The following is a 72089-nucleotide window of genomic DNA, read 5'->3' on the forward strand; positions in this document are numbered from 1 at the left end:
AACAAAGCCAGAAACAGGTTTTTTATTAGTATCCAATTAACTTTAAATAGCCCATCTCTCGCCCACCTTTAATTACAAATTTGTAAATAATAAAGACGCAATATTTCTTTATAAACAGTAAGAGATATAAGTTTTCCGGAACTGTAATGTAGGGAGTAGATTTGAAATCTGCATCAAATTTTAAGGATTTTTTATAAAATTCGTTTTTTGTATAATTCTTTATCTAAAAGCGGAAATACAAATTAAGTTAATTAATTTTGGCATCCGTGATTGGTGGATTTAAAAAATCTGCGCTCTGATTGGATGTCGTACATTATTCTACCAATTAGAGCGCAGGTAGTTTAAAATCCACCTATCCTAATGGTCAAAATTAATTAACTTAAAATGTATTTCCGCTTTTAGATAAAGAATTTTACAAAAAACGAATTTTATAAAAAATCCTTAAAATTTGATGCAGATTTCAAATCTACTCCCTACATTAAAATTCCGGAAAACTTATATCTCTTAATAAACAGTCTGATAAAAGTGTAAACTAATTCTCCAAAGTGGGTTATTTATTGTTCAACACAATAAAAAAGGATATCATTATTTTATATAACCTATGAGATTCAACCCTTTGTAGACAGTAAGGTATTTTTTTGTCAATAATACGAATTTAAAATATGTCTTTATTACCTAATTACTACGTTATAAAAAAACGAATTGGCAATTTTATAGCATAAAATAAATCCTTAACAGTAAGTAAATTGTTTCAACTATATATGACAAGTTAAATATCCCTACAAACATTATAAGAAACAAAAACGTTCAGATTTTCCCTGTTTTTTCCTTTTTCCCTCTCAAAATACCATAAAATCAAGGCATTATTTCTGGATATTTTTGTGAATAGGATATTTTTGGTTGATCAGTGTAGTGAAATGTGCTTAGTAAATGTTAAGATTTGATAATCAGATGAGAAATTTTTACGTTCACACTCCCTTTAAGAGATATGGACAGACATACATTATAATTGTTTGAAGAGAGACAAAGAGAGAGAAAGAGAGAGAGAGAGAGAGAGAGAGAGAGAGAGAGAGAGAGAGAGAGAGAGAGAGAGAGAGAGAGAGAGAGAGAGAGAAGAGACAGAGCGAGAGAGAGAAGAGACAGAGCGAGAGAGACAGACAGAGAGAGACAGACAGACAGAGAGAGAGACAGAAAAGAGAGAGACAGAGAGAGAGAGACAGAAAAAAAGAGAGACAGAGAGAGAGAGAGAGAGAGAGAGAGAGCGAGAGAGACAGAGAGAGAGAGAGACAGAGAGAGAGAGAGACAGAGAGAGAGAGACAGAGAGAGACAGAAAAAAAGAGATAGGGATGAATAAAGAACAGAAAGGAAAAAAGAAAGAAAGAAAACTGTCTAAACACAATACACGATTTTTCAGTATTGACTAGAACCAGTTTAAATCCAGAGTATATGAATACTTTGATAGTTATCTATAATACAAAGTAGAACGATATCTGTCTGTTTGTTTGTTTGTCTGTGTGTCTGTTTGTTTGATATGTTTGTCTGATAGGGTTCTCCTTTACAGGGTAGCTTCTCATAGGTCCCGGGAAGGTTTATAATTATTTTCTTGGTGGGTGGGACACCCCCATCTCCCCCAAAAAAAGAAAAATCCCCCCCCCCCCAAAAAAAGAAAATTTTTCTTTTTAAAACTAAAATAGTGGGTTCGACTACCCTCCCCCCACCCCCCTAAAGAAATTTTTATAAAAATTTTCTTTTAAATCTAAAATACGAAAGATTGGTTTGATCAAACCTCTTGGGGCAGAGCTCCTAGAGTCTAGGGGCGAAGCCGCTTGTTTATCATATTGTACTATAGACAGCTTTCTGTGGATAGTAAAAACAAAAAATTATAAACCCTGGCCTTCGGTGCTAACCAAACTGCTATTTATTTCATAATTTTTCATTTTGATATTTATACAAAATTGTCTGTAATACCAAATCTTACATTATTTTTCAGTATGACTCATAACCGTTTGCAATCCAGTAATATTTTTTCGAAGCTATACTGAAAAAATATTTAAGATTTACAATGAAAATATAAGGAATCCCGCAAAAAATACAGCTGAATGACTGCCACAAGTAGAACCCATACCCTATATTTGAAGCCTTCAAAATGTCATTTAACTAAAATAAAGATTTTTTTACCTTGTTACGTTTGTGTAATAACTATGAACAACTGTAATTAGAAAGTAAAAACTTGTTCATTTTATATGGCGAGGAAGAGATAAAGACAAAGCAGTTGAAAAACTGTTTATCTTTGTTTTTTAAATATTCGATACATATTAGAATATGACGTGGATAATTTATAACAAACTTTTGTTTAGTGGATATAATATTACTTGGATGTTGCACCAGATTTTTATAAACCCTGAAACTCTGAAAATATGATGATCTCACTGGATGAGCGAACTGACCAATAAATTGGGTCGATATTAATATAATATAATACCCTGTGAAACTTGAAAGAGGTTTTTAAATCCAAAAACAACGGGCGCGCGAGGGGTATAAAATGTGCCCATGTTTCACAGGGTTTTAAATTTAAATCAACCCGCCCTATTATGCATGGTTTGTAGATTTTAGCCCTATAATTGATTTTTAAGAAAAAATCTATTGCTACCTCATCAAATGCATTTTTATTTTCACCTTTTTTTTCCCCAATTAAGAAAGCCTTACACGAGATATAAAGCAAAACATCAAATTTTCTGTCTGCTTTTGTTTACAAGCATTGAAATAAAATATTAAATCACCAGGAATGAACATATGAAGATTGAAAGTGTTGAAATATATTTATGTACAATTACAATAATTTGGGAAAACTAATTCATACTGCAAAATTATTGACAAAAACTAATTAAAGATATGCCTTACTCTTTGTTCCTGGTTTAATAAACAACAATCAAATTATTTTTTGCAGTATTAACTTTTTATTAGTTTTCACTAGAAGGTCTGTTTTGAGTCGGTAAATCTTCAAGGTATCAGCAAATTAATATGGTAAAGATTTAGAAATTTATTTTTTTTGGCCAGTCTATTGTATATATATATATATTGTCGGGTCGGTAAAGCTATGTGTAAAAATATGTTTTAACAAGGATGACAACATCCATAAAAGTGAAGCGGTAGGACTAACGGACATTAACACTTATATAGTGTCAGAACTGAATAATCAGAATATAAATGTATAAGAGTCAAAAAAAAATGTAAGTAAAATTGTTGAAAAACTGCTTTATACAGGATAATGTTTATGGACATACTTACATTTTTAGGACTTGATTATAGAGTTGCTTCGCTCATAACATTATACTTTGTTGTCCAAGGAATCAATATAACAAAAATCAGATCAATCGGATGATAAGATCACATAAAAATTTGTTGTTAAAAAAGTAAAAAAATCAACATGTTTAAAATGGACGTACGGACATTTTGGTAATGATTATAGAGCTCCTACGCTTTTTAAATCGTACCTAACTACTAAAGGAATCACCATGCAAAATTTGAAATCAATAGGACAATTCTAACTTGCCTAAACTAACGAAAAAAGCTATCCGTTACGGACGGACGGACGGACGGACGGACCCTAATTATAGAAAAGCTTCGCTTTTAAAAATGGATATATTATACGTGGTTGCTTATATTAATAATGGAACTCATTAATTAGTCAGTTTGACCTAATAACAGGAGGGGAGTTGATAGGCTAAAGGAGGTGTTAAGGGGGGTATAATTTTTTTTAAGTCAGCGGCGATTACAATTTTATTAGAGTGTATAAAAATCTTGTGCAACATCCAAGTAATAATATATGGAGTGTTTTAAAGTAACTGCGTTAATAATAAAACAAGCATGCCAACATCCATAAAAGCGAAGCCCTAAAACAGTGTCAGAACTAAATAATTAGAATATAAATGTATTACAGTCGAAGCAAAATTATAAGTGTACTTGTTGAAAAACTGCTTTAATACAAGATAATATTTAAGGACATATTTACATGTTTAGTACTTGATTATAGAGTTGCTTCTCTTATAATATTTACTTTGTTATCATAGAAATCAGTATTTAAAAAATCAGATCAATCGGATTATTTTATGACATAAAATTTTTTTGCTAAAAATCAACATGTTTAAAATGGGTGTACGGACATTCTGGTTACAATTATAGAGTTGCCATACTTTCTAAATCTTACCTAACTACTGCAGAAAACACCATGCAATAGGACAATTTAAAAAGCTATCCTATCCAGGCAGACGGACGTACGGACCGGCCCTAATTATAGAAAAGCTTCGTTTTTAAAAAGACGTAATTCGAAATTCCAAAACAAAAGCTAGGTAAACAAGAAGATATCACTGATTCATTCCAAGGAAATTTCTAGGAAATTGAACTTCATACATTTGTTTCTAGCAAAGCTATTCTATATCTCACTTTGTCCATCTGTCTGACCTATATATGCGCACCAAGGTTACACTTTGTTTTTTTTCAGAGGAAATATGATTATCTTGGCTTTTATAAAAGGTTTTAAATAACTGTGCTTCGATACTTATTGATGTTTTCATAATCTAATTAATAAAAGTAAAAGTTTATATACTTTCATATGCAGAGAGGGAGGGAACATTGGACTGTTTATAACACTAGTCCCCAAAAATTTATAATACCTTTCCTATTCGTTATCATATTAACTTTGGGGACTAATATTGCATTTTGATTTACTTATTCTTTAAGTTAAGGGTACAAACATTTCAATAACCAATTGTAATCTATAAATGGGGTAGTTTTGTGTTAAACTTGGAGATGTATATCAATTTATCGGCAATTGTCTTATCCCTTTAGATCCCTGATTATAAGTGTCATAAGAAAAGGCCAGGTTTGTTAATATAAAGATAAGAATATTATTTAAAATGATTCATAACATGGAAATTTCCACAGAATTAAACTTTATTTGTCTTTTGACAAAACAAAGATGACAACATCCATAAAAGCGACGCTGTGAAATGGTAGATTAAACTAACATTAACACTTGTAGAGTGTCAGAACTAAATAAGCAGAATATTTCAATATTTGTCGAAACTAAATTGTAAGTAAATTTTTGCAAAACTGCTTAAATACTGTAAAAGGTATACTCATACAGTGTGTGTTTTTTATGAGAACTTTTTTGAAAGCAATTTTACCCCACTTATAGTTATCAGAATTTAATGATTAATGGCTTATTTTCTTCGTATTTTAATGCAATTAATAGAACATCAAAAAATATTTCAGTTTTTATTTAAAAAGTACCGTAAAATCTAAAATTCAAAACTTAGGTGTAAACATCTATAAATGGTTTTAGCGTATTTTTCTTATGCCAAAATCTTCTACCCTTTGCAAGACAAAAATTGGATTTTCTGTAGTCGACTTTGGGGGACCAGTACTCCCTCCCTGGTTGAGATATGACCTTCAAACTTTGATATGTTCTAGTACATGTCCCCAATGGTATCTGTATACCTTTTTAGCTCTATATCTCAACTTTGAAGTGTTAAGCAGCCATTCTTGCAAAAGGTTGAATATTTGAGCATAGGAAAAATGCGCTAAAACCATTTTTAGATGTTGACACCTAAGTTTTGAATTTTAGATTTTACTGTACTTTTTATATAATAACTGAAATATTTTTTTGTTGTTCTATTAATTGCATTAAAAAACAAAGAAAATAAGCCATTAATCATTAAATTCTGATAACTATAAGTGTTTGTTTTTTTATGAGAACTTTTTAAAAAGCAATTTTACCCCACTTATAGTTATCAGAATTTAATGATTCATGGCTTATATTCTTCGTTTTTTAATGCAATTAATAGAACACCAAAAAAATATTTCAGTTTTTATTTAAAAAGTACAGTAAAATCTAAAATTCAAAACTTAGGTGTCAACATCTAAAAATGTTTTTAGCGCATTTTTATTATGCCTAAATCTTCTACCCTTTGCAAGAAAAAAAATTGGATTTTCTGTAGTCAACTTTGGGGGGCCAGTACTCCCTCCCTGGTTGAGATATGACCTTCAAACTTTGATATGTTCTAGTACATGTCTCTAATAGTATCTGTATAGCTCTATATCTCAACTTTGAAGTGTTTGGCAGCCATTATTGCAAAAGGTTGAATATTTGAGCATAAGAAAAATGCGCTAAAACCATTTTTAGACGTTGACACCTAAGTTTTGAATCTTAGATTTTACTCTACTTTTTAAATAAAAACTGAAATATTTTCTTGGTGTTCTATTAATTGCATTAAAAAACGAAGAAAATAAGCCATTAATCATTAAATTCTGATAACTATAAGTGGGGTAAAATTGCTTTCAAAAAAGTTCTCTTAAAAAAAAACACACTGTAGATAACATAATTTTAACACTTACCTAACCTCAGAGATAAGACTAAGACCAAGTTCTGTTTAGGAGCAAAGCTTCTCTTTAACTAAAATTGATAAATACATTTATGAATAACTAAATAAGTATCTACTAGCATCTTCGTCTTAAAGGTTCCGAGCAAAGTAAATTTAGAAGAAAAATAGTTACAAACCTCCCCTGAAACTATAAGAAGCTTCACTAAAAAAAAGGGAACCATATCATTTTACTACACATAGACAGACAGTTACTATTAATAATTAAAAATAAGCAGGATTAATGTAAAATATTGTTTACATATTTGCTTCGCTAATTCTTTAATGTTGTCATTCTTGTTATATTGTTATCCTTATACTAAAGTAACAGGATGTTTGTGTGTCTGTGTGTTTGTTTGTACCGAAGAATCTCGCTAACCGCTGAACCGATCGGGTTCTCCTTAACAGGGTAGCTTCTCATAGGTCCCGGGAAGGTTTATAACTATTTTCTTGGGGGGTGGGACACCCCTAACCTCCCCAAAAAACGAAAAATACCCCCCCCCCCCCCGAAAAAACAATTAAAATCTAAATTTTTTTTAACTAAAATTAAAAATTAAGGGGTGGGCACCTCCCCCCCCCCCCAAAAAAAAAGATTTTCACAACCTGAAAAATTTTTTTACTTTAAAAAAATCTAAAATAAGAAATTGGGTTATTAAATTCGACCCCTCCCCCTCCTCAAGTGCCCCTAGAGGCCTCTAGAGGCGTAGCCGCTAGTTCATTATAATGTAAACGTTTTAATATTTACCTTTCAAATAGAAACTATAACTAATTGCTAGTTATTATCACAAAGACAGTAAAAACACAACTAAAATATGCATATCCCTTCCTTATCTTTCAGTTTAATTCTTTATAGGACGTGGCAGGTGCCAGGGATTTAAAGGGATAAGACAATGGCTGACTAATTGTACATCCCCAATGTTAATACACAAAATTACATCTTCTGTAGGTCATAATTAGTTGTTGAAACGTTTGGACAATTAATTTAATAAATCAACCAATAAAAATTTATTAACAGCCAACAAATTATTAAAGGTTATTACAAAACTTTGGTGACTTTTAATGACTTTTAACAACCCATTGTCCCCCCACCTCTCTCTCTCTCTCTATGGCAAAGCCTTGTTTTTTATTGACAAAAATCCAGGACAGGGATATAATACCTGTAGAATGATTTACTATTTTACCCCCAAGCTTTATAATTGTGTTGATAAGGATCACAGCAATTTATTCCAAAATGTTCTATGGTTCTATGTTTGATAAGGCACATTGAGGGAAACAACCTTTCAAACAAAAAGTCAGAATAATTCATAGAGTATAACTTCAAAAAAAAATCACAAGCAAACGGACAAAAGTAAGTTATATAAACACATTGGATAGAGGAATCCACAAAAAATAACAAGGCCTCTCATTTCAATAGCAACCAAGTAACACTTCCCCAAATTATGAAATACGGATTAATGAGTTAAAAGGTTATTGCATATTTAGAAGAGAAATCTTCACACAAAAATTTCAGCTGTTCAATTTTTAAATTTCTTTATCCATAGCTTTTAATCAACAATTAACAAAGTGAGTTAGAAAATAATTTCGCAACTAAAATATTTTATGTTAGGGGTTTGTATAATTAAATTATAGTTAACTAACTCCTTCGCCCCCAACCTCTAGGGGCTTTAACCCAAGAGGCTTGATCAACCCAATATTTTGTATTTCAAGATTTAAAAAGAAAAGGTAAAAAAATTTTGGGGTGAGGGTATTTTTTATTGGCCCCCTCCCCAAGAAAATAGCTTGAAACCATCACAGGATCAGTAGGTATATTCTCCGAAGAGTAGAGCCCAATCGCTTTGGTAGTTACTGTAATCTTAAGCTTCAGACAAACAGACAGACATCGTTCTATTTTGTATAGATAAATAACTAAATTAAATGATCCAATTTGATTAAATTTGTGAAGAACAGTCTATGTTCCTAATTTTTAATGAACTCTACAACGAGTAAGATAGTCCATAGGTAGCTCAACCAATAAAGTTAACAAAGTTTAGTTGCAATATAAAGTGTTATGTTATTTACTAAGTATATTTGCGATTACTTTTATTTAATGAAATCTTCCAATTTTTAACATTTACAAAACAGCCTGCTTTATTGCATCAAGATTCATGACAGAACTATATAGGAAATAAACGTCTATAAATAAGCTCGAGTCTTCCAATGGTAAAGCGTTTAAAACTCATAGTGCTCCAATAATCCTCATTAAACTCTCATTGACCAAAGCAATAAGACCTTTATTCTATTTGTTTATGGAATGAATTAAGTTTTTCACTTCATGTAGATATTTGAATTACATTGAAGTATTTAATCCTTTTTTCATAAATAAAAAATATACGTTCATAATAGAGTAAATCTAAGAAAACTGTATTCTAAAAGAATTCGATTGTGGCGACACTTCCTTTATGTCAAATTTTAAAACTAAAATTTTAATCATATTAACACTTTGGTGATGGTAATGTGAAAAAAAATATTTTTAAAAACATTCAAATTAATAAATATTTACTTCTTTCTTTTAGATAGTAATGGCGGGGGAGGAAAATTGATTTATTGAGAAATAGATAAATAGATATGTACTTATAGAAAACTAGCCAATAGCGATATAGTTATATTGAGCCAACTCTAGTTAGAAATATGAGGGAGAGAGAAAGAGAGAAAGCGAAAGAGATATGGATAGAAGAAAAGAGAGAAATTAGAAAGAGAATAAGAATGAAAGAGATAAGCAAGAGAGAGTTAGAAAGATAGATAGAGAGAAAGAGAGATTTAATTAAAAAGAAAAGGAAAGATATAGAAATTGTCCAAGGAATCAATATACCAAAAATCAGATCAAACGGATAAATAAATCACATAAAAATTTGTTGTTAAAAAAGTAGAAAAATGAACATGTTTAAAATGGACATACGAACATTCTGGTAATGATTATAGAGTTGCTACGCTTTCTAAATCGTACCTAACTACTACAGGAATCATCATGCAAATTTTAAAATCCAGACAATTCTAACATGCCTAAATTAACGAATAAAAGCTATCTATCTCGGACGGACGTACGGACGGACCGACCCTAATTATAGAAAAGCTTCGCTTTTAAAAACAGCTTATTTACTTAAATAAAGATAAGACAAAACAGAAATTTAACAATTAAGGACATTTTCCTCCGGATTTGATTCATATCCGCTGGATAGAAACTGGTTCTGCACTGTAACTTTACTCCGAATTTTGTTTATATCCGCTGGATAGAAACCAGTTCTGCACTGTAACTTTACTCTGGATTTTATTCATATCCGCTGGATAGAAACCAATTCAGCACTGTAACTTTCCTCCGGATTTGATTCATATCTGCTGGATAGAAACCAGTTCTGCACTGTAACTTTACTCCGGATTTGATTCATATCCGCTGGATAGAAACCAGTTCTGCACAGCTATGAACAAACAATTTTGTTGTTAAAGATATTGTCCAAAGATACGTTGACTAAATAATGGAAATATTGCCTTTTATTATTTCCGCATCCGCGGCCAACTGACTATGAAACCATATCTAACAGCTTGTCTGAACAGTATGTTTTTATAACTTCAGCAATAATGGCGATTTCGCACAAAGTACCTTATTGAGCACGTAAAGTAATACTTGCATCAGGCTGAAATAATGATACTTCCACCCCCATTGCCTTATCCCCTCCTCTCCTGCTGGATGACCAACAATGAGTTCCTTGTTAGCTACCTAAAAAATTTATATCAATTTTCAGAATCAGAATTAAACAATTAGGTTTTTAATCTTAATCTTTTTTACTACTTATTGCATCGTATTATAGACAGACTACCGCGGATTTTAAAAGGAAAAACTAAGCTTTGTTAGCTTAGGGGGGCCGAAGGGTAAAACAAAACTGGTATTAATCTTAAAATTTTTATTTAAATGTTCATGAAACTGTCTGTCATACGATGCTACGCATGTTTTTCCAGTGCTACGTTTCTTATCCAGTTGATATCAATCGGTTTCGAAGCCATACTTGAATAATTATTCTCCTGTGATATATGTATTTTTATTATTTGCATGAATAGTAATTTTTTAACGCTAATTATCTTGAATTTTAAAAAGTAAATTATCTTCTATGGAACTATCCTATATATAATTATCATTTATAATTTATCCTAATGTATTGCTTTAGATATATGATACCATCATAAAATATATATTTAATAGATATTTTATTGTTTACCAGCATTTACTTTATTTTAAATATTTTGTTTTTTCCTACTCATGGATTTTGTCATCCTTGACAACAAACCCTTTGATTGTAACACCTTTGTCTGGAGGTCCTGACTGTGCATTGCACGGTAGTGCCTGTTTTCGAGCCATCACATTCACGTACTACACATGGCATTTTTGATGTCTCTAGTATTTTGCAGTTCAGTCTCAAACCCGACACCTCCACGACAGGTTTTTTATTAATATTATTTTTTTCAAACTGTTTCTTTACTTTTGTTATTGAGGGGCGCCTTTATGATCTGTATATTATAAAGTAACATTATGTTAGTTTGTCTGTTTGTACCGAAGGATCTTGCTTAACCACTGGACCGTTATGGATTTCCTTTACAAAGAAGATTCTCAAAAGTCCAGGAAAGATTAATAATCATCACCATTCGAAGAGAAATATCCCCTGGAAACAAATGTATCACCCCCTAAAAAAAATATTTTTTTCTTTTAAGAGGGGCGTCATTATGATCTTAATATTATAAAGTAATGTATTATGTCTGTTTGTACCGAAAAATCTCAAGAACTGCTTGAACGATATGGCTTTCCTTTATAGGGCCAGTCAAAGTTTTTTTATTAGTTTAAGTAAAACTCTTAACCCACCAAAAATTATAATTTAGATATAAGCTCCCTAGAGACTTGAAGAGGCGTAGCCGCTGGCATATTATCAAAACTTTATGGATAGTTGCGTAAATAAAGGATTCTATTTAAGAACTTATCAAATTCTGATGTATAAAAAGTAGTTGCCGAAAAATGTAAAGTCAGTATTTTATAATGGTCGTACGGACTTTCTTTTAACGATTATAAAGCTGCTTTTAACCCTTTACAGTCGGGCCCCTTGCCGCACCTTAATCAGTCGGGGGGGGGGGCGTTCAACGCCCCCCCCTATTATCTCAGTTCCTATTAGAGCTAGAGGGCTAAAATTTTTTGTGCAAGTCCCCTGTGTTATGATGAATTTTCGACCTTAAGTAAGTCAAGGTCAATTTTCGCTTCCTTCACCCTTTTATTTAACAACCTTTGTTTTTAGGTCCTTTTTTACTTAAAAATTTCAAACGGCTGTAATTTTTTTATTTTTAAAGCTAGAAGAAAATTTTTTTTGCAGAAAATGTTTATTTTTATGTAAATTTTATGTTTGAAATATCAAAACATAAATTTCAGCGGCCGCAGCTGTACTTGGCAGCTGCCAGCCGCCGCAGTCGGCGGTCGGCGGGAAAACGGCGGCGGATCTTTATGAAATTTTAATACATTATGTAGACATGTAAGAAAAGCTTAAGTTTAAAATTAGAAGTCTCTAAGTCAAAAATTGCGGCCACAGGAGCCTTTTGAAGATTTCTGGAGACCTGGAGGATCAGGACCTGCAGGATCATACCTGGAACCTAAAATTGACTTGAACACCTGTATTTAATATGAGGATGTACTATTAGAGGATATTTTAGTATTTTGGTAAGATAAAATGCTTTGTTTAAGTCAAAAAAATATTTTTGATCTTTACCTGGATGACCCTGCCAGGTTTGCTGGCATCCTGTGCCCGCCACGATGGAGATATTCAAAAAATTCCAACTCTCGGTTATGTGTCATACCCAAACTTAAAAAGTCAAGCAGTTTGGGCTCTTTATCTTTCACACACAGAAAATGAGATAGAAAAAACCGGAGGGGGGGGCGTTCAACGCCCCCCCCCCCCCCCCGACCGTTAAGGGTTAAAATAGTACCTTACTTTAACATGATTCATTACCCAAAGTTTGGAATCAACAGGACAATTCTAAAAAGCCTTAATAATGAAAAGAGCTAACAGTGACGTGCATTAGGACGTACAGAACCTAGTTAGAGAAAAGCTTTGATAAAAAACAAGGTTGACAACATCCATAAAAGCGAAGCTCTAAAACGGTAGGACAAACATTAACACATGTAGAGTGTCAGAACATAAATGTATAAATGATGAATCAAAATTGTAAGTAAATTTGTTGAAACACTGCTTAAAACAAGATAATGTTTATGGAAATACTTTCGTTTTTATGACTTGCTTATAGAGGTGCTTCGCTTACAATAATGTACAATGTTGTCCTAAGAATCAGTATTCAAATAATCAGATCAATCGGATAATTTTATTTGATAAAAATTTGTTGTTAAAAAAGTTAAAAATCAACATGTTTAAAATGGACATATGGACATTCTGGTAACGATTATAGAGTTGCTACGTTTTCTAAATCGTACCTAACTACTAGAGGAATAACCATTCAAAATTTGAAATAGATTGGACAATTCTAACATGCTTAAATTAACAAAAAGCTATCCGTTCCAGACGTACGGACGGACCGACCCTAATTATAGAAAAGCTTCGCCTTTAAAAACGTTTAGTTAATTTTACAATATTTATTGTACATTATAGGAACATGTTGTCAAAATATATACAAAATATTTGTCATTTTAAATACAAATTTATATATGATAAATTATAGATGTAAAGGATATTAATTAAAATTGGATGATAAATTATGTTGTATGTTTGGATTTTTATATCAGAAAGTAAAATAATATTTATAATGCTCTGATGCAATTATTTACAACACTCTCATTCATTTACATTTAAATAGAGAGAGGATCAATATTGTCAGCTCTCATCTGGATAGAGAGAGGATCCTCTTCAAATATTTCTTCTTTAATTTCTTCCTTGATATAAATTTCTTCGCATTTAATTAAACAAATAGATACAGAAGTTGGAACTGTATTATTACAGGTTTTCATCATTTCTAAATGTCCAGGGGATTTTTTATGTCTTGATAAATCTGAACTAAAGGTATAATGTTTGTCACAAAGTTTACATGAGTATGCCTTCTCACCAGTATGGATTCTTTTGTGTTCAGTCAAATTACTACCAGTTGCAAAGGTCTTTTCACATTGATCACACGAGTATGGCTTCTCACCTGTATGAACTCTTTTGTGAACAGTCAATTCATTACTTTGTCTCAATGTCTTTTCACATTGATCACAAGAGTATGGCTTCTCACCAGTATGAATTCTTTTATGGACTGTCAAATCACTATTTTGAAAAAATGATTTTTCACATTGATCACATGAGTATGGCTTGTCACCAGTATGGATCCTTTTGTGAACAGTCAATTCACCACTTTGTTTGAATGTCTTTTCACATTGATCACATGAGAATGGTTTCTCACCAGTATAACCCCCCCAAGGAACTACCAAGTTATCTCTCCGTGTAAAATTCTTGTAACAAATATCACAGGTAATCATGGTGGTATTTCCTCTCTCAATCTCCTGAAATATTATTTTTATTAATAAAAACATAAAATATAGTTTTTCTAATATTTTCAAATAAACACAACATTCGAGTAAAAACTGAAACAAGGATGACAACTTCCATAGAAGCAAAGCAAGAAAAAACAGACTGTCAGACAAGCAATGAAAATTATAAAAATTATATTCAAGCTAAATAATTTTATGTACAGACAAATGTAAGAAAGCTTGGCTATTAAAAATTGTAAAAAGAAAGTAATAAACAAGGATACCAACATTGATAAAAGCAAAGCTGACAAAAATGAAATGACACCATTTATATTTGTGTGCAGAGGTTTTATAACTTAACCATCCTCCCCCCTCTCCCCAGTTTTAGTTTATTATTAAAAGAATATTTAGCAACTCCTCCTATTTTAATTGTCTTCGGTGATAAATGGGCGGAGTAAAAATAACATTTGAGGCAGGGGAGTAAAATGAGGGATTTCAAAGTTTGTGGTAAGCACCCCTTTTCCACCATCCCAGGACGTATATGAGCTAGGGCGGTAAATATAAATAATACATTCATATTCAACTGAAAATATGTTTTTTTTTTATACAAGAAAAATATTGATGATAGTATCTATAAAAGCCAAGCTCAAACAAACCAGACTAGCAGAAAAATCAAGGGATCTAAAGGAACAAGACAATGGCCAATAAATTGATGTACATTCCCTATGATGATGCACAAAATTACCCCTTCTGTAGATTAAAATTAGTGGTTGAAACGATTGGACACTCAACTTGATGAATTTACCAATTAAATTCCCTAGTGTTTCGGTATGTTTTTCTTGTATTCCCTGGCAAGTTCGAACCCATTAATCCCTGTTTCCTTACACCAAATTTCCTAGAGAATGAGTGTGTTACGCGGCATTCCTAACTATCTCCGCGCGGCGCGTGGCTTGTAAACGGACAAAAGAAACGCGCACTTTTCCTTTGATTAGTCCCACGTGAGGAGCTACGTGATTAAAAATAATGTATTGCTTTAATATACATGTGCTCTGATGTGTGGAATATCTCAAATAAGCCTTCCTGCTTAGTTTGACATCATATGTGGTAAGAATTTATCTTTAATTCTTGAAATTAAGTGTAAAATGGTATGATTTTATGAAGAAATTTTAAAACATTAATTTTTCAATAAATAGACCATTTAACTGCTAAGTTTTGACATACGAATATTTTCCTTTATATTATTGATCATTTATTCTAAAATTATCAATTTCTGATGCTATTTAATATGATTCGTGCCAATTTAAAGTTTTTTATAAATTTCATATTTTTCATTAAATTGAAATCACGCAACCTCGATGTTACAAAAATAATAACCATTAATTTTATGATATTAATTCTTATATTTTTGTTTTAGACTCACTGTTTTCATGGTAATAAATACACATTTGTAAACTTCGCTATGTTGGTCATTCGGAGGGCTTGGAGATAAGATTTCGAGAACGGCAAGGCATGCGTTCCGAAACAATGAAAACAAGACAGAACAGATGGAACTAAGAACAATCTGTGGAGTTTTGTAAATGTGTTGGTTGTGATACCTTACCACACATTATTATTATAGTCATAATCAGTACAGTTAACTTTAGTGACAATTATGGGTCCTAAAAAGAATAAAGGTGAACAGTTGAGTAAGCGGCTGCGTCCAGCCGTTGATGCCCTAACCAGTGAGCTAAATAGAGTGATGAAGTTGGTCAGTGATACTTCAGAACTTAATGTTAGACATCTCACTAAGGAGTCAATCCTTGTCCACGACAAGTTCGAAACGTTCGACAGCATCATGGGCGGTTTTAGCAAACTTGGTTTGAGAATCCAAGAGCTTGATGAGTTTAGTGACATTTATTCTGATATAGTTACTGTACAAAAAGACTATAGTGCCTTGAAAGATGCTCTTGATGCTATAGAAGAGCTTAGTGACATTCAAAGTGTTGTTGATGTTGTTGGTGATAATTTGCCTAACCATCAGGCTGAACTTTATGATCGATGTTTGAAGATTGTGAAAGTTATTAAAGGGCCATATTTTCCCTTACCTGATGCAATTATAAACACTTTGTCTGCTTTGATGAAACGGCTGGCTGAGGTTAAGCTTGAACCTGTGAAGCCACCCACGACGACGGCGGGTGCCTCGACAGCATCGCCATTTGTGTCACCGTTTGGCACATCACAGTTCGCCGCCGGTTCTATGTTCACGCCAGGATATATGAATCGTGTCGACGAACGTCTTCTTCCATCTTTCGACGGCCTGGAAGCTTCCTATGTAAGTTTTAAAGACACTTTTAAAAAGCTTACTGTAGGACAAGACCCGTCGTATTTGCAGTTATTGTTGAGCAGTGAGAAGGTTTGTAAAAATAAAGAGTTGAGACTTCAGTTAATTCAGATTCAATCGCATGAATCTCAATGGGCTTACCTCGATGCACGTTTTAAGTCCAAAACACGTCAGATGCTCTGCCTTTTCAACCAATGGGAGAAGAAGTCTAAACCGTCGGACTCCAACCAGATTGTGACAGTCTTAGCAGAGTTTGGTGGTGCAGTTAGCCAGCTCGAGCAGCTGACTAAAGATGATGAAGATGATGAAGTTACCACTAGCCAGTGGTTGACTGTGATACTTCTGGAAATGTTATCCAAGAAGTTGCCACGTGATTTTCAAGATAAGCTCAATTTATCATTGGGCTCGATGGATGTCCCAAATGTCCCAAAGCTGTTGAAGATTATTGAAGAACAGCGGGGCGCCATTTTAATGAGGTGTTCGACTGATATGGACACCCCCTCTAAGAAGAAAGGTAACCCTGCGACAGCCGCTACCGCCGTAGGCAAACCTGGTAAATCTAAGATGAAGCAGTCATGTTTTGTTAATGGCTGTAATGAGATGCACTTACTTTACAAGTGCCCAAAATTTCATGACCTGTCAGTGCCAGACAGGAAGAGTATTGTGGAGAGTGCTGGATGCTGTTGGATTTGTTTGCAAAAAGGGCATAAATCTGTGGATTGCCCGAAGGCAGATGTAATAGGCGGCTGCAAAGTGGACAATTGTGGTCAGGCCCATAACAACCTTGTGCATGAGAGTGTTGATATGGCTGCCGCCGTCTATGAAGTACATACTTCCCCTGAGGCGAACCTAATGTTAATGTTACAACAATTGGACATCGTTGACATTAATCGCCAGAAGGTCCCAGTGAACGCCATGTGGGACACTGGTTTAACTACTTCAATGGTAACCCAGTCACTTGTTAATAAACTTCAGTTACCTTTTACTGGACGTTCAGCAAGAATTTCTCTAGCTGACGGTGAAGTTAAATGTTTCCCGACGGTCAAGCTATGTCTAGTTGATCGACACAAGAATTATCACATGTTAGAACCTGTGGTTGTGCCTCTCATTGGTCCTGAAGAGGCGATCTGCTCCATAAATCCTGTGGAGGCAGCTGTTTTGTTTGATATGAAACCTGAAGATTTTACTTTGGTTAATGGGCAGGTTGATTTGCTCGTAGGGCACCTGCACCCATCGATGTTTCCCTACTCTGAACATTCAGTAGGAGAAACCATGCTTTACTCCAGCCTGTTTGGATCTGGATATTTTGCTGTTAGTGCTAATGGTTTAGCAAAGAGTAGGTATGTTGTCTGCTCAGATTTCGAGTTGGAAAGTGAAGCTATAGGGTTTTTTAAACCAGAAAGCTCAGATGTTCAGCCGCAGCCGACTGTTGGTGCTGCTTGTGATGCTATTATTGAACCTGTTGGTTCTGCTTGTAACGCTGCTGATGCACCTTTTGGTTCTGCTAGTGCTGCAGCCGTTGACAACCTGGCTACGGCGGGTGTTGCCGTGGTTATTACTGATAATGATGTTAGTTGTGCTGCAGTTATTCCTGATGATATTGGTAACGATACTGTAGTCGTTGATAACTTTGTTACGGCGGGTGTTGAGCCGCTGAATGATTCGGTTCCAGCCGGACAAGAGCCGACGGGAGTTTCGGTTCCGGCTGGACAAGAGCCGATCAGAGTTTTGGTTCCAGCTGGACAAGAGCCGACGGGAGTTTCGGTTCCAGCTGGGCAAGAGCCGATAAGAAATTCGGTCTCGGCCGGACAAGAGCCGACGGGAGTTTCGGTTCCGGCCGGACAAAAGCCAGTAGATGATTCTAAGTTTTATGACAGCCACACTTTTATTACGTGCCCTGGTGGTATTATGAATCAAGAATCGACTTGGTTGCTGCCAAGCTGGCCGCCCGACGCAGGGTAATATTCAAACCACACATATCTAATCTACAACATAAACTATTTATGTGAAAATGATCTTTAAAGAAAAAATATTACAAGTTATATATTAGGCTTGTGAAGGGAACCAAAATGGGTTCTGTAAAGAATAAGTATTCATTATTCAACTAATTTTATTGTTCATACCTAAGCACAAAAATTCTACAAAACTGTTTAGACTTTTAAACCAGATTTTGTTTCTTTAAGTATGATTTTGAAAAGCAAAAGTTCGTGTGTTAACTACCAAATGATTTTTGCAGAATTAAATACCTCGAAAAATGTATTTTTTTATGGTTCACGTTTACTTAAAAAAAATGTTATTTCTCAGATTCTCATATGAAATAATGCATTAAAGTAAAGAACACAACATGTAATATTATTATGATAATGTTTAAAATATTCCTCGTTATTATTTTAAAAGATTATCGCAAAAAATCAATATATTTGTTTAAATTTGTAAGCAAATCAAAGATTTTCTTTCATTCCGGAGGCAGAACAATTCATGTACAAAAGTTTTTTTTTTGTTCACTCCGGGAGCTGGGATTCCTATTAATCCACGCGTAAAGATTTTTTTTCATTCCGAGAGCAGAGATTCGTAGTAATATACGTACCTAGCGATTTCGGACAATTTTAAACCTTGAGAAAATACTTTTAGCAATTATTTTCCTAGGTACATATATTTTCGTTCATGTTTAAGCATTTATAATAATGAACACGATGTATGGTATTATTAAAATATTGATTATTATTTTATCTGAATGCCACAGAATTAATTTAAGATAAACTATGCATATTTTAAATTAACTCTACCTTCATTTTATCGCATATATTAAAATACTGCTTCAATGTATTTATTTTTTGTAAAAAGAAATTAACCATTTCTTAAGATTTGTAAGTAACGCAAATTTTCATACAATTTCGTTTAAATTTTCAAATCGATGCAAGATTTTTTTCATTTGAAATGCAAACTTAAGCTTTTGATACGTTTTCGCAAGTTTTTTCAATGATTTAAGTCTTTCCGGGACCAAGGATTTTTTTCGCGGAAAATTTCCTAGGTACCTACGCAGATATAAACATTTTTATCCTTGTTGGATTGAAATTTGATATGATAAGAAATTAACAAAATGAGATTTTTACATCATTTAAATATTTCTTTATGATTTATTACAATTACAAAATAATTTAATATTATATGCATATTAAAATTATTACTATTTACCTTTGAACTGATGTATCTAAAGAAAAAATGCAGATTTTTTTCGCCGATGAATTAAGTAGATTCTCTGATATTCGTAGAATTAAGCTTAATAAGACCGCTCTACGGTGTATCTTAGCTCTGTTTCCTCGGCCAGACATACCGCAGAACGGCAAAACTAAAGCATAAGATAATTTTTTATTTCGACGCTTTGATTGATGATTTTAAAAGTTTCTTTGAATTATTCATGATTCTTTATTTTTGATTTGATTTAAACATCACTAATTATGTTTATTTTCAGTTGATGCAGCCCTGCGCCAGAAATCCTGTTGGAAATTATGCAGTATCAAAAGTTGTGATGGAAAGACATAACGTCCGACAGGATAGCTGGAACATGGCATTATTAATATTGAAAGATTTGTTAGTTTGTATCTTGAGGGGTTCATTCTAACTGAGGCCCCAAATTGCCTTAATTATGACTGTTTGAATATGTATAAGTTGCTTTCTTCTTAAAACAGAGAGAAATTGCAAATTCAGCATTTAGAGAAGTTCTTTTCTTATATTGAGCTTTTGTTTTATTTGGTAATTTTAATTTGCATATTAATTGCATTTTTAATTTTACGCAAATTTGATTCACGAAGATTTAAAATTATGAAATTTTAATTTTCCGAAGTTTGATGATTTTTTACAGTCATATTTTATTTAGATTTAAGTATCTATTTTATAAAACATGTTTAGATTTAAGGATCTTACCTATCTTATCTGAGAAATGTTTAGATGTAAGCACGAGTATTTTTCCGCCGGAGAAAAATGCTAAATATTGAGAAGTTTTTTATGAAATTTTACTTTTCTTTTCTAGCAAAAAGATTTAGTAGAAAAAATGTCATTATTTAATCTTTCTTTCTTTTGATGAAAAAAGTTTGAGTTGATTATTTAATTATTGATGCGATTTTTAATATAAAAATCATTTGCCTATTATTATGTAGATACCTAATCAAAGTTTAGGTACTATTGATTATTAATTCATGTATTCGCAATTACATGGTCTGTAATTCTAATTTTAATTGAGATTATGAGGCCATGATATAATGAGATGTGTGAGTGGTAAATGTGCAATTCATGAATGTTGAATGCTTTTCCCATTCCTTATTCCTATCCTTATGTGGTAGTGGACTCGGTTTGAGTTATTGTGGTATTCGCGAGTTACCATAATTAATTTTAGGCCTTATGGCCATAACATTTTAAACTCTTGTGGTTTATGTGTTGTGAGATTGTGATTTCGTGGACACTGTCTGCACGCATATTGCAAAGATGAGGTATTGTGTTCGATTCCCAGTGAATAGACGGGTGTGTTTCGGTATGTTTTTCTTGTATTCCCTGGCAAGTTCGAACCCATTAATCCCTGTTTCCTTACACCAAATTTCCTAGAGAATGAGTGTGTTACGCGGCATTCCTAACTATCTCCGCGCGGCGCGTGGCTTGTAAACGGACAAAAGAAACGCGCACTTTTCCTTTGATTAGTCCCACGTGAGGAGCTACGTGATTAAAAATAATGTATTGCTTTAATATACATGTGCTCTGATGTGTGGAATATCTCAAATAAGCCTTCCTGCTTAGTTTGACATCATATGTGGTAAGAATTTATCTTTAATTCTTGAAATTAAGTGTAAAATGGTATGATTTTATGAAGAAATTTTAAAACATTAATTTTTCAATAAATAGACCATTTAACTGCTAAGTTTTGACATACGAATATTTTCCTTTATATTATTGATCATTTATTCTAAAATTATCAATTTCTGATGCTATTTAATATGATTCGTGCCAATTTAAAGTTTTTTATAAATTTCATATTTTTCATTAAATTGAAATCACGCAACCTCGATGTTACAAAAATAATAACCATTAATTTTATGATATTAATTCTTATATTTTTGTTTTAGACTCACTGTTTTCATGGTAATAAATACACATTTGTAAACTTCGCTATGTTGGTCATTTGGAGGGCTTGGAGATAAGATTTCGAGAACGGCAAGGCATGCGTTCCGAAACACCTAGTGCCCACAAAACAAACGAATAAGAAAACGTTATTATAAAACTTTGGGGACCATTGTAATAAAACAACTCACTGTCCTCTTTCTCTCTGGGAAAAATCTGCAATCTATCTTTGATAAAAGCTGAGAAAAGGCATATCTTTATAAAAATCAGAAACAGAGCAGTACAGACAGACCTACACATCAAGTGATATATAGAGTATGTGCAAAATTCGGAAATGGTCAGCAAATTATTTACAAATTATTTACAAAATAAGGATGAAAACATTCATAACGGCGAAGCTCTGAAATGGTAGAACAAATGAATATTAACACTTTTATAATGTCAAAACTGAATAAGCAGAATATAAATGTATTTGTCTAAATAAAACTGTAAGTAAATTTGTTGCAAAGCTGTATAATTATAATATAAGAACTTGATTATAGAGATGATTCCTTATAATATTGTACCTTATTATAATAGGAATAAGTATTTAAAAAATCAAATGAATAGGATAATTATAACACATAAAAAAAATTGTCAGACGGTTTAAAATCAACATGTTTAAAATGGACGTTTGGACATAATATGGAATTGCTACGCTTTCTAAATTGTACCTAACTATTAAGGTATCACTATAAAAAGTTTGAAATCTATAGGACAATTCTAAAATGACAAAATTAATGAAAAGAGCTAACAGTTCCGGACGGACCGACCCTAATTGTAGAAAAGCATCACTTTTAAAAATCAGTATTGAATAGCATAAGAGAGTGGGTTTGAGATAGATTCTCAGTCGCCACAAAAAAATACACAATGAATTTATCTTATAGAAATTTATAATACCCCAGAGCATTACCAACAGACAAACGGGCCAAGTAATTCAAATATTTGATGTTCCTTGGAATATGGAATCTTTAGAAACAAAAAATCAACAGAGAAATTCACAGTTAAATTGTTAAAAACCGGGATATATATTTTTTTGCAATATTGGATAAAAGTTTAACTATTGAAGAGTTTCATATAGATAAGAGAGTAAATTTATAGAGGGTGGCAGGGGTTAAATAACTTTATGTTCAACGTTCAACATCAGACAACAAATCTAAACCTAACTATTTCTGTAATAAATAACAAAAGAACTATAAATACCTTATAATATAAAGGAGATCTGTATAATGGATTACTCTCTGTTCACTGATTAAATTAGCAACCTAAAATATAAACAATAGTTAACTCTTGTTTTATTAAAATAAACCTCACAAAATCTCCGCCCATTTACTTAATCAAGATACTCAACGCGGACTCCTCCCACTTTTTATCAGAAATTGGACAAGCAATTGCATTGGTTAAAAGGTTGTAATTTTTATTTTATAATGAATAAAGATTCTGGCGGCAAATAATTGTTTATAATAATTAAAAAGTAAGAGTAGGGGAAATGTTCTTGGCTCATAAACAGGCGCAACTCACTACCATGCACAGTTAGGACTTCTCAGACAAAGGTTTTGCAATCAAAGGTTTGGTTGTCTGATGGGTGTTACTTAACCTAATATCCTTGGGTGTTAGAGTATTGCATCACATTACACGTGGATGATGCTCTGGATACTCTAGATGATCACTTAAATCGAAGGAGAATCATGCCCTTACAAGGTAATAGTAATATAAATTTTCATAATGTATAAATATCAATTTGTTAATAAACTAATTACTAATTAAGTTCACCTATCATTCAAAATTTGGCTGTTTTCGGCAGGAGTGGCGGTTCGACCGCAATTTTTCAAAATACATGTTATACCTCTATTCCTTTTTTTAAAGACTTAAAACACCAACTTTTACGGAAAATACGCGAAAATAATGATCTCCTTTGTCATGATATACAGGGTGCGCCACATAAAACCGGACTTTTTCTAATTTGTAAACAAATGAACATAAAATCGTCAATTTTAAAGATTTTATTAAATTTTAAAATCTGGGAAGCAAACTAGGTATATGACGATTAGATCATTCAATAAAATCGCCGCCAGGATCAATCACCGCCTCCACCCGCCTCCTCAACTGCCGGCAGGCCCAGGTCAAAATGTACCTGTCCAAGCTGGCGAAGATCTCCTTGATAGTGGCAATAAGGGAGGTCTTTATGGTATGGGCACGTCTATTGGTGCATACTTTAAAGTAGCTTCAGGCCAAAAAGTCACTTGAATTAAAGTCGGGCTGCTGGGAGGCCCTATTTCCTTAGGAAAGTGAGTAACCGCAGGATCCAAATTCACCCAACTTTCAAACTGCCCTTCGACACGGCGGCTCTCATTTGGGCTACAGTTGAGCTAGAACGGCGTTCTATACCTTTTTGAAATGGCATGAAGATTCAGCTAGGGTTGTCAACGCAATTTATAGTCTAAAATGAGTTTTTAAGTTCCATATGGGTCTCTAACGTCGAGAATCGAGAAATTTTCACGATTTTACACGATTTTTGACGTTTTTGACATCTCTAAATCTGCCACGTTTCACTTTGCCGGAGTACTACAGCCAAGCCATTTTAGATAAAGAGCTCTAGTCTTATCTAGTGTCTTACTTATGTATCTAACAGTATCCCCAGCAAGTTGCATAACTCTACCTCATCTACGAATGGGCTGAGGTCCGATTTAGTGGGCCCTAGTCGAGAATCAATATTATACCACCTGCCTTGTTGAACATAAGCGCGGCCAGCTTGGAGTACGAGCCCATCTTTGTCCAATGATTTTTTTTGTGCTAAAAGGTCATTACCTAAGCTTTCTATAGTGGGGTCAAACGTCCTGATTGGTCAAGTACAGGGTGCGCCACATAAAACCGGACTTTTTTTAAACGGCCATAGCTTCAAAACTACTTGACCAATCAGGACGTTTGACCCCACTATAGAAAGCTTAGGTAATGACCTTTTAGCACAAAAAAATCTTTGGACGAAGATAGACGTATACACCGAGCTGGCCGCGCATATGTTCAACAAGGCAGATTCCAAATGCGCCGGTGGTTTAATGCGCAAAATCACAAAACGTCGGGTTCGATAGGGAAGGAGTTGGAATCTTGACCCCAAATTTTGTGGGTGTCTTAGGCTCATTGAGACACACAGTTTGCCGTGTTTAAATCCATTTTAGCTCAATCCTAGCCGAAATGAGGTAGATTTTTCAAGATTTTGAGCATCAAGAAATCACAAACAGTAGGGCCCTACAGGGAAGGAGTTGGAAATTTGAACCAAAATTTTTTGTGTGTCTTAAGCTCATCGAGACACGCATTTTGAGTACTTAAAGTCCACTGTAGCTAATTCTCAGTTCAAATGAGAGCAAAAACATGGATTTTGTCAATTTGGGGGTTACTCATGTTCCTAAGGAAATGTGGCCTCCCAGCAGTCCAATCTTAATTCATTGGACTTTTGGGCCTAGGGCTACTTTGAAGCATGCACCAATAGACGTGCCCATACCACAAAGACCTCCCTCATTGCCACTATCAAGGAGAACTACGCCAGCTTAGGACAGGTACATTTTGACCTGGACCTGCTGGCGGTTGAGGAGGCCGGTAGAGGCGGTGATTGAGGCTGGCGGCGATTTTGTTGAATAATCTACTAGTCATATACCTATTCTGCCTCTCAGTTTTTAAAATTCAATAAAATCTTCAAAATTGACGATTTTATGTTCATTTGTTTAAAAATTAGAATTTGTCCGGATTTATGTGCCGCACCCTGTATTTATGTATTATGTATATTAATATAATGTACAACAGGATAAATGTAAACTTAGTGTGAAAACCAGCGTGGCGGAGCCGTTTGATTTTGGTGCGGCTCCGGCTCTGGAAGCCGTCTGTGATGATGGCAGCTCCGCCTCCGACCTAAAATCAATGGAAAATTGGCATATTTTTTTCTTCCAAGTCTATCTTTGACTTTTGAAGGTTTTAAAAGTTAAATTTTTGATAAAAATGGACTTGAAAAACTTAAAGGGGCATTTGCACATGAAAAATTACGGCTCCAGTTCCGGCTCCAGCAAAATATGGCGACTCTGCAACACTGGTGAAAACCAATACAAACCAAGAAATTAAAATACCTTTCATGAGTTTGTTTCACAATCAAAATTCCTCTGCAGATTTATCTCTTGTCACTATGAATGTTTGTTACTGACTGATTTCGATTCGATTATCAACCTAAAATATAAACAATAGTTTATAATAAAAGCCAAACAAAATCTCCTCCCATTTACTTAATCAAGATGCTCAACGCGGACTCCTCCCGTTTTCAATCAGAAACTGGACAAGAAAATGTTTTTTTTTATAAAGGGTGTGGAGTTATTTGAAAGAAATTCTGGCGGCAAATTATTGTTTAGATAAATGAGAAACTTGAATAGATTCAAGAAAAGATTTAGATTAATAAAAGTGACATGAAAAATTATCATCTAAATTGAATGGATATTATAGGTAAGTTTGTTAAGGAGTAAAACTCCGCCCAACCAATTCCAAGAAGCACTCTATTATATTTGGAATTAGATTTTATCCTCCCTCAGTTAATAACTAAACCCTTTATTACCCCTAAAAAAATGTGCTCTTCTGACTATGGTTAAAAGCCCTTGGTTTTTACAATTAAGATACAGCTTACCCGAGGTTTAAAACTTTTTGATGCATCATTTAACCGAAAAATGATAAAATCACCTCCCCCCCCCCCTCCCAAAAAAGGCTAGGAGCTCCTTGACAAGCATCTAACATTTTTATTACCGGCGAATATTTACAGCCCTTTCCTTATAAATATAAATATACTCAAAGATCTAGCAAACAATAATCAGGAAAGTTTAGCATTGGCCACAAAAAAGAATATAACACCATTAAGGGAGTTGTTACTCTACCTATGAGATATGCCCTCTTTTTTTCCTCTTGGGGTAAAACATTTTGTAATAAAAAGTTAATAACCTGTGTGTTTGTAAACAAAGTTAGTAGAAAACTTGTTTCTTATTGATATCTATACAATGTGCATTTTATTTTGTTATAAATTAATCTGAAAATAATATATTTACATTAGATAATCATTTTATTTACACTACAAGATAAATAAACAAATTAATAATGCGTTTTCATACTAAAAAACATTTTCATTAATTTTACATTATTTATTGTCGTCAAAATTAAAACAAAATGTTTGTCATTATCAATAAATTAATACTAAGTTAAAATACAAATAGCTTATTATATACACTTATAGGATGTATGTATGCATGGTCAATACTATCTCATAAACGGCTGGATAAACAGTTCACTAATTTAGAAAGTTTTATTAAACTAAGAACAAATAGAATCTTTAAATCCTTATAAGCAAGGGGCGATGCTTTTAGTAGATAAAGTAGATGATAAAGTAGAGATGTTAGGGATATTTTGTTTCATGGATAATAAATTATGTTGTCAGGAAGAAATTCTCTGATGAAATTATTTACAACACTCTCATTCATTTACATATCAATAGAGAGAGGATCAATATTGTCAGCTATCATCTGGATAGAGAGATGATCTTCATCAAATATTTCTTCTTCTTTAATTTCTTCCTTGATATAAACTTCTTCGCATTTAATTAAACTAATAGATACAGAAGTTGGAACTTTATTGCAGCTTTTCATCATTTCTAAATGTCCAGGGGATTTTTCATGTCTTGATAACTCTAAACCAGAGATATAATGTTTGTCACAAAGTTTACATGAGTATGGCTTCTCACCTCTATGGATCCTTTCATGGACAGCCAATTCCCAACCAGATTTAAATGTCTTTTCACATTGATCACATGAGTATGGCTTTTCGCCAATATGGAATCTTTTGTGTCGAGTCAATTCACTACTAGTTCCAAAGGTCTTTCCACATTGATCACATGAGTATGGCTTCTCTCCAGTATGATGGATCCTTTTGTGTTTAGTCAATTCATTACTTTGTCTGAATGTCTTTTCACATTGATCACATGAGTATGGCTTCTCGCCAGTATGAATTCTTTTATGGACAGTCAAATCACTATTTAGAGAAAATGATTTTTCACATTGATCACACGAGTATGGCTTCTCACCAGTATGGGATCTTTTGTGTTTAGTCAAATTACTACTTTCTTTGAATGTCTTTTCACATTTATCACATGAGAATGGCTTTTCACCTGTATGAATTCTTTTGTGTACAGTCAAACTACTACTATTGGTAAAAGACTTTCCACATTGATCACATGAGTATGGTTTATTACCAGTATGGATCCGTTTGTGAATAGTCAAATCACTACTTCGTCTGAATGTCTTTTCACATTGATCACATGAGTATGGCTTCTCGCCACTATGAATTCTTTTATGGACAGTCAAATCACTATTTAGAGAAAATGATTTTTCACATTGATCACATGAGTATGGCTTCTCACCAGTATGGGTCCTTTTGTGTTTAGTCAAATTACTACCTTCTTTGAATGTCTTTTCACATTGATCACATGAGAATGGCTTTTCAGCTATATGAATTCTTTTGTGTACAATCAAACTACTACTATTGGTGAAAGACTTTCCACATTGATCACATGAGTATGGTTTATTACCAGTATGGATCCGTTTGTGTTTAGTCAAATCACCACTTTGTCTGAATGTCTTTTCACATAGATCACATGAGTATGGCTTCACACCAGTATGTATCCTTATGTGTCTAGTCAAATCACTATTTTTAGAAAATGTCTTTTCACATTGATTACATGAGTATGGCCTCTCTCCAGTATGGATCCTCTTATGAAGAGTCAATTTATCTTTCCGTGCAAATGCCTTCTTACATTGATCACAAGGTTTCTCGCCAGTGTGGGTTTTTTTGTGTTTATTCAAAACACCATTCTCAGAGAAAGACTTTCCACATTGACCACATGAGAATGGATTCTCTCCCGTATGAACCCTCATATGAACAATCAAAGCAGATTTGCATGTAAAATTCTTTTTACAAATATCACAGGTATTCATGCTGGTATATCCTCTCTCAATCTTCTAAAACATTATTTTTTTAAAATAAAAACACAAAATTTGGTTTTTTCAAGCAAGAAAAAACAGATGGTAAAACACGCAATAAAAATTGTAAAAGTCATATTCAAGTTGTAGTCTATAAAGCTAAACAATTTTAAAAGAACAAACAACCTTTCTCTAAAATTTTACAGATCCTTTACTCATTGTTAAAGGAATCATCTGAACAATTTTGATATGCATAAATTTACGATAAAAGCTAGTGTTATAAACGTATATACAGACAAATGTAAAAAAACTTTGCTTTTAAAAATTATAGAAAGAAAGTAATAAACAAGGTGACAACATATATAAAAGCGAAGCTGACTAACAAGGAATGACGGCATTTATAATTGTGTACAGAGGTTGGTACGGTTTTATAACCCAACCACCCAGTTTTAGTTTTTATAATAGTTTTAGCAACTCCTCCTACTTTAATTGTTCTAAATCAATGATAAATGGGCGGAGTTAGAATTTAATATATGAGGCAGGGGAGTAAAATGGGGGATTTCAAAGTTTGGGGTAAGCACCCCTTTACCCCCCATCCCAGGACGTATATGAGTAAGAATGGTAAATATAAATAATATTATTTACATGGAACTGGAAATATATTGTTATGATTGAAGAAAAACATTGATGACAATATCTTTAAAAGACATGCTCAAAAAACAGCATCAAAATACAGGGATCTAAAGGGATAAGACAATGGCCAATAAATTGATGTACATTCCCTATGATGATGCACTTAATTACCCCTTCGGTAGATTAAAATTAGTGGTTGAAACGATTGAACTCTCAACTTACTGAATCAACCAATACAAATTCACTAGAAAATTATTTACAAAACAAGAATGACAACATTCATAAAAGCGAAGCTCTGAAACAAATGACATTACACATTAAGAATGTCAGAACTGAATAAGCAGAAAATAAATGTATATGTCTAAGAAATATTTGAAGTAAATTTGTTGCAAAACTGCTTAATTAAAGGACACACTTACATTTTAAGAACTTGATTATAGATATACCTCCTAATTCAATTGTACCTTGTCATAATAGGAATCAGTATTCCAAAAAACAGATAATTATAAAAAATAAGATAATTATAACACATAAAAAATTTGTTGTCAGAAAGGTTAAAAACCAAAATTCTTTAAATGAACGTACAGACATTCTGGTAATTATTGTACAGTTGCTACGCTTTCTAAATTGTACCTAACTGTTATAGTAATTATCATGCAAAGTTTGAAATCGATAAGACAATCCTAACATGACCAAATTAACGAAAAGACCTGACCGTTACGGACGGTCGGACCGTAATTATAGAAAATCTTCGCAGTTAAATATATAAATACCTTAAAATATAAAGAAGATCTGTATAATGGATTTCTCTCTGTTCACTATGAATGTTAGTTACTGACTGACTTCGATTTGATTATCAACCTAAAATATTGACAATAGTTTATAATTAAAGCCAAACAAAATCTCTTCCCATTTACTTAAATATGATGCTCAGCGCGGACTCCTCCTACTAAAACCAAAAAAAAATTGGACAAACAAATTTTTTTTTATAAAGGGTGTGGAGTTATTTTAAAAGAAAATTCTGGCGGCAAATTACTCACACCCCACCCGAAGGCGTGTTAGGGTAGAAAAAACCCCCCGCAGAAACGGTTTACACAGGAGGTACTGGGACCTTATGGTGAGTTCAGAACATGTTTTTCCTAAATTGAGTTAGTACCTTCCCATAGTAGAAAATTTTAAAATTACTTTTGGTGATCAAATTTAACTTTTATTTTTAGACTTACTTCACCTAACCTGCTTTATTGTCTTATTTTGTCTTGCATGTTTATCATACAAATTTGCTTACATTACAATTGAAATGACAGATGTTGGAGCTTTCTAAAAAGGTCTCTAAAATTTTTCTAGCTCTCATGCTTTTTGATATATCTTATTTCAAAGTATTGCTTTAAAATCCTTTTTTACACAGCAAAAAGTTGGAATATAAAATTAGTTATTTTAGAGAAAATTACAAGTATCTTCATGTAAATCTCTCTAATATTGCTCCAAATTGACCAAATTGGACAGTTAAGGTGCCTAAAACTATCTACATTGAATGGACAATCCAAATACACACTTGTTGAGACTTTATAAGCAGAAAGGAGCTTGCTGAAATGATTTTTAAAATTGCTAAAGGAAAAAATATTTCCTGTTTTTTAAAATTAAATTGAGATATAATCGACTTTAGCAAGGATTTTAAGGTAAGTTATGTTGTATAAAGTTGTCACTTTGTAATTAGAAAGCCAAAAGAACACAATCATCTGATATTTGAACTAATAGAAACATATTTTAAGAAAAATAGACATAATCATTAAAAATAAACCCAAAATTGGTTAGAGTTTTAAGCATTTCCAATCAGTTTACAAATGTAATCTACTAATTCTAGTATTTTTTGTAGTAAGAATAGTTGATTGGCCTTTAAAATTTTTTATAACCTTATGAAACAAAATTAGTTTTTGCCACCTTAACTAAGAAAACAAAGTAATTAAAAGACTTTCATTGATGATCTCACATATAATAAAAGAAAAAAAATATTCTCAGGCCACATTTTTTTTGTTAATATACACTATTAGGTACTCTAAACTAGTACTGAGATTTTTCAAAATGATAAATCGCAATTAATTTTGAGTTTCTTGTACCTTAAAACACCTATTGCATTATCAAAAATGCCTTAAAAGTAATTTTTAATTAAAATTAAATTACATTTGTTCCTTTGATATTACATTTTAGGCTTTTCCTGGTGACTTTTAAAGTCTCAAAAAGTGTGGATTTGGATTGTCCATTGAATGTAGATAGGTTTAGGCACCTATACTGTTTATATAAATGAAAAACTTGAATAGGTTCAAGAAATGATTTAGATTAATAAGAATGAAATGAAAAATTATCATCTAAATTAAATGGATATTATAGGTAAGTTTGTTAAACTCCGCCCCCCCCCCCACCCCAAGAAGCACTCTATAATATTTGGAATTTATCCACCCTCCCCAAACTAAATCCTTTAAAACCCCTAAAAAAATGTGCGCTTCTCACTATGGTTAAAAGTCCTTGGTTTTTACAAATAAGGTACAGCTTACCCGAGGGATAAAACTTTTTGATGCGTCATTTAACCAAATAATGATAAAATTCCCCCCCCCCCCACAAAAAAAGGCTTGGAGCTCCTTGACAAGCATATCACTTTTTATTATCGGCGAATATTTACAGCCCTTTCCTTATAAATATACTCAAAGATCTTGCAAACAGCTCCAATAATCAGGAAAGTTTAACATTGGCCACAAACATACCTGCATTACTTTTCAAAATCTTCAGTGGCACCAAAATAATAAGATCTTCATGAAGACCTTGATCTTCATTTTTTTCCGCGTATATAAGGGTAATTTTTTTCGCGTATAAAAAAAAGGTCATAGGTAGATGTTGTATTCAAATGCTCTTATTAAGTCAAGCTGTTCTTAATCATGAACCATTTCATTATTATACAATGGGTTATCATTAAGAAAAATAACTTAATAAGATTATTTGATTACAACTCAACACTCAACCTAAATAACCCTGTTTATGATTGTATAATGGGGGTGTAGTTCCACTACCCCTAGGAAGCTCTGTCTTTTGCAAGTAGTGTCTTTTACAAGCTGTGTCTTTTCTCTTACAAGCTCTGTCTTTTGTGGATTCTGGCCTTACAAAAGACACAACTTGCAAGAGAAAAGACAGAGCTTGTAAGAAAAGACAGGACTGCAAATGAACCTGTTTTTACAAGTTCTGTCTTTTCTCTTACAAGCTGTGTCTTTTCTTTGCAAGTTTTGTCTTTTAAAAGGCCAAAATTCACAAAAGACAGACCTTGTAATAGAAAAGACAAAACTTCTAAGAGCTTGTAATAAAACCTCTGTCTTTTGTGATTGCAAGTTGTCTTTTCTCTTACAAGCTCAGTCTTATGCGGATTTTGGCCTCTCAAAAGACAAAACTTGCAAAAGAAAGACACAGCTTGTAATACAACCTCTGTCTTTAGTGATTGCAAGTTGTGTCATTTTCTCTTACAAGCTCTGTCTTTTGTAGATTTTGGCTTCTCAAAAGACAAAACTTGCAAGATAAAAGACACAGCTTGTAAGAAAAGACAGGACCTGTTTTTGCAAGTTCTGTCTTTTCACATACATGCTGTGTCTTTTCAATGTCAGTACAAGACAGAGCTTGTAATAGAAAAGACAGAACTTGCAAAAACAGGTTCATGTCTTTTGTGAGGCCAGAATCCACAATAGACGGAGCTTGTAATAGAAAAGACAAAACTTGCAAGAGAAAACCCACAGCTTGTAATACAATCTTTTCGTGTCTTTTCTATTACAAGCTCTTTCTTTTGAGGATTTTGGCCTCTCAAAATACACAACTTGCAAGAGAAAAGACAGAGATTGTAAGAAAAGACAGGACCACAAATGAACCTGTTTTTGCAAGTTCTGTCTTTTCTCTTACAAGCTGTGTCTTTTCTATAACAAGCCTTTTCTCTTGCAAGTCGTGTGAGGCCAGAATCCACAAAAGACAGAGCTTGTAATAGAAAAGACAAAACTTGCAAGAGAAAAGACACAGCTAGTAATACAACCTCTGTCTTTTCTCTCACAAGTCGTGTCTTTTGTGAGGCCAGAATCCACTAAAGACAGAGCTTGTATTAGAAAAACAAAACTTGCAAGAGAAAAGACACAGCTCATAATACAACCTCTGTCTTTTGTCTTACAAGCTCTGTCTTTTCTCTGTGTTTCATGATAGTTTAAATACCGGCACCCCAAGCAAGGAGAGTACTACCAGATGCCTGACTGACACCCTGGCGAAGACTAGACATTGATATCTCAACCCTTACTCCCGTAGAAGAGCACCAAAGACAAGGTACCAGCACTAGTGCTAGTGTCAAATGCTATACAGTAGTCAATCTGACTGTAAGTCAGACTACCTGTATACTCGCTCTGGTATCTCGTCTTTGGCAGAATACTAGCGGAGCTAGGGTTGAGATATAACTTTGTGTGATCATTCTTGATGGCATTTAGAGCATCTTTTATTAAAGCAAGTTTGAGCTGGGTCCACTCCTTCTACCGGTTAAGGTTGCCTGACTTTGGGGCACTCGTATGAGTACTTAGAGTGACTTTAGACTATGGGTTTAAATGGTATCCATAGACATCAGGGTTGTCATTTTGGGCGGGCGCTTTTGGGCGGGCAGTTTTAGGCGGGCAGTTTTGGGCCGCCCAATATAAGGTCCTTTTGGGCAGTTTTGGGCATCCCCCTTTTAGGGTGAGAGAAAAAGGGGAGGGGGTTAAAAAAAGGGGGTTTGGGTGATATCCTTATACTAAAGTAACAGGATGTGTGTCTGTTTGTTTGTGTGTCTGTGTGTTTGTACCAAAAGATCTCGCTAACCGCTGAACCGATCGGGTTCTCCTTAACAGGGTAGCTTCTCATAGGTTCTAGGAAGGTTTATAACTATTTTGGGGGAGGGTACCACCACCCTCCTAAGAGAAATTGCCCCTAGAAAAAAATTAAACTCCCCAAAAAACTTTTTTTAAAATTTTTTAAAACTAAAAATAAAAATGGGAGGAGGAAACCCACCCCCCCCCCCAAAAAAAAAAAAAATTATTCCCCCCCCCCAAATTTTTTAAAATTTTTCTTTTTAAATCTAATATATGTAATAATAAAATTGGATTATCAAATTTGACTCTCCCCTCCTCAAGTGCCCCTAGAGGCCTCTAGGGCCGTATCCGCTAGTTAACTATATAAATTAGTAAGCTTTTTTGTATCTAGAGAAGGATTTCGCTAACTGCTGAACCGATATGGTTCTCCTTTCCAGTGGAGCCTTTATAGGTCCTGAGATGGTTTTAGGCTATTTTATTTCTAATAATAAGTCTAGGTATGGTTTTAGGCTATTTAATATCCTTTTAGAATGCTTTTTACAACATTTGCCCAAAAAGGGTGCCCAAAACCACTTTTGGGCGCCCAAAACCCGCTTAAAACCCTTTTGGGCAATTGGGCTGCCCAATATCAAAAAAAGTGCCCAATTCGACAACCCTGATAGACATCAAAATAATTTCTGTATCTCATCTGTGGCCTGAGCTCGACCTGTTTTGTCAACCCTCGGTAGCGCTTTTCTCACTCCCAACCCTATCCCCCATATACGCAACCCCTATACAGTACTCGCTCCAATTCCTCGTCTTCGGTGCTCTACCAGCGGAGGTAGGGTTGAGATAATTCTTAACGGCATTTAGAGCATCTTTTATTAAAGCAAGTTTAAGCTGGGTCCACTCCTTCTACCAGTTAAGGTTGCCTGACTTTGGGGCACCCATACGAGTACTAAGAGTGACTTTAGACTATATGTTCAAATGGTAACTACTAGTAGAATCTCATAAAGAATTCATAGACACCAAAAGAATTTCTGTATCTCATCTGTGGCCTGAGCTAGACCTGTTTTGTCAACCCTTGGTAGCACTTTTTTCGCTCCCTACCTTTTCCCCTGTATACACAACCACTATACCGTACTTGCTCCAGTACCTCGTCCTTAAGCTCTACCAGCAGAGGTAGGGTTGAGATATCAACACCAAACTTGGTGTGGACATTCTTGTGTGCTAGTAGAATTCTATAAGCTCTCCGTAGACACCAAAACGATCTCTGTATGTCATCTGTAGCCTGAGCTAGACCCGTTTTGTCAACCCTAGCCACTTGAACACTATTGAACACCATTTCGTAGTCAATGTGACTACTAGTATGCTTGCTCCAGTTCCTCGTCTTTGGGAGTCTACTAGGCTGCCTATAGTAGACTCAGCTTATCCAAACTTTGTATGTGGTATCTCAAGGCATCATAGATCTTATCACGTCGAAGTAAAGTGCCCTCTCAGACAACTGTAGTCAAACCGAGGACTCTAAGCTGAAATCTTGGAAATACTGGTGTCAGCCTACCATTTTCAGGGTACCCTAAGGGCAGTTTAGAGTGACATTAGACTATGGGTTCAAATGGTAACTTTTAAGTACTCTAAATGCTCAGCATGGCAAGCTAAACAACTTTTATAAAAGCCTTTTGGACAATTTTTGACTCCTTAGGGGGGTTAGTGACCCCCAAGACGAGAACCGAGAAATTTTCGAAACTTGAGTTCTTTTATGAATATTTTTGCCCATAAAATCAGTTCTAGGCAACCAAAACCACTTCTCAAGTGTTTTTGGTGTCAGGGAACTATGCTGGTTCATATTAGATAAAAAAAATTGCGATGTCAAAATTTTGACCCAAAACCCAGATTTTGAGATTTTTAGTCTCCGACTTTGGGGGGGGGGGGGCACCCTCCCCTTGAAAGTTGGACTAGAGACTTCCCAAGCTGAGCTGTGTCTGAGCTAGGAGGTGCTCAGACAAATGCCCAAGAGTATCTGTATCAAATTTGAAGTCATTATCTCAACTTTAAAATGTTTTACAGCACTTTTACAAAAACCCTCCATAATGGCCATTTTTGGCAAAAAAAAATGAAAAAATCATTGATTTTCATCAAAAATTATTTTGTCCTAAAAATCATCATAAATCATCTCAATGGACCCAAAACTAAAATTTAATGCCTTTGGCCTGATCAATTTTTTTTTATTTAAGATATGACTTTACCAAGCTAGGAGATGATAGTCAGATGCCTAACAGACACTATACAAAAGACTAGAGGTCTATATCTCAACTGTAGTCTGACTTGTGGCTTGCCAAAGTCAAGACTTGGATTTAGCACTAGGCTGGCAGCACCCTTCAGATTGACTACCAGTGTCTTCAGGACGCCCTAAGTACCCTCTAGAGTGACTTTAGACTACCATATGTGTCGATTTATCTCTTCAACATGCGAAGAGCTCTCCGTAGACACCTTAACCTCCGCTCTAGCTCAACTGTAGCCCATATGGTCAGGGTTGTCATATTGGGCACTTTATTTGATATTAGGCAGTCCAATTGCCCAAAAGGGTTTTGGGCGCCCAAAAGTGGTTTTGGGCACCCTTTTTGGGCAAATGTTTATAAATAGCCTAAAACCATCTAAGGACCTATAAAAGCTCCACTAGAAAGGAGAACCATATCGGTTCAATGGTTAGCAGAATCCTTTTTTAGTTACAAAAAATGCTTACTAATCTATAAAATACGCCCGCCCCATCCCCCTCTTTTTTTGCCCACTCCCCTCTTTTTTGCCCACTCCCCTTTTTTCACCCCCCAAAACGGGGGGTGCCTATATCTGCCCAAAAGGACCATACTCAGAAAATATATGGTAAACCTTAAATTAACAAGACATTACAGAACCTCCCTGGACAAGTATTTATATTTTATATTAAGTTTTACTCCTCGAAAATTTTCTTTAATATTATGAGTAGGCAGCAAAATAGCCTTAAATCATACCAAAACTTATTATTTTAAATAAAATAGCCTAAAACCATCTCAGAACCTATAAAAGCTCAACTGTAAAGGAGAACCATATCGGTTTGGCGGTTAGCAAGATCCTTCACTGAAAAAAAAACCATATCAGTTCAGCAGTTTGTGAAATCCTTCTCTAGATACTAAAAAGCTTACTAATTTATATAATAGTGAATATCACCCAAAAAATAGGCCCGCCCCCCACTCTTTTTTTTCACCCCCTCCCCTTTTTCTCCTCCCCCAAAAGGGGGATGCCTAAAACTGCCCAAAAGGACCTTATATAGGGCGGCCTAAAACCGCCCGCCCAAAATGACATCCCTTCATATGGTGACTTGCCAAAGACGAGGAACCATGTTGAGCACTTGTTTTCTGGATCTGCAGTTACTACTCCCGTCCTGCTGAGACGGGTTGCATATGGTAGAATCGTCATAACTCAACTCTTCAACAAGCTAGAAAGGAGTTTAAAGGACGCCTGCAAGAAATACCATGCTTTAACTGCTGAAAGACTGCCATAAACAGACCAAATACCCCAAATTTAAAGCCTTCAGCTTAAATAACAAAAAAGTTCTAGGCATTTCAAAATGTACAATGAAATTTTTGAAAGATTTCCAATGCTCATAAAAGAAAAAACAATATTAAATTACATTGCCTAGACACAAAGGGGGGGTTTTTAATGCAACCATCTTGTAATCAATGTATAAATGGCACTTAGAATTCAAATTTTGATCTGAAATTATGCATGAGTAATCCTTGGTAGGTCTATTTTCCCTAAATCGAACAAAAAGTTGAAAAAGTAACGGCTAACGGCTCAGCCGTTTAGCCGGTTTTTGGCTATTTTTAGGGCAAATCTGTCATAAATTACGTAGCAATCAACTTTTTGAATCATATTTTTGCTTTAAATCATGTGAAATGATACAAAAAAAACATTTATTAGATTTCTAGTACCAGCAACTACCGGCTAGAACCGTTTGAAAACGTTTTGGAGTGGAAAAGAACATTACATGGAGAGAGGTTTCATGATGGATTTCTCTTGAAAATACCCAAAAAATCGCTACACAGCTGAGATGCAAGCCGTTAGCCGCTACTTTTCCAACTTTTTGTTCGATTTAGGGAAAATAGACCTACCAAGGATTATTCACACAAAATTTCAGATAAAAATTCGAATTCTAAGTGCCATTTATACATTGATTACGAGATGGTTGCATTAAAAACCCCCCCCTTAATAACCTTATCTTTGTCAGAAACTTAGATTGCTGGTAACTGATTACATTTTTACAAAAAAAACACCACATTTCATAGTCAAAATCGATGAAAATAATTTGATTTAAATTGCATTTTTAACCCATTAGTACCGAACCAGGAATTAAAACCCGGTTCCGAAAAATGGAAAAAAATAACTGTTTCCGGCTTCATAATTGCATCATTCTCAGTATGAATCCCCCCTCTACTACTCTGGCTTTCATTTCCCCCTGGAGCAGGCAGTTTAGCTTACTTCCGTTTGCTGGTATAGCTCACAAATTTGAAAATCTAAACTTTTTTGTTTTTATAGTAAAGTCGCTGATTTTTTTCATGATATCTAATGTTTATTGACAAGTACATCTATTTGTGAATTCGTTTTATTCAAACTATCATTTTTTATATGATTTTTTATCGTTTTTTTACACCCTATTATGACCCGGTTCGGCTTGGCCATAAATACCCGACAGTTTTAATTACCGATTTTTATTACCCGGTTTTAACTTTCAACCAATAAAGTAACAGTTTACGTCATTAGTAAGGGTTTGAGCCACCCTAATAACCCTAGTAATCTCTATATGTGTCACCCAATAGTTTTATGCTCGTTTTCTGATATGTAACACCCAAATTTTATATGTTCTTTTTTTGTAGTGTGTGTCTTTTAAACCGGGTTTTTTTAACCGAAAAGGGTGGTACCTATAGCCAAAACACTAAATTTGAAATAAATCGCTTTGTATATTACTTGTAGCTCTATAGATTACATGAGGTTGTGTAGTTTTCAATTACGGATTGTATCAAAGTTCTAAAAAGTGTTCATCTCACTTTGGGCGTTCAAAAATTATATTTTTCGATTTTTGGTCGAAAAAACCAGGTTTTTACTACAAAACCGGGTTTTAATGCCCGGGGAAACCGCCCAAAAGGGGTCATGATGCCTGGTTGGTATTTATGTCCAGGCCGAAACGGGTTTTTTGCAACTTTCCTGTGCATGCCACTAGAGCAAAACAAAAAAATTGGATTTCCGTTTTTACCATTATAAAGCTTCCCTGAGATTTTCAGCTCAATCGGCCCATAAAAGTGGCGCTCGGCACTAATGGGTTAAACAAAAATCATAGCGGAAACAAAGGGGGAAACTAATACAATCTCAGCTGTGATTGGTTGAAGTCGAGATACCGATGTCCAAGTTTTGGAGTAACACGGTTCAGGGCGCCCTAAGTGCTCTATGATATGTGATATGCTCTCTGATACCTAATGGTGCCCTGTACCAAGTTTGGTTAAGCTTAGTTTTCTCTAGGCTGCCTGGTAGACTCCCAAAGTCGAGGTATCAATATGAGCGCTAGTGTTAAACGCTACACAGTAGTCAAACTGACTTACCCATATACTCACTCCAGTTCCTCGTCTTTGGCAGTCTACCAGCAGAGCTAGGGTTGAGATATCAAAACAAACTTAGTGTAGACATTTTAGACACTTTTTTTGCTCTTTCGTACACCATTCCTTAGTCAAGTAGACTACCGTATACTCGCTCCGGTATACCCTCTTTGGCGTACTACTAGCAGAGGTAGGGTTAAGATATCAACACCAAACTTGGTGAGAACATTCTTGACAGCATTTAGAGCATCTTTTATTTATAACTGTTTCAGATTGGGTCACTCCTTCTGCCGGTTAAGGTTGCCTGTCTTTGGAGTGACTTAAAACTATGGGTTCAAATGGTGACTGCTAGTAGAATCTCAAAACGAATCCATAGACACCAAAAGAATTTCTGTAGCACATCTGTGGCCTGAACTGGACCCGTTTTGTCAACCCTCGCCACCACTTTTCTTGCTCTTGACTACTGTAAAGTGTTTGAAACTCAAGCTCGTGCTGGTTCCTCGTCTTTGGCGCTCTACTACGGGAGTAAGGGTTGAGATATTGACGTCTAGTCTTCACCAGGGTATCAAGGCGCTGAGAGAGAAAAGACAGAGCTTGTAAGACAAAAGACACTGCTTGTAATACAACCTCTATCTTTTGTGATTGCAAGTCGTGTCTTTTCTCTTACAAGCTCTGTCTTTTGTGAATTCTGGCCTCACAAAAGACACAACTTTCAAGAGAAAAGACAAAGCTTGTAATAGAAAAGATACAGCTTGTAATACAACCTCTGAAGTTGTGGCCAAAGATTAAACTGACAGGCTATCATAATCATTGCAATAAACTTTTTACACCTTGAATATCATGTTCAGAGATAAAAAATGTATTCATTTGCATTATCATTTAAATTAATAAATAATCTTTTTATATATTAATTTTACTTCATGGCAAATCTGTAATTGTAATCAGTAAAATTCTCAATTTGTGTCAGAAAGGGGGGGTTTTTTAATGCAACCATCTCGTAATCAATGATTAAATGGCACTTAGAATTCGAATTTCGATCTGAAATTGTGCATGAATAATCCTTGGTAGGTCTATTTTCCCTAAATCGAACAAAAAGTTTGAAAAGTTACGGCTGGCGGCTCAGCCGTTTAGCCGTTTTTTGCTTATTTTCAGGGCAAATTCATAATTAATTACGTAGAAATCAACTTTTTAAAACATATTTTTGGTTTAATTCATGTTAAATGATAGCAACAACAGTTTTTTAAATTTCTAGTACCAACAGCTACCGGCTAGAACCGTTTGATAAGGTTTTAGAGCGAGATAAAGTATTATGTGGAGATAGGTTTCGTGACTAATATGCTCTTAAGATAGCAAAAAAATGGGAAAACAGCCGTTAGCCGTTACTTTTCCAACTTTTTGTTCGATTTAGGGAAAATAGACCTACCAAGGATTATTCATGCACAATTTCAGATCGAAATTCGAATTCTAAGTGCCATTTAATCATTGATTACGAGATGGTTGCATTAAAAACCCCCCCCTTTTTTTAATATCTTTAGAAAATCCACGCTTAAAATATGAAGATCCATGCTTTAAAAATGAAGATAAAAGCTTAAAAAATGAAGATACATGCCTTTCAAATGAATATACACGCTTAAAACATGAAGATCCACGCTTTGAAAATAAAGATCCATGCTTTAAAATGAAGATCCACGCTAAAAAATGAAGATTGGCGCTTTAAAAATGTAGATCCACGCTTTAAAAATGAAGATCCAAGTTTTTCAAATGAAGATTAATGCTTAAAAAATGAAAATACATGCTTAAAAAATGAAGATACATGCTTAAAAAATAAAGATTGCTGCTTAAAATATGAAGATTGATGCCTAAAAATGAAGATTAGCGCTTAAAAAATGAAGATTCATGCATTTAAAATGAAGATTGAAGCTTAAAAAATGTTGATCCATGCTAAAAAAAATTAAGATTTATGCTTAAAAAATGAAAATCCACGCTAAAAAATGAAGATCAACCCTTAGAAAATGAAGATACACGCTTTAAAAATGAAGATACATGCTAAAAGAATGAAGATTTAAGCTTTAAAAACGAAGATCCATGCTTATAAAATGTAGATTGACGGTTAAAAAATGATGATCCACGCTAAAAAATGAAGATCAACGCTTAAAAAATGAAGATTGATGCTTTAAAAAATCAAGATACACGCTAAAAAATGAAGATTGACGCTTAAAAAATGAAGATTGACGCTTAAAAAATGAAGATTAATGCTTAAAAACTAAAGATCCACGCTTAAAAAATGAAGATCCACGCTTAAAAAATGAAGATCCACGCTTAAAAATAAAGATACATGCTTAAAAAATCAAGATACATGCTTTCAAAATAAAGATTGATGCTAAAAAAATGAAGATTGACGCTTAAAGAATGAAGATTGGCACTTAAAACATGAAGATCCACGCTTAAAAAATGAAGATACATGCTTAAAAAATTAAGATCTACGCATAAAAAATAAGATTTTAAGATTTTAAAATGAAGATTGAAGCTAAAAAAAAGAAGATTGACGTGTTAAAAATGAAGAAATAAGCTTAAAAAATGATGATTGACACTTAAAAATGAAGATTCCCGCTTTAAAAATGAAGATCCACGCTTAAAAAATGAAGATCCATGCTTAAAAATTGAAGATACATGCCTAAAAAATGAAGATCCATGCTTAAAAAATGAAGATCCATGCTTTTAAAATGAAGATTGGCGCTATTAAATGAAGATTGATGCTAAATAAATGAAGATTAACACTTAAAAAATGAAGATTGACACGTAAAAAATGAAGATACATGCTTAAAATTGAAGATACACACTTAAAAAATGAAGATACGTGCTTAAAAAATGAAGACCCAGGCTTTTGAAATGAAGATTGGCGCAAATAAAATGAGGATTGACACTTAAAAAATAAAGATACACGCTTAAAAAATGAAGATTGACGCTTTAAAATGAAGATTCCTGCTTAAAAAATGAAGATCCATGCTTTTAAAATGAAGATTTGCGCTAAAAAAATGAAGATTGGCGCTAAAAAAATGAAGATTGATGTATAAAAAATGAAGATCCATGCTAAAAAATGAAGATATACGCTTTTAAACTGAAGATACGTGCTTGAAAAATGAACAAGATTTAAAATATTTTACAGATTAGAACTATAGATTTTCCATGAAGTAAAATTAAGATATAATAAGTATTATTTTATGATTTAAATGATAAAATAAGTGAATACTTTGCTATCTGAGAATCTAATATCTATGGTGAAAAATGTTTATTGCTACGCTTATGATCGCGTGTCACGTTTATCAATGGCCAGTCTTCGGTGGCACTTGGGTGGCGAAAACCCAAGTAATGCAGGTATGGCCACAAATAAGAAAATAACACCATTAAGAGAGTTGTCACTCTACCTTATTTTTTCTCGAATTAAAACCTTTAGTAATAAAAAAGTGAATAACCTGTGTGTTTGTAAACAAAATTAGTAGAAAACTTCTTTCTTATTGATATCTATACTCTGTGCATTTTTATTTGTTATAAATTAATCTGAAAATAATATATCTATATTAGACAATTATTTTATTTACACTACAAGATAAATAAACAAATTAATGAAATGCCTTTAAAATAAAAAACAATAAAAATAATAGTTAATTTTCCATTATTTATTCTACATTATGGAAACATGTTGTCAAAATAAAAACAAAATATTTGTCATTTTAAATACAAGGGGGGGGGGGCGAAAGTGACACTTTTTTAAACCAAAACTAAAAGTCAAAGGAACTCAACTAAAAAAAGAGTTACAGGTCTGACATTTTGCATGGCAGTTGCTTTATAGGGGTACAATATGGAACTGTGAAGAAACGGCTGCGCAACCGCCGAAAACCGCCGAGAAAAGGTAACAAAAATTACGGCGGGAAACGGCGGTTTTCGGCGGTTGCACCGCCGTTTCTTCACAGTTCCATATTGTACCCCTATAAAGCAACTGCCATGCAAAATCTCAAACCTGTAACCCTTTTTTTAGTTGAGTTCCTTTGTTGACTCTTAGTTTTGGTTTCAAAAAGTGTCACTTTCGCCCCCCCCCCTTTATCCTTAAACTAAAGTAACAGGATGTTTGTTTGTGTGTCTGTACCGAAGGATCTCGCTAACCGCTGAACCGATCGGGTTCTCCTTAACAGGGTAAATTCTCATGGTTCCCGAAAGGTTTATAACTATTTTGGTGAAGGGTACCACAACCCTCCAAAGAGAAATAACAAAAAATTCGACTTCAACGTAAAATAAAGAAGTATCGTACATAAAGAATTATCGTAGAGACTTTAACAAACAATAACATTTAAAGTACCACTAGAGGCCTCTAGGGGAGTAGCCGCTAGTATTATATAAACTAATAGGATGTCATTCTTTATGTATATATGCATGGTTAAACTTAAACTATCTCATAAACGGCTGGACAAACTCTTCACAATTTAGGAAGTTTGATATTAAACTGAGAAAAAAAGTATCTGAGATGTTAAGGGTATTAATTAAAATTGGATAATGAATTATGTTGTATGTTTGGATTTTATATCAGAAAGTAAAATAATATTTATAATTCTCTGATAAAACTATTTACAACACTCTCATTCATTTACATATCAATAGAGAGAGGATCAATATTGTCAGCTCTCATCTGGATAGAGAGAGGATCTTCATCAAATATTGCTTCTTCTTTAATTTCTCCCTTGATATAAACTTCTTCACGTTTGATTAAACTATTAGATACAGAAGTTGGAACTGTATTATTACAGCTTTTCATCATTTCTAAATGTCCAGGGGATTTTTTATGTCTTGATAACTCTGAACTAAAGGTATAATGTTTGTCACAAAGTTTACATGAGAATGGTTTCTCACCTGTATGAATTCTTTTGTGCTGAGTCAAATTACCTTTATCAGAGAAAGACTTTCCACATTGATCACATGAGAATGGTTTATCTTCATTATGAATTCTTTTGTGTTTAATCAAAGCACTTTTATCAAAGAAGGATTTTTCACATTGATCACATGAGTATGGTTTCTCTCCAGTATGAATCCTTTTGTGGACAGTCAAGTTACCACTTTTTGTAAAGGTCTTTTCACATTGATCACATGAGAATGGTTTCTCTCCCGTATGAACCCTCCTATGAACGACCAAGTGAGATTTCTGTGTAAAATTCTTGTTACAAATATCACAGGTATTCATGCTGGTATATCCTCTCTCAAACTCCTGAAATATTATTCTTATTACTAAAAAGATAAAATATAGTTTTTCCAACATTCAAGTAAAAACTGAAACAAGAATACCAACTTCCATAGGTATAAACAAGCAATACAAATTGTTAAAGCCATATTCAAGTTTTTGTCAAAAAAGCTAAATAATTTTGAAAGGATAAACGATTTTCTAGTAATAATTTTACTTTGCTTATTGTTATGTGAATCAAGGAACAATTCTGATATGCCTAAATTTACGATAAGAGGTACTGTTATAGACGTACAGACAAATGTAAGAAAGCTTTGCTTTTAAAATTGTAGAAAGAAATTAATAAACAAGAATCAAATAACGCCCAACTATAAACAATAAAAAACAATAAAAAACTAATTAAAACTTTTATGTTTTATTGGAGGGCTTATATTAATCAAAAATTGAAACCAAGAGATATGGTGTTTTTACAAATTTTCTTAAATATTCCATTTATCAATAATTAAAACTTTTAGCTTTTAAAAAAAATTGTAAGGGATTCTTAATATTTCACGGAGAAAAAAGTGTTTGAAAAAGTTACGTAAGTATTATTTCGCATGGCTTAATAGTAGTAGTAATATGCATAGTAAATATATAAATCCCCCAGATATTATGCCCTAAAATCATGTTTAGGGTGTTTGGTCAGTTCTTAAATATTTATCATTTTTAAAATGGAAACTCATCTTTTTAAAATAGTTTCATCTAAAAAATATTCTTTAATGCAAATACATTGAAAAAAAATGTAGATAATTAATTTTTACTATTTTGTTTTTTATAATACTAACCATCAAAAAAATAAGTTTGATTTAAAAATCGAACCTTCAATTGTAAAATAGTTAGGAAGAGGGTCAAAGTAAAGAACAATGATGACAATATTCATAAGCAGCGAAGACAAACAAATCATTGACAAACAGACAATGTAAGAAATTTTATCATGTTCAGTATTCATAAAAACATAAAAAGAGAATGAGAAAATTAAAAAAAAAACAGATAGGAAGATGATGGATACTTTGAGAATTACAGTTTCTTAATGATAGATGAACGGACATATATAATTATAGAGTAGCTGCACCACTATTTATAAAGTAGCTTTGCTTCGCTTGTAATAAAAACAGGAAGGACAGACATAGTAATAAGTTGGAAAAGGGGATAGTTAAATGACCTAGTCTCTTGAAATTAAATTCTTTTTTTAAAAACATAATTAGACTAATATAAAGAATGTATATAAAATATATCTATGAAGTTAGAAAACAAATTTCCTTCATATACCTGATACTTAAAAGTTATTATGGTATTTTACCAAAAAAGATTCTTAACCTCCAAGCCATTTTTTATGTGTGCAACATTTAGATTTAAAGATACAACTAAATATTATAAATATAATATAGGTGCGATATGGAATTTGACAGCAAATTTTTACGAACATTAATAAATAAGAATAACATCATAAATCAAGAACCTTCATGAACTGTAATTTTGTGCAATATAAGTACTATTTTTGTGCTATTTGTAGTTTGGGAGCTACATTGAAAAATGTGAGAAAAAGGTTGAAAAGTTTTCAGTAAGTTGGAACATTTTACCACGTAGCTCCTATACTATACATAGCACAGGAATGGTTCTTAAATGTCCAAAGACAAGAGCTTATGATGATTCTAATGGTATGCATAAAACTTTTTTACTATTAATACAAGCCGCACAATTTGAATTTTAGAAATGTGCCTAATTTTTCCAAAACCTTTAAATTCATAAATGTTCAAAAATAAGGCATTTGGAAAACCGTTTTAGGCATAATTTGTAGAAAAAATCATTTTTAAACGTCCTACAACATGTTTTCCAAAAATATAAAGCATTTTATAAAATTGTTTCATTATCTTTTTAAAATTAAGATTTTAAGAATAACATTTCTCTTGTAGACTTTACTCTTGTAAACATCCTGTAGATTCCCTATCTACACAAAAAAATCGCAATAAATCTAATATATCTCAGAGCATAACCGACTGACAAATGGACCATGTAAATTAAATATTTGATGCTCATTGAAATAGGGAATCTTTACAAACAAAAATATCAACAATCTAACTTGAATAACAGCTAAGAAATTCACACTTCCTCAACAACATTTTTTTCAACTAAACAGATGGACAAAAAGACGTTGAAAATTATTTACTAAGTATCTAGCTTGGCATACTAAAATTACAGGGTCTTTCAGGAGAAATGTTTTTTTTAAAACTAATTATGCATTGAAAAAAATATATAAAATGTTTATATATTTGGAAAACCTGTTAAAGTCCATTAATGTTGAAATATCTAATAAGGATTATTTCAACAAATAACACCTTGAACACCGGTGTGTCCAAAGGCCTTATTTTTAAAGATTTATTAGATTGAAAGGTTGTGCAAAAAATTACATTTTTTTAATTCGAATTGCGCGGCTTTTGTGTATAGCAGAAAAATGTTATGCATACCGTTAGAACCGTCATGAGTGATAATTGTTGAAAATTTATAAAATATTTTTTGTGTGTATTTTGAAAATAGTTTAACTAATGCAGAATTTCATGTAGATCAGAATAGTATAAGTAAGGGGTTAAATAACAACGTATGTTCAATGGGTCAAAACCCTGTGTTGATTTTTAATTGGGTCTTTGAATATAAGCCAATAACATCGAAAATTTGCTAGCAAAATAAAAAGTCCCCACCACTGGGGTCTATATCTATAATTATACATTTATTGGTTAAGTAACAGATTTAACCCTAACTCTTTCTGAAGTATAACACTAAAAAACTATAAGTACCTTATAATATAAGTAGATCTGTATATTGGATTTCTCTCTGTTCACTATGAATGTTAGTTGCTGACTGACTATGATTCAATTATCAACCTAAATCATAAACAATAGTTATATTTATTAAAATTAGCTAAATCTCCGCCCATTTACTTAAATATGATGCTCAATGCGCGGACACCTCCCACTTTTAATTAGAAACTGGACAAGCAATTATTTTTGTTAAAAGGTAAAAATGGCGGCAAAAGATTCTGGCGGCAAATTATTATTTATCATTCATTATTTGATGATATAATTTGTTTTTTGTAGGATTAGGTCTATTGTAATTTAGGTCTTTTGTACCAACACCGTATTTTAGCTACTGTAACAAATAAAACTTTGTCAAACCTGTAATTAAATATTCTGCTTATTAAGTTACACAAGTGTTTATGTTTATTTGCACAATCTTCTGATTTTAGAACTTTGTTTTTATGGATGATTTCATCCTTGTTATATGATATTTACAATAAAAAAGATGGAAATGAATATCTATTTAACAAAGGGGGAGGTAGCTTTTGCAGAATTCCGTAGTGGTGTGAGTTTTAAGACTTTAAAATAGGAGTAGAATATGGTTCAACATAGAACTGTGAAGAAACGGCGGCAAAAACCGCCGCTGAAAACCGGTATGTCCCGCTAATATTTTTTGTCTTTTCTCGCTAAATTACATAAATTTGAATCATTTAAGACAAACTTATTATTTTCTAAAATGTTGACCTTTCCTTGGCTCTGTACACTTTTTTTAGTATTAAAAATATGTCCAAACTCTACAAAAAAAAGTGTCCGGAGAAAATATAGTGTAAATTTTATAGAATAAAAGTTTGTCTCAAATGATTCATAATTTGCTAGTTTGGGGAGAAAACGAGAAAAAAAAATCGGCAGTTTTTGGCGGAAGCGGCGGTTCAGCCGCCGTTTTTTTTCACAAATCTACGTTATACCCAATTAAAGCAACTACTATGCCGAATCATAGAGTTCTTCTCCTATTTTAAAGTCTTAAAACTCACACCCTTACGGAATTCTGCGAAAGCTACCAACCACTTTCTAGAACCAACAATTTAAATCCTATTAAGGTGAAGCCCCAAGAGAATGAGGTGGAGCCTTTAGTGGGTATAAAAATAAATAACCTGTGCATTTAGAAACAATTTTGGTAGGAAACTTGTTTTCTTTGTAACATTGCTATCTATGTATACTTGATGCATTTTTATGTATTTTAAATATTTATCTGAAAATAATATATCTAAATATTCTATTCACACAAAAACCAATAAATTAATGATTGTAATGTAAATTGCTTTTTAACAATTAAAATGATATTTAGATTTTTATTTGAACTGAGCAATTGGCATTAATCCTGTCTCTTTAAATAAACATTTGTATCCTATGACAATTAAATCTTTTTATTTAAATTTTATGATGAGCAATATCAATATCATCAATTCTATCTTCATCATAATTCTGTTCACAAGAAAGAGGATCTTCTATTTCTTGTTTAATATTTTCTTCAACATTGTCAGCTCTCATCTGGATAGAGAGAGGATCTTCATCAAATATTTCTTCTTCTTTAATTTCTTCCTTGATATAAACTTCTTCACATTTAATCAAACTAATAGATACACTAGACGGAACTGTATTATTATAGCTTTTCATCATTTCTAAATGTCCAGGAGATTTTTTATGTTTTAATAAATTTGAACTAGAGGCATAATGTTTGTCACAAAGTTTACATGAGTATGGCTTCTCACCAGTATGGATCCTTTTGTGCACAGTTAAGTCTCTATTTGTAGAGAAATATTTTTCACATTGATCACATGAATATGGTTTTTCACCTTTATGGATCCTCTTATGTGCAATCATATTACTAATTTGAGAAAAAGTCTTTTTACATTGATCACATGTGAAAGGTTTCTTACCAGTATGAATTATTTTGTGTCTAATCAAAGTACAATTCAGAGAAAAGGTCTTATCACATTGATCACATGAAAATGGTTTATCTCCAGTATGGATCCTTTTGTGTTGAGTCAAACTACTACTAGTTGTAAATGTCTTTTCACATTGACTACATGAGAATGGTTTTTCACCTGTATGGATCCTTTTATGAACAGTCAATTCACTATTTTGTGAAAATGTCTTTTTACATTGATCACATGAGAATGGTTTATCTCCATTATGAATTGTTTTGTGTTTAATCAAAGCACTTTTATCATAGAAGGATTTTTCACATTGATCACATGAGTATGGTTTCTCTCCAGTATGAATCCTTTTGTGGACAGTCAAGTTACCACTTTTTGTAAAGGTCTTTTCACATTGATCGCAAGAGAATGGTTTATCACCGGTATGAATTCTTATGTGAGAGGTCAAAGAAATTTTCTGAGTAAAAGATTTTTTACATTGATCACATGAGTATGACTTGTCACCTGTGTGGATCCTTTTGTGTTTAATCAAAGCACTATTGTCAGGAAAAACCTTTTCACATCGATCACATGAGAATAGTTTCTCACCAGTATGAACCCTTCTATGAACAACCAAGTTAGATTTGTGTGAAAAATTCTTGTTACAAATATCACAGGTATACATGCTGGTATATCCTCTCTCAATCTCCTAAAATAATATTTTTATTAATTAAAACACAAAATATAGTTTTTCCAACATTTTCAAATAAACACAACATTTAGGTAAAAACTGAAACAAGGATAACAACTTCCATAGAAGCAAAGCAAGTAAAAACAGACGCCGACGGCCAATTAACAATACAGAATTTTAAAACAACAATATCCAAGTTGTTGTCAATAAAGCAAAATAATTTAAAAAGAACAAACAACCTTTTAGTAACAATTTTACAGATACTTTTACTTTCTTTGTTGTACCTTATTGTTAAAGGAATTATCAGAACAATTCTGACATGCCTAAATTTACGACAAATTTACAGACAAATGTAAAAACAACTTTGCTTTTAAATATTGCAGAAAGAAAGTACCTAATAAACAAGGATGACAACATTAATAAAAATGAAGCTGAAAACATGGAGTGACAGCATTTTTATTTGTGTACAGAGGTTGACATGAATTTATAACCCAAACACCCCCCCACCCCAGATTTAGTTTTTATTACTATAGTTTATAATATTTAGCAACTCCTCCAACTTTAATTGTTCTAAATCAGTGATAAATGGGCGGAGTTAGAATTTAATATTTTAGGCAGGGGAATAAATTAAGGCATCTAAAGTTTGGGGTAAGCACCCCTTTACCCTCATCCCAGGACTCACATGAGTTAGGGTGGTGAATATAAATAAATACATTTACATAGAACTGGAAATAAATTGTTATTATAGAAGAAAAACAGTAATGACAACATCTATAAAAGCTCAAATAAACCAGACTAGCAGAAAAATCCAGGTATCTAAACGGATAAGACAGTGGCAAATAAATTGATGTACATTCTGTAGATTAAAATTAGTGGTTAAAACGATTAAACACTATGGACGTCAGTTCTGAATTAGCAGTTGCTACGCATTCTGAATCGTACCTTATTACTACAGGAATAACCATACCAAGTTTGAAATTTAAAGGACAATTCTAACATAACTAAATTAATGAAAAGAGCTTACCAATCCGGACAGAGGTACGGACGAACTGAACTTATTTATAGAAAAGCTTCGCTTTTAAACCATTTACTTAAATATGATGCTCAATGCGCTGACTCCTCCCACTTTTAATCTTTAACTGAACAAGCAATAGTTTTTGTTAAAAGGTTGTTATAAAATTTAAAAATGAATAAAGATTCTGGCTTCAAATTATTATTGATTATTTAGTATTACATGAAGCTACTCTATAATTCCAAATGTCCGTCTGTTTAGATATAAATTGGCAAGAAACAAATATAAAATTATGAATGTGTTAGATGTATTTATGGCAGTTACTTTAAGCAAGAGTGTATTTTTTGGAAAAAATTTTAACATTTTGACAAAAAAACCATCTAGCTGTATTTTGCTGGTTGTCTAAACGCCACGTACCCGAAATATGTCAATTTTTCATCATATAAGATTTGTGAAAGGTGGTGGATCAAACAGGACAAATGTAACGTGGTCTGTACGTACAAACCAACGGACAACAATATTGTAGATTTAGTTTGCAATTAAAACTTGATAAAAGAAATTAAGGTACCTTTTATGAGTTTATCCACAATCAAAATTCCTCTGCAGATTTATCTCTGTTCACTGTGAATGTTAGTTGCTGACTGTCATTGATTTTATTATCAACCTAAAGCATAAACAATAGTCTATTCTTTTTTTATACAAAATAAAGCTAAACTAAATATCCGCCCATTTACCTAATAATGATGCTCAACGCGGACTCCTCCTACAGTCTACTAATACATAATCAGAAATTTATTCTGGCGGGAAATTATTTTTTATCTTTATGAAAAAAAACATAGAATAAAAAAAGACCAAATCTATCGAACCTACATACTTAAGTTAGGTTAGGTAATGTTTAGTAGCCCCACAGGGTTAGGGCCCCCAGATTTATGGATGCTGTCATTAGGTCTTTTGTAGGATTATGTCTATTGTAATTTATTTTTTTTTGTTGTTGAAGAATTAGGTCTTATGCAACAACTTTGCAACAAATATAAGGGGGGGATGGTGCTAGGTGCCGGGAGCTCGTAAACCGTGAGTAAAATGTACTGAATCTTGAACTTGAAACTTGGTAAATAATCTAATTGAAAAAAAATCTAAGTTATTGGAATTGGAATTATATTAGATTCTTATCCCCCCTCACCCCAACTAGACCCTCAAAAAAATTTACTGGCGCTTCGTGGTTAAAAAATCTTGGTTTTTATAAATTTCACAATTTCACACCTAAACTGCGGGTTGTAAATCGTCACAAATAAATTAGGGAGTAATCAACTCTCTATTTTGGGATACAACCTTTAGTAATAAATAAGGATAATAACATCCATAATAGCTAAGCTCTAAAGTCAAAAGAAAGGACAAAGGAGCTACAACTTTTGTTGAGTGTGAGAACATTAATTTGTAAGTACAAACAAAATTGAACATTTTGTTGCAATATTGCATAAATACAGGATACAGCAGAGGACATACTTTAATATTTTGGATTTGATTATAAAAATGCCTTGCTTACAATAATGTAATTTGTTGTCCTAGGAATCACTAGTCCAAAAAATACATCAAAAATTATACAAAAATTAGTTGTCAATAGTTAAAAATCAGCCAGTTTTCATTGGATACAGGGAATTTCTTGTAACGATTATAGAGTTACTGCCTATGCTTCCTAAATCCTACCTAATTGTTATAGGAATCATCATGCAAAGTTGAAAAAGACAATTATAACATGCCTAAAATAAAGAGAATATTACGGACATAAGTACGAACGGACGGACAGAGGTACAGACTGACCAACCCTAATTATACCTAATAATCCTTTCGTAATAAAAAAGTGAATAACCTGTGTGTGTTTGTAAACAAAATAGTAGAAAACTTCTTTCTTCTTAATATCTATACTCTGTGCATTTTTATTTGTTATTAATTATTCTGAAAATAATATATTTACATTAGACAATTATCTTAATGATAAAAAACATAAAAATAATGTTTAGTTTAACAATATTTGTACAATGTTAATATGGAAATAAGTTTAAAAATAAAAACAATATATTTGTCATTATCAATATATTAAATTCTAAGCTTAAATACAAATTTATTTATTAACTAATAGAATGTCTTGCTATATGTATGTACGCATGGACAATACTATCTCATAAACGGCTGGATAAAATGTTCACTAATCTAGGAAGATGGTATTAAACTGAGAAACAATTCCTAAACCCTTATAGGATGATGAATTTAGAAATATGATAAAGTAGAGATGTTACGGATAATTTTTGATTAGTTAATAAATTATGTTGTATTGGATATTTATATAAGAAAGTAAAATAATATTCATAATTATCTGATTAAAGGGGGGGGGGGGGGAGTTTGTACACTTATAGGAAATGAAATTCAGTATCAAATTTTGGGAGGGACGTGTGGGCTTGTGTTTATAGTTATTGACCTAATTCTTTTTGTAAAAGCTCTTATATGACTGGATGTACACGGAAAACTTTTAAAATTGAATTTAGGGACTTTCCTTCTAAGGGATAGTGGAGCAAAAGACCCCCCAAAACACTAAAAATATGAGTTCTGAGCTTATTTTTAGAGATATCAACCTGATTTTTTTAATGAAAACTTTTTAAAAATAACTGAACTTAGTAACCATTACACATTTCATTTTGGGACTTTCCTTCTAGGGGCTTGTGGAGCAAGAGACCCCCCAAAACTAAGAATAGGAGTTCTGAGCTTATTTTTGAAGATATCAAACTGATTTTTTTTAAAGAAAACTTAATTAAAATAACTGAACTAAGTAACCATTACACATTTCATTTTGGGACTTTCCTTCTAGGGTCTTGTGGAGCAAGAGACCCCCCAAAACAAAGAACAGGAATTCTGAGCTTATTTTTGAAGATAACAACCTGATTTTTTTTAAAGAAATCTTTTTTAAAACAACTTAACTAAGTTACCATTACACATTTCATTTTGGGACTTTCCTTCTAGGGGCTTGTGGAGCAAGAGACCCCTCAAAACTAAAAATACGAGTTCTGAGCTTGTTTTTTAAGATATCAACCTGATTTTTTTTAAAGAAAACTTTATTAAAATAACTGAACTAAGTAACCATTACACATTTCATTTTGGGACTTTCCTTCTAGGGGCTTGTGGAGCAAGAGACCCCTCAAAACTAAGAAGCTTATTTTTAAAGATATCAACCTAATTTTTTATAGAAAACTTTATTAAAATAACTGATCTAAGTGACCATAACACATTTCATTTTGGAACTTACCTTTTAGGGGCTTGTGGAGCAAAAGACCCCCCAATACACTAAAGATATGAGTTCTGAGCTTATTTTTAAAGATATTAACCTGATTTTTTTCAAAGAAAACTTTTTTAACATAATTGAACTTAGTAACCATTACACATTTTATTTTTGGGCTTTACTTTTAGGGGCTTGTGGAGCAAAAGACCCCCAAAACTAAAAATATTAGTTCTGATCTTATTTATTAAGATATCAACTAGATTCTTTAAAGAAAACTTTATTAAAATAACTGATATAAGTAACCATTACATATTTAATTTTGGGACTTTCCTTCTAGTGGCTTGTGGAACAAAAGACCCCCAAAAACTAAAAAAAGAAGTTATGAGCTTATTTTTAAAATATCAGCCTGATTTTTTTAAGAAAACTTTTTTGACATAACCGAACTAAGTAACCATTACACATTTCATTTTTAAACTTTCCTTCTAGGGGCTTGTGGAGCAAATAACCCCCAAAACTAAAAATATTATTTCTGAGCTTATTTTTAAAGATATCAACCTGATTTAAAAAAAAAACTTTTTAAAATAACTGAACTAAGTAACCATTACACATTATTGATATCTTTAAAAATAAGCTCAGAACTCATATTTTCAGCGTTTTGGAGGTCTTTTGCCCAACCAGCCCCCAGAAGGAAAGACCCAAAATGAAACCTGATTTTTTTAAAGAAAACTTTTTTAACATAACTGTACTAAGTAACCATTACACATTTCATTTTGGGACTTTCCTTCTAGCGGCTTGTGGAGCAAAAGACCTCCTTAAACACTTAAAATATTTTTAAGAGCTTATTTTTAAAGATATCAACCTGATTTTTAAAAAAATCTGTTGTGGCTACGTAGTTTAGTTATGTGAAAAAAGTTTTCCTCATAAAATCAGGTTGATAGATATCTTTTAAAATAAGGTCAGAACTAATGTTTTTAGTGTTTAGGGGGTCTTTTGCCCCACTAGCCCCTAGAAAGAAAGTCCCAAAAATAAATCTGTAAAGGTTACTTAGTTCGTTTATTTTTAAAAAGTTCTTTGAAAAAATCAGGTTGATATCTTTAAAAATAAGCTCAAAACTCCTTTTTATAGTTTTGTGGGGTCTTTTACTCCACAAGCCCCTAGAAGGAAAGTTACAAAATGAAATGTGTAATGATTACTTAGTTCAGTTTTTTTAATAAAGTTTACATTAAAAAAATCAGGTTGATATCTTAAAAAACAAGCTCAGAACTCGTATTTTTAGTTTTGAGGGGTCTCTTGCTCCACAAGCCCCTAGAAGGAAAGTCCCAAAATGAAATGTGTAATGATTACTTAGTTCAGTTATTTTAATAAAGTTTACATTAAAAAAATCAGGTTGATATCTTAAAAAACAAGCTCAGAACTCGTATTTTTAGTTTTGAGGGGTCTCTTGCTCCACAAGCCCCTAGAAGGAAAGTCCCAAAATGAAATGTGTAATGGTTACTTAGTTCAGTTGTTTTAAAAAGTTTTTTTTTTAAATCAGGTTGATATCTTCAAAAATAAGCTCAGAATTCCTGTTCTTAGTTTTGGGGGGTCTCTTGCTCCACAAGACCCTAGAAGGAAAGTCCCAAATTGAAATGTGTAATGGTTACTTAGTTCAGTTATTTTAATAAAGTTTACTTTTAAAAAATCAGGTTGATATCTTCAAAAATAAGCTCAGAACTCCTATTCTTAGTTTTGGGGGGTCTCTTGCTCCACAAGCCCCTAGAAGGAAAGTCCCAAAATAAAATGTGTAATGGTTACTTAGTTCAGTTATTTTAATAAAGTTTTCTTTTAAAAAAATCAGGTTGATATCTTCAAAAATAAGCTTAGAACTCCTATTCTTAGTTTTGGGGGGTCTCTTGCTCCACAAGCCCATAGAAGGAAAGTCCCAAAATGAAATGTGTAGTGGTTACTAAGTTCAGTTATTTTTAAAAAGTTTTCATTAAAAAAATCAGGTTGATATCTCTAAAAATAAGCTCAGAACTCATATTTTTAGTGTTTTGGGGGGTCTTTTGCTCCACTAGCCCCTAGAAGGAAAGTCCCGAAATTCATTTTTAAAAGTTTTCCGTGTACATCCAGTCATATAAGAGCTTTTACAAAAAGAATTAGGTCGATAACTATAAACACAAGCCCACACGTCCCTCCCAAAATTTGATACTGAATTTCATTTCCTATAAGTGTACAAACTTCCCCCCCCCCTTATTTACAACACTCTCATTCATTTACATATCAATAGAGAGAGGATCAATATTGTCAGCTCTCATCTGGATAGAGAGAGGATCTTCATCATATTCTTTTATGCACAGTCAAATCATTATTCTGAGAAAATGACTTTTCACATTGATCACATGAAAAAGGTTTCTCACCAGTATGGATCCTTTTGTGTTGAAACAAAGAACTTTTATCAGAGAAAGTTTTTTCACATTGATCACATGAGTATGGCTTCTCACCCGTATGGGCCCTTTGTGCTGAGTCAAATGGCTAGTTTGAGAAAATGCCTTTTCACATTGATCACATGAGAAAGGTTTCTCACCAGTATGGATCCTTTTATGGACAGCCAAGTTACTAATTTGAGAAAATGTCTTTTCACATTGATCACAAGAGTATGGCTTCTCACCCGTATGAGCCCTTTTGTGCGGAGTCAAATGGCTAGTTTGAGAAAATGCCTTTTCACATTGATCACATGAGAAAGGTTTCTCACCAGTATGGGTCCTTTTGTGTCGAGTCAGTTGACTACCTTGATTGAATGTCTTTTCACATTCATCACATGAGAAAGGTTTCTCACCAGTATAGATCCTTTTTTGCTGAATCTAAGCACTTTTATCAGAGAAAGTTTTTTCACATTGATCACATGAGAATGGTTTCTCACCTGTATGGCTCCTTTTGTGTACAGTCAAGTTACCACTAGTTGGAAAGGTCTTTCCACATTGATCACATGAGTATGGCTTCTCACCAGTATGGGATCTTTTGTGATAGGTCAAATGAATTTTTTGAGAAAAGGTATTTTAACATTGATCACATGAGAATGGCTTCTCTCCCGTATGAACCCTCATATGAACAACCAAGCTATCTCTCCGTGTAAAATTCTTGTTGCAAATATCACAGGTATTCATGATGGTATGTCCTCTCTGTCAATCTCCTGAAATATTATTTTTATTAATAAAAACATAGAATATAGTTTTTCCATTATTTTCAAATAAACACGGATGACAACTTCCATAGACGATTTACGATAAGAGCTAGTGTTATGTAGGTATATACAAACAAATGTAAAAAGGTTCGCTTTTAAAAATTGTAGAAAGAAATTAGTATAAAGGATGACAACATTTATAAAAACAGACAGACCTTAATTATAGAAGAGCTTCACTTTTAAACATAAGCATTGCATAGCATAAGATAATGAGTCTGGAGAAATGCCATAAGGCATAGATTATATAAAAATACCTTATAATATAAAATTGATTATAATTGCATTAAAAAAACTGCACAAAATCTCCGCCTATTTACTTAATCAAGATGCTCAACGCGGACTCCTCCCACTTTTAATCAGAAACTGGTGGACAAGCAATTATTTTTGTTAAAAGGTTTTGATTTTATTTAAATAAAAAAGATTCTGACGGCAATTTATTGTTTATAATTGATTACTAATACATTACCTATATAAATACTAGCGACTTTGCCCCTAGCATCTAGGGGACTCTTTATTTAAAGGGGTATACATGGGGAAGTAAAATAGCCTTAAACAATCTGGCGGGTTATATCTAAAATTAAAATAGTCTAAAACCTTCCCTGGACACATAAGAAGCTTCACTTTAAAGGAGAGCAATATCGGTTCAGTGGTTCGCAAGATCCTTTGCTACAGACAAAAAGGCTTACTACTTTATATGTATAACTAGAGTTGGCTCGATATAATTATCTCCCTATTGGCTAGTTTTCTATATGCATATCTATTTCTCAATAAATCTATTTTCCTCACCCGGCATTACTATCTAAAAGAAAGTAAATATTTAATAATTTAAATGATTTTTAAAAGATTTTTTTAAATTATATTTTTTTCTTTACATTACCATCACCAAAGGGTTAATGATGATGATTACAATTTTAGTTTAATATTTGAACACACAAAATGTCGCCACAATCGAATTCTTTTAAAACATAGTTTTCTTAAATTTATCATATTATAAATTTAAATTTTCTTTTTTATGATTAGAAATTAAATACATCAATATAATGTAAATAGCAACATGAAATGAAAAAAATGAATTTATTTTTAATAAAGTAAAATAATGGGTCTTATCGTTCTGGGCAATGAGAGTTTATTATGGATTATTGGAGCACTATGAGTTTTAATCATATATTCCTTGGAAAACTTGAGCTCGTTTATAGACATTTATTTCCTATATAGATCTGACATGGATCTTGAAGCAATTAAGCAGGCTGTTTTGTACATGTTAAAAATTGGAAGATTTCATTAAATAAAAGTAATCGCAAATATACTTAGTAAATAATAATAATAATAATAGGATTCATAATGTATAAATATCAATTTGTTAATAAACAGGACAAAATGGGTCATTTTTTTGTGCATATTTTCAATAAAGTTGTGTGTTTCTTTAAGACTTTAAAACAGGAGTAGAACTCTAAAATTTTGAAATGACAGTTGCTCTAATATAGTAAAACATAGAACGGTGGTAAAACCACCGCTGCCGCCGAAAACCGGTATATCCCGCCAATCATTTTGCCTTTTCTCGCTAAATTAAACAAATTTGAATTTTTAAAGACAAACCTATAATTTTCTAATCAAGATGACCTTTTATTTGCTCTGGGTACTTCGGATTTTTTGGATATGAATATTAAAAACATGTCCCAACTCTACCAAAAAGAAAGTATCAGGAGAAAATATAGGGGAAATTTGTTTGAAAAATAAAGTTTGTCTCAAATGATTCAAAATTGTCTAATTTGGCGAAAAAAAATTCGGCGGTTTTTAACGGGAGTGGCCGCCATTTTTTCACAAATCCACGTATCCATTAAAGCAACTATTTTATTCGGCGGGAGCGGGCGCTGTAGTAGCGAAGCTACTCTATAATTGAAATGTCCGTCTGTATGTCTGAAACATTTTGGGGGAAACGTGATTTTCTCAGCTCCTACAAAAGATAGAAGGCTGAAATTATTTGTCAACAATTCCATCAATAAGGAGCATAATTAAGTATGAAACATCATAAGCGGTCGGACTGCTTTTAAGCAGCTTTTTAGCCGCTTTTAATTTTAAAAACTGATTTTGTAAAGGAGAGAAGGCTGAAACTTCTTGTCAACAATCTTATTGATATGAAGCATTTTTTTAGCCGCTTTTATTTTTCAAAACTGATTTGCTCGGCTCCTGTAAAATATATATGGCTTAAACTTCTTGTCAACATTCCAATAAATATTGAGCATAATTAAGTATCAAACATCAATAGCGGTCGGACTGCTTTTAAGCAGCTTAGAGCCGCTTTTATTTTTTAAAACTGATTTTCTATCTTTGGTTCCTATCTTTGGTAGGCTGATTGCTTTTAAGCTGCTTTTCTTTTTAAAACTTTCAGAAACCTTAATTTTTCAAAGTTTCATGATTTTAAGTTTTTGCATATTTATTTGCATATTTATCTCTTTCTTTTCTTTGTTATTATAACAGTTAATCAGCTCTATAAATTACTTTGTCTGTTTGTCTATTTTATTATAGATTTTGTGCTTCGCTACATATGGATGTTGTCATCCTTGTTTAAAGTTCAACTCCTATTTTAAGTATGAAAACACCCACTTACACGGAAAATACACGAAAAATATGACCCTATATAATGGTGAATCTACAACAGGACAAGAACTATGCCTTGCTTACAATAAAGTAATTTGTTGTCCTAAGAATCATTCTTCCAAAAATGAATCAAAAAATCATACAAAAACTTGTTGTCAAAAATTAAAACTAAGCAATTTTTCATTGGATGCAGGGACTTTCTTGTAACAATTATAGAGTTACTATGCTTCCTAAATCTTACCTAGCTGTTATAGGAATCACCATGCAAAGTTAAAAGGACCACTCTGACATGTCTAAATTAAAGAGTTTACTATTACGGACGGACGGACTGAGGTACAGACTGACCGACCCTAATTATAGAAACATTTAGTAATAAAAAGTGAATAACCTGTACATTTAGAAACCATATTAATAGGAAACTTGTTTTCTTTGTAACGTTGCTATCTATACTTGGTGCATTTTTATGTATTATAAATATTTATCTGAAAATAATATATTTATATTTGATAAATATTCTATTCACACAAAAACCAATAAATTAATGATTGTCATTAGCTTAAAGCATCAAAATTATTCACAGAAAATTAAAGTAAAAAAAAATCTTTGTTTAAAAATAAGTTGTAAGCAAAATAAAAAAAAGTGGGTAGGATTAACAAACAAATTTACATATCAATTAAAATCAATACAAAACTCAGATTTTGTCCAAAACTTATAAATAACTTATAATAACTTTGATAAATGATAAATACAGATGTAATTACGTTGTTTGAACAGTAAAAATGAGATTATATCATATAATTGAGCATTAAGGATGTCTATCTTTATAAACATTTGTATCCTATGACAGTTAAATGTTTATATTTTGATTTTATGATGAACAATATCAATAGTATCAATTCTATCTTCATCATAATTCTGTTGACAAGAAAGAGGATCTTCTATTTCTTGTTTAATATTTTCTTCAATATTGTCAGCTCTCATCTGGATAGAGAGAGGACCCTCTTCAAATATTTCTTCTTCTTTAGTTTCTTCCTTGATATAAACTTCTTCACATTCAATGAAATTGATTGATACAGAAGTTGGAACTGTATTAATACGTCTTTTTATCATTTTTAAATGTTTAACAGATTTTTTGTGTTTTGATAAATCTGAACTAGAGGTATAATAGTGTCACAAAGTTCACATGAGTATGGTTTCTCACCTGTATGAACTCTTTTATGGAGAGTTAATTCACCACTTTGTTTGAATGTCTTTTCACACTGATCACATGAGAAAGGCTTTTCACCTGTATGGACTCTTTTATGTTTAGTCAAATCACTATTACTAGAAAATGTCTTTCCACATTGATCACATGAGCATGGCTTTTCACCTGTATGAATTCTTTTATGGACACTCAAATTATTAATAACAGAGAAAGACTTTCCACATTGATCACATGAGAATGGTTTCTCTCCCGTATGAATTCTTTTATGGACAGATGGATGAGTAAAGTATTGGTGTTGGCAGCACATAAAGACCCTGTCCCATAAGGTACTTGGTGGTTATTTCAAAACTTTCATTACGAGAAAATGTCTTTTCCATTGACCACATGAGAATGGTTTCAAACCAGTATGAACCCTCATATGAACAACTAAGTAAGATTTCTTTTTAAAATTCTTGTTACAGATATCACAGGCATTCATGCTGGTATATCTTCTCTCAATCTCCTGAAATAATATTTTTGCTGATAAAATTTATTTATTAATGAAAACATAAAATATAGCTTTTCCAATATTTTCAAATAAACACAACATTCAGGTAAAAACTGAAACAAGGATAACAACTTCCATAGAAGCAAAGCAAGAAAAAACAGACGCCGACGGCCAAAAAACAATAAAGAATTTTAAATTCCATATCCAAGTTGTTGTCAATAAAGCTAAATAATTTTAGAAGAACAAACAACCTTTCTAGCAACAATTTTACAGATCCTATACTTATTGTTAAAGGAATCATCTGATATGCCTAAATTTACGCTAAGAGCTAGTGTTATAGACGTAAATACAGACAAATGTGAAAAAGCTTCGCTATTAAAAATTGTAGAAAGAAAGTAGAAACAAGGATGACAACATTTATAAAAGCGAAGCTGACAAACATGGAGTGACAGCATTTACATAAATTGTGTACAGAAAACTCAAGAAAAGAGAATGTCAGATAAATTCAGGGATCTAAAGGGATAAGAAAATTCTAAATAAATTGATTTGCATCCCCTATAATGATGCACATAATTACCCCTTCTGTAGATTAAAATTAGTGGTTAAAACGATTGAACACTATGAACGTCAGAACTGAATAAGCAGTTGCTACACTTTCTGAATCATATCTAACTACTACAGGAATAACCATACCTAGTTTGAAAAAGAAATGACAATTCTAACATGACCAAATAATGAAAAGAGCTTACCATTATGGACAAAGGTATGGACAGACTGACCTTAATTATAGGAAAGCTTTGCTTTTAAACATCAGCATGGAATAGCACAAGAGAATGAGTCTGGAGTAAAATATATATAAATGATATATAATATAAAAATACCTTATAATATGAAGTAGATCTGTATAATGGATTTCTCTCTGTTTACTTTGATTGTAAGTTGCTGACTGACGTTGATACAACTATCAACCTAAATCATAAACAATAGTTAACTCTTGTTTATTAATAAAACCGCAAAAAATCTCCGCCCATTTACTTAAATATGATGATTAATGCGCGGACTCCTCCCATTTTCAATCAGAAACAAGCAAATATGATATGGGGTTATTTTAAATAAAGATAAGCGGCAAATTCAGGGAGGGAGGAGACATTGAGATGATTATTATGCTAGTCCTCAAGGTTTTATAATTAAGTTTTCTTTTTTGTTTGACCAACAACTTTGGAGACTATAAATGCATTTCGATTGGTGGGTATATCAAGTTGAGTGTCCAAACGTTTCAACTAAAATTTATACCTTCAGAAGGGGTAATTGGGATGTAAATCAAATTATTGGCCATTGTCTTATCCCTTTATATCCCTGCGGGAAATCAGGAAGAAAAATATACTAACTTTAAAATAGGGAAAATATTCTTTATTTATATGAAATAGTCTGATTAGAAAAAACACAATTCAAAGGTTATTTGAAGTGTATAAATTGAGAGACAACAACGATGTGATTCTCCTTTACAGGGTAGCTTGTCATAAGTCCTGGGAAGGTTTATAGCTAATTTGAAGGAAAAATCGAAAAAAAATGCTGACATGCAGCAATTTTTGATAATTAGCTTTAAACATAACTAACACCATATAGCGGTAAAAAATATTTTTGATAAACAGCTGATTTTAATAAAGATTGAAAAAAAACAATTTTTCGTGTCCTTAGAGGCATCTAGGGTAGTAGCCGCTAGTAGTTAGATATAATAACTAAGTTTTATATTCTAGAAAGAGAGATTGATTTTACCATAATAGTTTTTTTATTTTCTTCTATGACAGAATTTATGCAAGATATCATGTTTAAGTAAAAAAGGACCTAAAAACAAATGTTGCTAAATAAAAGGGTGAAGGAAGCAAAAACTGACTTTGACTCACTTATATTCGGAAATTCATCAAACATGAGACATGCACAACAATTTTTGACCGATAAAGGGGCAAGGGGCCCGACTGTTAAGGGTTAATTAAAGTAATCACATTACCTAATTTATCTTAGCTATTTATTCAAATAAAGACTGGAAAAATTACACTTTCATTTCATTGTTATCTGAAAAAAATCAAAAGGTACAAAAAATTATTTTGATTTGCAAAATAGAAAAAAATATTTTTTACTTACCAAATAATCATAAATAACCAGCAAAATTAGAAAAATAATATATACAAATATTGGTTGGCAGGGGAAGGGGAGAGTTTTGCCTCTTTCACTTACTCCATGATTATTAAGCTAGGTATTAATGTTAGACAATACCACTTAAAGATAAAGTTGTATCCCAAATAACCTCTAGTCTAACATTAATATCAAGCCTAATAATGACGGAGTAAGTGAAAGTAGCAAAATCCCCCCCCCCCTAACTTTAATATTTGCATTAAAAATAATACAATTTTTACAAAATTTTGTATTTTATATAAGAAAACCAATTATTCATCATATTTCAATTTTATGTTCTATGATATCAATAGAATCATTACCTTCAATTTCTTCTTCTGTTTCCTGTTTAATAGTTTCCTCAATATTCTCAGTGGTCATGTTGATAGAGAGAGGATACTCATCAAGAGTTTCTTCTTCTTTTATCTCAAGTTTAACATTAGCTTCACCACAATTAACAAAACTGGTAGAAGCAGTAGGTGTATGGCTTTTCTCCTGTATGAATTCTCTTGTGATGAATTATTTGACTTTGTTGTGTGAAAGCTTATAAAATGCAGCTTTTCTATTGACTTCAGCTTTATAATCATAAGTCTTATTTCATTTTATATTCAGTCTGAAAATAAACATAAAATTATTATTTTAATTATGAGAACTAATTAAATATTAGAAAATGATAAATATATATTGGTTAACAAAAATTAAAGTAGGTTATTTGGCATTCAAGAGAAGGACAGAAAAAATATATAAACAGATCAGTATTTAATGAATTAGTTGAAAATAATGAATTTTCACAATTTTTTTCTCAATTAGTTTTCTTCGCACATAGGTTAGGGTAATTTGGGTATGTACAAGGTAGTACGGAAGGTTAGGACAACACAGGTTTATTTTTTGATAAAAAAATTTAAATTTTCTACTATGTAGTTTTTAATATATTATGATTCATATTTTTCTGATATCTGCAACTTAGATTCCTGTATTATTTTCACAAGAACAACATGACAACTATTTTAGTGATTAATTTTAAATATTCACCAAGCAAACAAAATACATACAAAACTACCTAAATATTCAAAATGTACCTATACAATTATAAATAACATTTTTTCAAAGTATTATGATTTTTTCTTTAAAGTTAATTTGGAGAAGCAATATTATTTATGAATTACACCAAATCTTAAACATAATACAGCTCTTGCTAAAAGATGTTTACAACAAATTCACAATCTAGTTTCATTCATTTATTATTTTTATCTACTTAAACAAATTCTTCACTCTCAATTCCTTCTTCCTCCTTTATTTCCTCTTTTATCATTACTTCCACACTATCAGCCTCAATCTTTATAGAGAGAGGATCCTCATCAGGAGTTTGTTCTTCTTTTATCTCTAGTTTTATATCAGCTTCATCACAATCAACAGAACCGGTAGAAGCAAAAGGTGGAACTTTATTGTTAGAGGATTCTATCTTCTTGAGATGTCCAGTTGTTTTGTTGTGCTGTGACAGATTTGAACTTGAGTTAAAAGATTTTTTGCATAATTCACAAGAGTATGGTTTCTCTCCTGTATGGAACCTCTTATGGACAGTTAACTCTCTTCTTGTACGGAAAGCTTTTTTACATGTATCACAAGAGTAAACTCCTGTATGGATCGAATTATGGAGAGTCATCTCACAATTTGTATGGAAAGTTTCTGTACATATTCCACATTTGAATATTTTCTCATCTGTGTTTGGTATTTTCAAGTAATCTATCTGTGAGAAAGTCTTTTCACATAAATCACAAATGAACAGTTTTTCTCCTTCAAAAATTCTCATATGTAATGTCCAGTTCCTCTTGGAAGAGATTTCCTTCTTGCAGAGACCACACTTGTCCATTGTGGATTTTTTGTTCTTGCGCCTGAAATAAAAAAAATATTCAGTAAAATTGATTTTCTATAAAGAACTAAAATAAAAATTGGATTTATTAGGATTATAACATTTTAGAATTTGACATTTTTGTAAAGTACGGGTTAGAACAGGTAAAATTAATCTCCTGAATGTAATGAAATCAGAATACTACTATTTACATATATCATTAAAAGTAATTATATATTACCTATATAATATTAATATGTATATGATAACTTGTTGTTAGTTAAAACTTTTTAGAGCATGTCCATAGCCCGAAACAGTTTGATATCTACAAAGATGGTACAAAATTAGAATAATCAAAAAACTTTCTAAATGCCTCTGACGGATGTCAGTAGTGCATTATATTAATTGGTTAGAGGATTCTAAAACTGTAAGAAACTTTTATAAACCTTAAATATATTCGTTCTTAGAGAAATTTGTTATCTCTAATAACCTAAGGCCTCACTACAATGCCTAACTTAATAACTATGTAGTGTTCATATACCTGTTTTTATTTGTGATATTTCTATAATTCCATGTAATCAAATTTCATTTTTATGTACTGAAAATAAAAAAAATAATTAAGAAATAAAATGATATGTACAGAAAACAAACAAGAATTACAGGTTTTCATAGGGAGATAACTTTAAAATCCTTATGTAATCAATTAAAAAATGTAAGAAAATAAAAATAAAGTGACATAAATCATGTTTATTTTAATAAAGAAAAAAATAACTTGATAGGTACATTATGTATTCTCTTTTTATTACAACAATTTAATGGATTGAAAATTTATCTTTCTTATCAACTGACATTACATCATTTTGTTAATCATATTCAATTTTATGTTCGACTATGTCTATATTCTCTAACATTTTCTCTTCAGAATTCTGTTCACAAGAAACAGAATCTTTATCATGAATTTCTCCTACTTCTATTTCCTGGTTTAAAGTTTCTTCGACATTCTCAGCCTCAATGTTGATAGAGAGAGGATCCTCATCAAGAGTTTCTTCTTTTATTTCAAGTTTTACATCAGCTTCACCACAATCAACAAAACTGGTAGAAGCAGAAGGTGAAACTTTGTTCTTAGTAGATTCTAACATCTTAAGATGTGCTGCGTTTTTTTTTATGCTGTGTCAATTCTGAATTTGATTTAAAAGATTTATTGCATATTTCACAAGTGTATGGCTTCTCCCCTGTATGGATCTTCTTATGGTCAGTTAATTGATTTTGTTGAGAGAAAGTCTTTTCACATGTATCACAAGAGTATGGCTTCTCGCCTGTATGGACCCTCTTATGACGAGTCAAATGAGTTTGTTGTGAGAAAGACTTTTCACATTTATCACAAGAGTATGGCCTCTCACCTGTATGGATCCTTTTATGGTCAGTTAGCTCTTTATTTGTACGGAAAGCTTTTTCACATGTATCACATTTGAATGGCTTCTCTCCTGTATGGATCTTTTTATGAAGTGTTAGCTGAGGATTTGTACATAAAACCTTTCCACATGTATCACAAGAGTATGGCTTTTCACCAGTATGGATTCTCTTGTGCTTTGTTAAGTCACTATTGACTGAAAATGCCCTTTCACAAAAATCACATTTGAATGGCTTCTCTCCTGTATGAATTCTCATATGTCTTGACAAATCACTCTTCTTAGAGAATTCCTTAGAGCAGATATGACACTTTTTCATGATGGATTATCAATTGTTCTTGCACCTGAAATAAAAAAAGGATATTTGATGTAATACTTGTGTAGAATTAAAAATAATCCATGTCTTATTTAGTATAGCAATCTTCTATATGTAGGGTGTGTCTGTTACTTTATAGGTAACTCTGAGATTAGGCATGGCAGTTGCTTTAAAGAGGTACAGTATAGAATTGTGTAGAAATGGCGGTGAAACCGCCGCTCCCGCCAAAAACCGCCGTTTCCAGCCCAATGTTTTGGCCATTACTCGCCAAATTAGACAATTTTCATCTGGGCTAGACTTTTGTTTTCATAAGAATTTCCCTAATAGCACTTAACACTTGTAATATTTCAAACATGTCAATATTTGAATATTTATTATTGCAATTATAGAAACCACTTTTAGAAGCTGGCTGGGAAAGGTAGAGATAAAAATATAGTTGTAAATATAAATTGCAATTTATTATACCATTTGAAAAATAGCCTGAATTCACCTTGAGATTTGTACAGCTTCACTGAAAAGTTCAATCATTCAGATCATTAATTTCCAGGATATTTAGCTTCAGACAAAAAAGCCTTACCACTGTATAATTAAAGGATAGCAACATGAAAATTGGGGTAGCTGTACTCTATATATTTTGATAATAAGATATAGTACCTACCTATTCTCAAAAGACTTAGGTATTGATAAAGACTTTGAGATTTCTAACTGATAAAAGAAGGAAAACATAGGATGTTGTCATCTTGCCCCCACATCCACACTTCCATAAACTAAAAAGAAGCCACATTCCCCTAATAATATTTTTGATCTTTTTCCTTAAAACAAAAATGATAATGTACTTATTCTGACTACCCAGCTACAGATAATATATATATATATAATATTTATATACAAAAAGGGCGTAGGTACCTAACTAATTAAACTTCTGAGAATGTATGAAAGGTGGTTAAACTTTTTATTATTATTTTTATTTAAATAGCATACAGGATATAGTGATTTACACCTTACCCCTCCCGTGAACTGCACCCCCACCCCCCCAAATAATTATAACACACCCATGATTTAGATATTAGACTGGCAAAAACCTGTGCACCCAACTTAACAAGTTGTTTTGCCTGCATATCAATTGTTGGTAAAACATAATAATAATAATAATAATAATTTATTTGGAAATCAACAAGTAGATACAATATTGCATTGGTTAATAGCCCACTGGCTATGCGGAATTGGTCGACAACTATGTCGTTGTTGGCCCTTCCGTATTACAATGATACTAGTTACATTATTTAATACAGGATGATAAAAAACAATTATGTTGTATGATTGTATCCAACGCTGTATCTAGACTTCTTGATACCATACAGGGGTGCCGTGGGTATGAACTATTCATACCCAATCACTATTGTGATTATAGTCTAAAAGACCGACGAGCTGTTTCATTAGTTCACATGTCAATGCTGTCCTTATCCTGGGCCTGGCCCGTAAGCCAGGTTCAAGCATCAAAGAGCATGACATGTCCGAGAACCTCATTGACGACCCCAGGGAGATTGGGTTGGGTGGGACTATGGGGGAGGGTGTTATGTTAATATGTTAATATGTTGAGTATTTATGTTGGGATTATTCATGACGATTCAATGCGTAATACTTTGTATGAGTGATATAGTTTGTTATGGTATGGAGTGGAGTTTGTAAGAACATTTAAAACATTAGATTAATTACGAGAGTTTTAGGAAGTTAAGAAAAAAAAAAAATTTTGAGACAAGTAATAGGTAATAAGTAATAAGTAATAAGTGTAGCAGAATATATATATATATATAAGGCCTTATTAGATTTGATTAGATAGTACGAGCATTGTAAGATTTAAGTCTATAAACTATTAGAATTATTAGAATTAGAGATAAAGCTTAACCGAGAAGATTTCTTAATTCCTTAATTTCCCTACTTGACGTAAAAAATGTCAGAATAATTATAATTATTCATAGGAGGCGTGCACTTTGACTCATATTATCCTTGTTGTTTGCGTTACAATTTTTATTAATCATATTCTTAATGTTTGATGGCCCCACGTGTTTTAGACGTGCCGACAAAAGTTTGCCGACAAAAGTTTTACCGACGATCAGGTTAGACAGACATACGAACAAACAGTTATATAATTAGACATACAATTACAATCAGACAATTAGACACACGCGTATAACATTTCATCATCTTTAAATTTTTGCGGAGGTGTAAATTAATATTCTAAGTATGTGTGTGCGTTTGAATGGATGTGTGTTCGCGTGTGTCTGTTAGTGTTAGGGGCTGTGTGGTGCTAGGTTGGGGTGGGTATTTATATATGAGGATGGGGGTGGGTTGAGGTTGATGATCTTAGGGGAAAAGTCCCTTTGCGCAATTATCCTCACGTGACCACTGTTTATTTAAGAGAGAAAAGGGGTAGTTATTAAAGTTGCGCAAAGAATAAAGATGCATTTTATTGGGGGTGGGGGATATCTATTATTTTATTGGCTTAATATGTTGCTAAGAAATCCTACCGACAAAGGTATTGCATTTCCGTTTAATTGTTCACTGACCGTTGCCAAGCCCACATCTTTAAGTTAAGCTAATCCGACCCTACGCTTAATTTTATACTTAAGTTTACGCTTCCAATTGTTTGATTTCTTAATACTGGTGATGTCAGGAAACATTCGTGAGTTGTTGGCCGCAGCCGAGGCGATGGATGCGGACCCGCATCCTGTGGAGGACGCCGCTGTTAACGTCAACAACAACGCCATCGTCAATGCCATCGACGCAAACAACTTGGTTCCGGCCGCCCCCCATGCATTAGGGTTCTTAGCGCAGCAACCTGCTTTGAACCCAGACTTAATGCCGGGCTGGTACAGAAGCGGACAAGTTTTGCAGAGATTTTTCAAGGAGATCTGCAAAATTGTGTACCGGTCCGGCTTCCAGTCTGTCATTAACAACGATGCCATCCGTTTGTTTAATGAGGGGGTCGGCCTGTTCCAAGTGCTACAGGAGTCTCTGCCATCCTCCCAGCGATCCCGAGAGGAAAACGAGGAACAGTTGGAGCTGCTCGAGGCCAGGTGCAATGGCTACAAGGAAAGCGTCCTTGTGGCGCTGACCGAGTACGACATTGCACTCAACCTCGAGCGTACTGTAGACCTCAGCGACGAGGACGAGCCCGCCGCCAATCAGGAGGACGACGACCGCTGGTCCTACGAGCCCGATTGGTCCATCGATACTAATGCTTCCTCAGGCGGAGTCGGTGATCTGACCGATCTGGAGGACGAGGACGAGTTCCCCGGTGACGAGCAAGAGGAGGGAGAGGAGGGGGAAGGAGAAGAGGAGGAGGAGGGGCAAGCTTCGTCCGTCATTACCATCGACTCCGACTCGGACGTTGAGGTCGCCGTTGAGGAGGCTCACAACATGAGCGTTGAGATCATCAATTAATTATTCAATATATCAACAATTTATCTACCTCTGTTATTATTAAACGCTAGTATATAGTCAAAGATGCACAAATATTTCTATTATTATTATGAAAACTACCGTAAATTTCCTACAATTGTGACGTAACCTACAAATGCAAATATATATGTAACGAATTAATCTGTATAGCTTGTTTCTTATTTATGTTATATAGTTGTATGATATAATTGCAACGCTGCTCTATAATTCGTTAAAGTCTGTTCGTGCGTAATGAAAAAAAAAAATCGTTAATTGGATGTCGGCTTGCAAAGAATTATTTTAATAAAACTCCTAGGTACTTATTTTTGTTGTTAATAAAATTTTTTTGTGAGAATATCGTAAAACGTGTAAAACTTAAAGACTTAAGATAGCGTAAACTTACGTAAATATAATTTTGTATGAAGTTGCAACGCTTCTCTATGATTCATTCAAGTCTGTTTAAATTGATTGATTAAACTAACAAGAATAACATTTAGGTAATATAAGGAAAATAATATGAAGTTCGCGTAGTTATTATCCATCCGGAATCTTGGTTATTGTGAATGAAAAAATCGTTAATTGGATATCGGCTTGCAAAGAATTATTTTAATAAAACTCCTAGGTACTTATTTTTGTTGTTAATAAAAAATAAAAAAATTTTTGTGTGAATATCGTAAAACGTGTAAAACTTAGAGACTTAAGATAGCGTAAACTTATGTAAATATAATTTTGTATGAAGTTGCGACGCTTCTCTATGATTCATTCAAGTCTGTTTAAATTGATTGATTAAACTAACAAGAATAACATTTGGATAATATAAAAATTGCGACCAGAAAAACAAAAATATCGTTAAATAAAATAAGGAGGATAATATGTAAGTACGCGTAGTTAATGTTAATTCGTATTCTTAATTATCATGCGTAGCTACCTGATTAAAATTAGTATCGGTATTCGT

General features: G+C 32.8%; 2 protein-coding genes and 3 long non-coding RNA genes across 7 annotated transcripts; all 5 read right to left on the reverse strand.

Annotated features, from left to right (window-relative positions):
• Nucleotides 1-13057: 13057 nt before the first annotated feature.
• LOC145329230 (uncharacterized) lies at nucleotides 13058-26464 on the reverse strand. Its single transcript, XR_013882813.1, has 4 exons — nucleotides 26378-26464; nucleotides 25525-25621; nucleotides 22613-22674; nucleotides 13058-13974 (listed from the first exon to the last, which is right to left on the reverse strand). It is a non-coding gene; the product is annotated as an uncharacterized LOC145329230 (long non-coding RNA).
• On the reverse strand, nucleotides 26465-43069 carry LOC145329229 (uncharacterized). Its single transcript, XM_080173278.1, has 3 exons — nucleotides 42964-43069; nucleotides 29811-29898; nucleotides 26465-28443 (listed from the first exon to the last, which is right to left on the reverse strand). The coding sequence occupies exon 3, from the start codon at nucleotides 28417-28419 to the stop codon at nucleotides 26911-26913; it is 1509 nt and encodes a 502-aa protein (XP_080029404.1). The 5' UTR covers nucleotides 28420-28443; nucleotides 29811-29898; nucleotides 42964-43069; the 3' UTR covers nucleotides 26465-26910.
• Nucleotides 43070-48798: 5729 nt separating this feature from the next.
• LOC145329231 (uncharacterized) lies at nucleotides 48799-53122 on the reverse strand. Its single transcript, XR_013882814.1, has 3 exons — nucleotides 53035-53122; nucleotides 51736-51831; nucleotides 48799-50173 (listed from the first exon to the last, which is right to left on the reverse strand). It is a non-coding gene; the product is annotated as an uncharacterized LOC145329231 (long non-coding RNA).
• Nucleotides 53123-60739: 7617 nt separating this feature from the next.
• Nucleotides 60740-64022, reverse strand: LOC145329233 (uncharacterized). Of its 2 annotated transcripts, none has more exons than XR_013882815.1 (3): nucleotides 63956-64022; nucleotides 62829-62916; nucleotides 60740-61959 (listed from the first exon to the last, which is right to left on the reverse strand). It is a non-coding gene; the product is annotated as an uncharacterized LOC145329233 (long non-coding RNA). The 2 variants fall into 2 exon arrangements; XR_013882816.1 differs by having other exon boundaries at nucleotides 60740-61962.
• A 709-nt stretch (nucleotides 64023-64731) lies between these two features.
• LOC145329232 (uncharacterized) lies at nucleotides 64732-66568 on the reverse strand. 2 transcript variants are annotated; one of them, XM_080173280.1, is made up of 3 exons: nucleotides 66510-66568; nucleotides 66210-66293; nucleotides 64732-66011 (listed from the first exon to the last, which is right to left on the reverse strand). In XM_080173280.1, exon 3 carries the CDS (start codon nucleotides 65987-65989, stop codon nucleotides 65375-65377), a length of 615 nt encoding a protein of 204 aa, XP_080029406.1. In that variant the 5' UTR covers nucleotides 65990-66011; nucleotides 66210-66293; nucleotides 66510-66568; the 3' UTR covers nucleotides 64732-65374. The 2 variants fall into 2 exon arrangements, with proteins under 2 accessions (XP_080029406.1, XP_080029407.1); XM_080173281.1 differs by lacking the exon at nucleotides 66210-66293.
• Nucleotides 66569-72089: the final 5521 nt, after the last annotated feature.

Source organism: Acartia tonsa, chromosome 10 (genome assembly GCF_053477335.1).
Source record: "Acartia tonsa isolate MP-2025a chromosome 10, ASM5347733v1, whole genome shotgun sequence".
NCBI classification, from domain to species: Eukaryota; Metazoa; Arthropoda; class Copepoda; order Calanoida; family Acartiidae; genus Acartia; species Acartia tonsa.

Coding starts and splice junctions, on each gene's coding strand:
- LOC145329232 (XM_080173281.1), bottom strand. CDS start 65,989: ATGGACAAGTGTGGTCTCTGCAAGAAGGAAATCTCTTCCAAGAGGAAC.
- LOC145329229 (XM_080173278.1), bottom strand. CDS start 28,419: ATGAATACCTGTGATATTTGTAAAAAGAATTTTACATGCAAATCTGCT.